The following is a 67,425-nucleotide window of genomic DNA, read 5'->3' as shown; positions in this document are numbered from 1 at the left end:
CTCTCCTTCTATCCTCCAGTTCCTCACCTCTCTCCTGCACCCCCTCTATTCCTCTCGCCACCTCACCATCTTCTCCGACGAAAGTCGCTGGCCGACCACATCCTCCATCGACCTTCAAACTACATTTTATTTATTTATTTATTTCTTATTTTTCCTTTTTCCTCTCTCTTCTTTCTATCTTCCTTCTTCTCTCCCTTGTCTCTCTTTTCTTTCTCTTCTCTCCAAACCTCCGTCATAAGGTCGGAGGTTTAATTCACTAGACCTTTGAAGGTCTGGTTCACTAGATCTTCGAGGTCTAGTGAACAAGATCTCCGATGAAGGCTCCCCTTTGCTTGAGGTTTGGGGAGAAAGAGAAGAGAGAGAAGGGAGAGAAGAGAAGAATAAATGAAGAAAGAAAAAAGAGAAAATAAGAAGAACAGAGAGAAAAAAAGAAAGAAAAAGATAGAAAAAGGAAGAAAACGAGAGAAAAAGAAGTGATAAATAAATATTTTTATTTTTAATTTGAAGGTTGCGGAAAAAAGTAGCCTGCAGGAGACCTTTGTCGGAGAAGATGGTGAGGTGACGAGAGAGGGAGAGAAAGAGGGAGATAAGGGTAAAGAGAGAGGTGGTGAAATGGAGGAGAGAAAGAGAGATTAGGTGAATTTAATTATTTTTAAGTGTTTTGGTAGTTCGTTTTTGACCGCTAAGAGTATTTCTTGAAAGAGTTGAAACTCTTTTGGCCCTTGGGGGTAAATATGAATTGTCGATCAATTATGGGGCCAAAACAGCGAGTTAGTCACGAAATAGTGGCGAAAACAGAATTAACTCATATTTTCTTAGGGGAAAGAACGTATATACCACAAATGACCAATTGTTGGTATCGAGTCAAGAACTTTTGGTTGGAGTGGTTTCAAAATTGGTTTTCATCCTTGAGGTCTTGAGATCTTGAGCTCGAGACATGAATACTATATTATCTTAATATAAAGACATTGTTGGTATCTATAAAATTAATCAATCAAATTTGAAGATCCGAACCCCTAAAAAATTAATAGACCCCAAAAAATTTAATAGTTGAAAACTTTGAAATATAATCGTCTAGGTATGGCAAGATTAAATTACGGTATTTAAGACCAGATCATCCAAAATCACTGACTCTCTTTTCTTAATAAACGTTACGAATAAGGAATAAGAAAAAAAACCTGCAGAGTTGGTTTTTACCAAATTGAAAATAAAAATGAAGAAAACAGAAATCTAAATCCTCACTGATCAAAGTTTTCTTTGAAAATGCTAACACATTAAACTCAATTTGACAAACAATAGCTTAAAATCAGAAAATTTTCTATGTGGCGAAGAAAAAATGATTTTAGAGAAATAATAAGATTTTGTGATGCAGGGGCACCCGGCGTGGAGACTATTTCCATGACCGGACCCGGTCATGGACCAACCGGCCAGAGAGAGTAGATTTAGGAAGTCCTTATTTTAGTATGATTATTAGATAATTTAGGTTTAGGAAATTATGCTATTTTAATATTTCCAATAATTGGAAAGGTCCAGATTTGAGTCTAGTTATTTAGGCAGTTGCAGTATTTTAATTATTTAGGAAGTCTAATTCAAGTCTATCTAGGAAAGTCCAGAATCCTATAAAAGGATATCTAGTTTGTCTATTATTCTCAGATTGAGAGAAAAACCCCATTGAAGTTTTAATAAAGTTGAGTATTTAGAGTTATTTGATCTTTATTTTCATTGTTCTTATTTAGTTATTCATCTCTTTTAATTCCGCTGCGTTTCTACATCAAGTGGTATCTAGAGCCATAAATTTTTTTTTTCTCTCTTCATCACTTTTTATCATCATGGTTAATACTACTATCTCTACTACACCAACTAAGGAGAAAACACCAACCTTTTCCTCTGAATGGGACAACATAAAAGAAGGGCTATCTGCAGGTAAAAAGTTGGAAGAAGGTTTCAAGGAGTACAAGAAGGAAACAACAGAAAAATTCGATAAAATCGATCAACGATTCGATCAACTCAACGACTCCATCAACATCATCTCCAAACAACTCGAAGGTATGTATAAAAACCAAACTCCACCTCCCACCACTATCACACCTCAACAACCCTCACAACTACCGACTACCACCACCACCACCCGATTTCCACCTCTCGGTTTTCCTCCCGAGCCCACGACATCACTATTCGGTCACACCATTAGCAACCCCCCTCCGGTTATCACACCACCCTTCATCATCTCCTATTCACAAAACACACCTTTTCAAACACCTACGTACCCCTCCTATACCCACACGTCAACACCACCATCGTTCTCCTTCCCCGAGCCAACTACAACACCACATCGACCACCACACGAAAGCCACTTCTCGGCCGACCACCACCTCCTCACCAACCCCCAAACCAACAACTGAAACATCACCAACCAAGCCCAACCAATCGCCCCTTTAGGAACCATTACAACCTACCAAGACCCCCGTCTTCTTTACCCGTATACCCGATATCCTTCAATCCCTACCAACCAAACCGAAACCCACTCACCATACCAACACCATCACACCCACCACAACCTCCATGCCGAAACACGATAAACCCCCACGGTTCATGATCCAGTTACACCACCTCTACAACACCGCCGTCCACATTGAAACCGAGACGACCATCAACCTCCCTCTCCAACCCGACAACACCACAAACCCACGTCACCGAGACCAACTCCACCCATTAAACCGAAACCGAGAACACAACTTCACCCATTCCCAAACCCGAGACCCTACCACTCCTATCAACCGTCCAATCAACCTACCACAACGACCCCCCTTGGTTGTCCAAACCACTCAAACCGAACGTGAACACCACACTCCACCAACCGACACCGAATGTCCAAACCCTAGTTCATCGTACCGTATTCGAATGGAAGTACCATCATATGATGGTTCGATAAATATTGAAGATTTCTTGGATTACGTCTCTAGACTAGAGATTTTTTTTGATGTTATGCAAGTTGAAGGTCCTGAACAGGTACGTTGTGTAACTGGTTATTTATCTAAAACTGCTCTTACTTGGTGGAAACAGGAATCTGAAAATCGTCGTTTATTACACCTACCTCCTATTTCTTCTTGGTTAGAATTGAAACCATTAATGTTCTCCCGTTTCCTCCCTCCGGATTATGAGAACCAATTATGTGTTGATTATTTACGTTGCCGCCAAGGAAGACGTTCCGTTGAGGAATATGCTTCGGAATTCCAAAGACTAATTACAAGACTTAATCTTCCAGATTCAGAGTCAATGAGAGTAGAAAAATTCAAGGACGGACTTCGGAATGATATTAAAGATTTGGTTAATTTAAGAGCTTTTAATTCGGTTTCTGAATGTATTAGTGTAGCTCGGTCTTTTGAATCAGATTCACGTTCCATTTTCCGAGGACACAGTACGAGAAGTCAAGCAGTTCGAACTCTACCAGATGAATTAGATCAATCCAAACAGGCGGAGGACGGTACTAAATCACTAGCAGATAATCCTTATAAAAAACCTCCACCAGTTAAGTGTTATCGTTGTTTTGAAACAGGCCACTATTCTAATGCTTGCCCCTCTCGCGGTAAAGCAAATATTGTAGAAAAGAAATCAGATTCAGATGAAGATCAATTGGAACGAATTAACACTATTCCAGACAACGGTGATCGGGTTATGTTACTCACTCGGAGAGTTCTTTTCACACCTTTCAAGAGGAATTTATCTCAACGAAAGAATTTGTTCGTTACACGGGGAACAGTACTGAATAAAGTGTGTACTATTGTGATTGACAATGGTTGTGTAGAGAATTTAATTTCTTCAAAGCTGGTCAATTTCTTGGGTATTCCTACAATGATTAAATCAAACCCGTATGAAACCGCTTGGATTCAGTCGGGTACTACTACACGGGTTGATCACATGTGTACTATTAATCTTTCTATTGGTTCTTCTTATTTGTCTACAGTTAATTGTGATGTCACCGATATGGATTTATGCCACATCATATTAGGACGACCATGGCAATCTGATGTTGATACCACTTACCGTGGTCGTTTGAATGTTTATGATTTTTCATGGAAGAAGAAGATCGTGACGTTATTGCCAATTGAAGATGGATCGGAGGAACTACATTCTCTTCACAAACGGTTCGGGACGAACCTCTTGAGGGAAGGGGATGCTGATGCAGGGGCACCCGGCGTGGAGACTATTTCCATGACCGGACCCGGTCATGGACCAACCGGCCAGAGAGAGTAGATTTAGGAAGTCCTTATTTTAGTATGATTATTAGATAATTTAGGTTTAGGAAATTATGCTATTTTAATATTTCCAATAATTGGAAAGGTCCAAATTTGAGTCTAGTTATTTAGGCAGTTGCAGTATTTTAATTATTTAGGAAGTCTAATTCAAGTCTATCTAGGAAAGTCCAGAATCCTATAAAAGGATATCTAGTTTGTCTATTATTCTCAGATTGAGAGAAAAACCCCATTGAAGTTTTAATAAAGTTGAGTATTTAGAGTTATTTGATCTTTATTTTCATTGTTCTTATTTAGTTATTCATCTCTTTTAATTCCGCTGCGTTTCTACATCATTTTGTAAATCTAATACTAAATAGGTTATACAAAGACTTGCATGCTTCAGCAGATATGTAAATTATAAAATAGATCGTGCATGCTTCAGCAGATATGTAAATTATAAAATAGATCGTGTTGTCTTTTAAGCTTGTTTACAACTCTTCCTTTCTCAGCATTCCTTAATAAAAGTTTCACAAGACTTCATCTGGAGATGTATTGATTACAACAAGGCTATAATTTGATAGATCCCTAAAACTCGGGATTCAAAAAAGATATTTTCGGGTAATGCCTAAGTATGCATGAAAATTACTCTGCGGTCGGACCATGGAAATCCATTACAATTAAAGGAGCAAATAGGGGAGGATGAACGCTTACCTTAAAACTTGATTTGTAGCATCTACTTAAGAAAGCAAAAATGAAAATCAATACCATCCTTCTTTTATCTCACTTTCCCTCTCTGGAACGCTTTTCTCATTTTCTTTATTTCTAAATCATGTTCTCGCTCTTTAGTCTGGACAACCAAAGAACATATATACTTTCAAAATATAAAATAACGCTGATACAGAAGTCGAGAAAAGCAGATTACATTCAATGAAATCAACGGCCTTTCCTTTTTTCGTCTTTATATCATACCATTTAACACTTGGTCCTTTTGCAGACGACGGTTTTCTTTTCGTCTTTTTATCATATCATTTAACACTTGGTCCATTTCTTTCAAGAAACATTTTAATACCTTCTTTTTCTTGTAACTCACTTTACCTCTTTAAAGCTCTTTTTTTCTTCTTTTAATTTCTAGACCCATTTTTAGCGCTTCAGTTTGGAAAACCAAAAAATATATATACTACCAAAATATAAAATAATGTTGATAAAGAAGTCGAAAAAATCAGACTACAATCAACGAAATTTTTTATCCCCGCCTCTCTAAAACGCCGGTCTTGTTTCATCGTCTTTTCTATTGATTGAGACAATGTTTGTTATTAGAAATATTCAAGGTTCTCAGGTAATTGCAGAACGATTCTCGATGGTTGGTTTATCTATGACTTGTATAGACGTTATAGTGGGCTTCTATCTTTATTTTCTCATCTTATCGTCAACAACTACATTTTTCTTGAAATTACAGTGTCGACGATAACATTGTCCTGTTTAATGATAGATGTCCTCATTCTATATTTTCTTATTTTAACGAGGCAACAATATTTTCTATGAGGATATAGGATCAACGATAGTTTATTCTTATATATAGACTATAGAGGCCTTCATTCTTTATCTTCTCGTATCGAGAATAGTTATTGTTATAGAATGTTCTTCGATTATTTGGTAAGATTGTATCTCAGTTTTATTGTTCAGTTGTTTCATATTTCAAAGTTTGCTTCGGAGTAGGCGTTTGAGGAGGGAAGAGGAAACATATGTGTCATCTTATTCTATGGTTGCACATATTACTGTTTAACCTCAGTTTCACTCCATGGTATTATAGGTTAGATTCCGGATATGAAGAGTTGGATCTAGTTTGTTTATAGAGTTTAGTTAGATTGACTTTTTTAAATGTCGTAAGTTTGTAGTTGCAGAAATGATATAGGTTCAATCAAGTTCAGAGTTGGTACGTAAAACTGGACAGAGGAGAATAGAAGAGGTTGGTTCGTTGTGTTCATAGCACATAGTAAGATTTTTTAGCATCGTAAATGCATTATCCAACACATTATGAAATTGCTCAGATTTTAGATTGGACTTTATTCTCATGAGAAAGATATCGTTTGAGTTTTGGGTTTGGGAGCTTGTGTTTGTCATCATTTATAGATTTGAGTTATGGATTTTCTTGGGGTCAGATTGCAAAGAGGACAAGAGAGTTTGTTGATCATCAACATAGACTGTTGAGTATTACGGTGAACTCTCTTCTTATGTCCGTACGTCACAACAGAATAGTTAAGGAAATTCTAATTCCGGTGAAGTACCACTAGGAATAAGAAAATCTTAAGGAGGTTACAGGTTATAGATTTCTGAGTTGGCGTCGAAACTGGTCGTTCTCTTGGTTCGAGTTTTGTGGCAGATTCTGTTGACATTGGGAATTTTTGTTTCAATTTCTAGCAGTTTTCAAGATTTGGTTTCGAATACTTATTTTCAGTCAGGGAATCAGACGATTTAAAGCGCTGAGAAGAGCTAGCAATTTTCAAGATTTGGTTTCGAATACTTATTTTTGTTGATTCAGACAGCTCATCGGATAGTTTTTGAAAAGATATGAATTTTGAGTGGTCACACGGAAAGATCGGATATGATTTGGCTATCGTTTCTTATTCGAAAATTTCCATCGTTATCGAATTAATTTGGACTACGTAGTTTCTTCATAGTTGATTCTGGGAGGAAAAAGAAAGAAAAAGGTTTAAACTACATTTAATTTTCCACTGCGTTTGTTCTTGATTTGTAACCCGTGATGAGAGTTTTGGCTTAGGTTTATATTTGAAACTGGTTTTGGTGAGAATTCGACCGAGTTTCTTTTATAAACTGCTTTGGAAAAGGTGATTCGAAACACAGAGCGTCACACTCACTGATTGGGATCTTATTTGATCAGATTCGGGCTTAAGTCGGTAAGCGCTGACACACTTCTCTACCTTCTCATAGTTAGGGCTTAAGGTATTGACCTTGCTTACGTTGGCCTCCCTATCCTTCACGTGAATCCCAGGGCAGACATGGTGGTATTTGAGTCAGGGCAGGGCTTAGGCGCCTATGACAGTCGTACCGACCTCCCCAGTTCATTGCTTGAGGGGCATACCTCCTTCACATTTGACCTCCCCAGCTTACTGACTTGATGTGGGTTGACCCACAGGCTTTTAGTCTTCTCCATAATCATTAACTTGGGTCAACAAATGACTATTTTTTGTATATTCACGAGTCCTGCCCCTCATCTGCTGACATAAAAAAATTAAATAAATGATCAAATAAATCTCCAAAGTTTCGAATATACCTGAATCAGAGTTGTGCGCGAAGCTCAGTTGTCTTCCGCGTGACTTGAACATTTTAATGACGCTGTTGGGGAGGTCTGCGTACCAGAGTTCTTTCTCCTAGCCTGGATTTTACTCACATCATCTGCGTGTCTGTTCGCATGCGCTGTGCGTTTAATGCCTTTGCGCTTAGGAGTTGGGTTATATTCCCTCATTCTTTGATCTTTTGACGTCAGGCGTTTGATCTTCTGATCACACGCTTTTTGAATTCGCCTTTTGGGTAACTATTCACGTTACCTTTTCTGTCAGTCGTGGGACGCGTGTTATCATTTGATTGCCGCATGGCTCCTGTCGCTTCCTGTCACAATATAACCATGTCTGATTTGGTCAGAAATTCGTGGCAATTTCTTGCATTATCATTATTACTTAGGCCATTTTCGAGGCACTTTATTCCTTAACTCTTCAGCCGAGGCTTCTTGCTCTTCATCTTCCCTTTATTGTTTTTCCTAACTCATTATTTTCTTTAAGATTCCTCTCCAAGTCTTCTGATTTTCTCAAGTTCAAGGATAAGACCTTTGTTTGATCTTCGGTTAGAAGTTGTTCGTTTTTCATATTTCATGGAATGTGGATGCTGACCTAAGGTGCTAATTGGGGTCTCTTCTCCAGAAGGCTCGGGAATCTGGCATAAACGAAACATACTGCCTGACCCATTCTCTTGATGAAGTCTTGCCAGTAGTTTTTTTTCCTTCGAGAAACTTGTTGATTTGGGAGAAGCCTTGAGATCTTCCAATCTCTATATATCTTTCAGAGTTTTCATGCTCCTCTTGGATTGTTTTGCCCCTGCTCCTTTTCACTTTCCGCTGGTCCAGTTGCAAGATATTAGATATAATTTCTTCGACTCTCTTGTAATTTCTTCTGTAATAGACCGGAGTAGACGTGCTCATTTTGGTATCTTAGCGGTTATTTCTTCTGTATTAGACATCATGATGAATAAAAGTTTTCTTTTTTTTTATGACTTCTTAGTCCCTTGCATTAATTTTCCATTGGCTTATTGTTTTTGGCTTCCCTTTGATTATTTTAATTGCGTCTCCTTGTTCTCCATGCGATGCCTTTTACCTTCTGATCATGGTGCCCAATCATTTTGAATTCTTCGACGAGCCTTATTTATAGTTCTTGTGTATTCTCCTTGTTTGCCTACCTAAGGAGAGTTTTTCTTCTTGATATTTTACGCCTTCTTAAGTAGTCATAGTTTGGGCTAGCAGGGCTTCCAATTTTTCCTGCTAGGCAGGTCTGATCTTAAAAGCTCTTAGGTTTTTAAATGTTTGAGGCGTGCAGAGCACGACTTTAAGTTTTGCCTGCGAAGCAGGACTTGTGGGTGCTCGGCCAACGAGGCTTTTGTTTAAATTTTGAATACGACTTCTTTTTAATTTCGACTTTTGACTAGGACTCTCTCTTAGGCATGCGCTTTAGCAAGGCTTATGTTTTTATGGTTGGGTTATCGCTTGGGCTATCCGGGCTTTCGTATTAACAAGTTTCGACTAGGGCTCCCCCTTAGGCCTTCAGTTTAGCAGGGTTTATTTTTTGATGGTCGGGTTATTACTTGGGCTATCCGGGCTTACGTTTTAACGGGTTTCGACTAGGCATCCCCCTTAGGCCTGCGTTTAAGTAGGATTTGTTTTTTGATGGTCGGGTTATCGCTTGGTCTATCCAGGCTTACGTTTTAACGAGGTTTGACTAGGGCTCCAACTTAGGCATGCGCTTTGACATGGTCTAGTTTTAATAGTCGGGTTATCTCTTTCGCTATCCGGACTTACGTTTTAATGAGGTTCGACTAGGGCTCCCCCTTAGGCCTGTGCTTTGGCAGGGCTTAATTTTAGTGGTCAGGTTATCGTTTCCCTATCCGGGTTTAAGTTTTAACGAGGTTTTGATGATACTTGAAATGGTCATTCGTTGACTAACGTCAAGAAGTCAAGAAAAGACCCGTCTCTAGGCCACAGGACATCTTAGCCCGAAGAGGTCTACAACTTAAACCCAGAATCGAGAGGTTGGCCAAATTATCTAAGGAGTTTCAGCCTGCCTGCCTCAAACACGACCAGGTCTGCCCAGGGATTCAAAGGAGAGTTGGGGGGGTCCATATAAGCAAGGTTGATGCCTTACACTCTGAACACGGCTAGACAGAAGCGCGCCGCGCGACTACCGTCTTAATCCCAAATCCTCCTAAAGATCTCAGACGGTTAAGATCTTAAGTGTTTGATTAACTTGGGTTGCAAGAGTCTCAAAGGAGGAAGCATATCCTAGAAGATCTATCATCTCAGCAGGATATCTACGAAACATCTTTAAGGAGAGGAACTTCCAATTATCTTAGATACGAGATAAACTCAAAAGAAACCCTAACTAAGAAATAGTAGTTTCAATACAACACGGTGTATTCGAACCGCCTCAATCTCACAGTCTGTCCAAAGCAGCCTATAAAAGGGCATCACATCACCTTCAGCAAGGTACGTTCCCTAAGGATCGATCAATACTCAATACTTTAACTAGGAAAGGGCAATCAGCTGACTGTCATGAGCGTGGGAGAGGTTTTCGAACACTTTGCAAGTCTTCCCCCCAAGTTTCCAGGAGCGGGAGCTAAAGGAACAGTATCATTCAATCAGACGAAATATCAACCATTCAGACGTGATTAAGCATCAAGTCTTTACTTTTAAACTGATAATCAGAATTGCCACTTTTTGACCTCAGCAGGTTACACTAAAAGGAGGATTGACTCTAGCAATATCATCAATTCGGTAACCCGAATCCTTACTCAGTGCTTCTGAAAATTACCTTCGTTATTTTTCTGCTCCAGCAATGTCTTCACAAGAAGATACCCACAACGAAACTGAACGTTCTCAGTTGGAGGAATCGATGTTTGAGGTTGAGCGCCTCATGGGAGAAGAACTTCACAGTGATGAAGACGTATGCAGCCTTCGCGAAGATCTCTGCAAAGCTATAGAGGAGGCAGATTTGGTTTTGAAGGAGCGAGCATTGGGAGAGAAAGTGAAAAGCCTCTAAAGCTCTTCCTTACACCATCCAGTGCTTTCCGAACACATCTCGATGAGTACCGAATGAAGGCCCTTAAGCAGCTATACAAGGAAAAGGAGCAATATTAGACAACACTTTTGGACCCACATCGACAATACATCCCATAGCTCCTAGGGGCAGGTTCGAAATTCAAGGCTGGCCCTGACTTTTAGGTGGCCGAAGTGAAGTTCAAAAATGAGGCCCCTTGTATTATCCATAAATTGAAAATTTACCTTAGGCCCTCAAGAACGTAAATCAACCCCGAACCCATCATACAAAATTTGTGCAAAAACTAAACATCTTTCCCTTCATTCAAAAATGCATACATAATACGCTTATTTTTATCAATTTAATCCTAGTTGGATTTATCGTAATAGTTAACCAACAGACACGGGTGCACTTTTTTGTGATGTTAAAATGGACCAGAGGATATTTAGGCGATTTTGTGGTGTACTTTTTTAGTAATGTTTTTGTTATTCTCTTGGGGTGACTTCTTAAAACATTGAGTTTTGAGATCTCATATAATATTTGAAGGAGATGTTTCACAATAAAGATGGTCATTTAGATTCGTCTAGAGTAAAATAAAGTTTATGTAACTTAAACTATTTTGAACTTAACTACATTACGTATAAAAACAGTTTTAGGTTTTACATTATTAGAAAAAAGACTACAAAATTTTTCGCTACAGAAACAAAGTTCTCGACCTCCATTGATGAGAAGAAACGGATTTGTTTGTAAAGAAATGTAATATTCGGAAGGGTTGTAAAATCCTAACTTTTTTACTCTCATTTGACATAACATTAGCATGACGAAAAATGATGGAAGCCATCCAAAATAAATGCTTAAATAAATTGTACTTTACAAATATGAAAAAATTTATTGTAATAACCATACCATCATGTTGAAACAATTTATTGATGAAGACTTTCAACAAAAAATACAAAATTTAGTGATGAAGCCAAAAGATTATAACTATATATTCTAAAAATATTATATTCTTTTTGTACTCAATCCCAAAATAATGATTAATATCCTACCGTAACTAATAATGTATATTACAAAACACATCAATATGACTGGGACATAATTAATACAAAATAATGTGACTAGGATATGTGATTAGGACAAAATTAACATGATTAGGACTAGGATATATGATTAGGATATGAATTAAATTCCTTTTACTGTCTTAATAATTATTAAACCCCATCTTTACCTCTACCTCCTCTATTATTAATTTCTTTGTAATTATTTCTCATTTTAATATGTACTTACGCCTTCCACATTTTCTCATCTTAATGTGTACTTACTCGTTTCACATTATATCAGATTTTAGTTTTTATTTCTCCTTCCACATCAACATAATTAGGACAAAATAAATAATCCTAGATGATTAGGATAACCCCATAGACATCTATATAACAAAACAGAACAAGGTTGTGCTGACTAGGACAAAATAAATGCTCCTAAATGATGATTTGGATGCTTGGATGATGACTTGGACAACCAGATACTTCCTTCTCTTTTAATCTGGGTCGTTCAGACTAATATCACATAAGGGACCCTCGATCGTAACCGTTAAATCCTACTTGACTTGGTAATCGAAACGGCTATATCAAATCCTTGTCGTTCCAATCTCTTTGTCTTCTCTTCGTTCCGTACCTTAACTCCCTTCATCTGAATTCACTTCTTTCCTCTTCTCCCTTAAAATTCTCAAAAGACTTTGCCCATTGCTTCCTCTTTAACCCTTCACTTTCTTCATTTTACCGGAAACTTAAAAATAGACGCTGTGAATCTCTTCCAATCGGTGAAACACTGGACCGTGTGGAATCAATTGAAACGACATTGAAACGTCAATCTCCACGGTTATCCTATTTTTTTTTCTTCACCCATTAAACTGAATTTTTCATTTGTTGCTTATTGTCTACGCCCTCTTCCCATCCCCTACAACTGTGATCACCAACTCATTCAGCAACAGTGTAAGTTTAACTAATGGAAACTTGTTTATCATTACGCAAAATTAGGTTTTCTAAATTCTTCATGAATCCTCTAAGAGCTTGCCTTTATTTTCTCTTGTATTCCCTCAACATCTCTTCCTTTTTCTCTTGCTTGGGATTCACAAATTGAATCAGTATGCTTCTTCCTTGAAACTTAAGGTTTTGCCTCCAGTTTGTTCTATTTAGGGCTTTAAATATATTCATATCATCAACTTCAAGCAACCCTGTATTCACCTTAATTTGTTGTTTAAGTTCTCTGATTTTTTAAAGTGTTTCTTTTCAATCTGTTTTTGTATGTTTCAGGTGGAAGAAGAAATGTTCATGAACAAATTCTATGATTACATATGGTCGTCTCTTATTTCAGGTGGAAGAAGAAACCACCTACTTATTTCAAGACGTCCTAGAATTAAATAGAGGAACTTTTTACTTACATATATAATTGACCCTCTGCTTATATTAGAAAGGTAGGGAGGTGGGATCTTATCAGTTCGAGTGGTTCCTATGCTTTTTACTTGTATATAATTGACCCTCTCTTAAATTTTGTACATATTCTGGTGTGAGAAGCGCAGATTTGTCCGAGTATCTATGAAGAAGTAGGTGCAGTTAACCTCTTATTGATCTCGACTGGAGATAAATGGATCTGTTGTAAAGTACCATTAGCAGCAGTAAGAAAAAACTAACTTCTATAGAGTTTTTATTTAGTTTCTATAGAGTTTTGGTGATTATTGAGTTTCTATGGAGTTTGGTTTCTGTAGGGTTTCTATTTGGAGTTTTGTGGAGTTTGTAGAGTTTCTATGTGGTTCTAATTTTTATACATCTGTATTTCAGGTATGGTAGAGTTACTATTGAGTTTCAAACATCTGCACATAACCTAAATCAAACTACACATAAACATGATTAGTCTTTATAGAGTTTATATTCAATTTCAAACATGAGCACATAACATGTTTGAGAAAACTCCCCAAATAGCTTACACCCTTGGCTAAATTTTGTTATGTTGATGACTACCTAGGTTGTTGAAGCTGGTTTGAGGTTAGTTTATATTATATAGCAGTGAAATTTTAGTGAATTTGCTCTTCTACTGTATATTACATGGCAGTGAAGATTGACGGTGTTTATACCAGGTCTGATTTGAAGTAATTCGAGTTTTGTTTGTGTTTTTTACTTCTGAATTAGTTTATATTCTTATAATAGTGAGTTTCTAAGATTATTTCATGGTTATTAGATATTTTAATCCGTAGTATTCATTTCCCAATTTTGAATATTGATTTGTTAACCTTCTTAATTGCCTAAATATCTGATTTTCAAGTTGTGATCCTCCAAATAAGCTAGCACGGGAGACTCTATTTTTCTTCTTCTGGGTAAAAGGTTTACTGATTTGCTGTCTACTACTCTATTACTCATACATAGAGGGTATACATTTGCATTGTTCCTGATACTTGTAAAGAAACGGAAGAGTGAATCGAGTATTGTAAGATTCAAATTTGTCTTTGTTGTGCTCGTATCTCTTAGTATAGTTATGGATTCACGGATGTATATTCAATGTGCATTAGTGCTCATCGATTCCATTCAACGGCTTAACATTTTTTTTCCTTCATCACTTCCTGGTTTAGAAGTTAGGAACATTCGTGGCTTATGAAAACAGGTCTTATATGAAAACCAAGTAGTTGATGAGAGTAGATGTACCTCTAACCCTGCTATGTTGAATTGACACATGGGTTTGGTCCGAAATTACTAAATATAATTGTAAGGCGGCTTGCTTACGGTTGGTGATATGCTAATTAGGTATCTGATAACTGAAGTTTCTATAATCTTTGGTTTTCCAATTTGTCTGGATGAAACCTAGATTGTCAAGTTTTAGTTACTATTTGATTCATTTTTCTTTTATGTAACATCTTTAAAATTTTGCTCAAATGATCTTCATTCAAGTAGGTTTAATCTCTATAAGCTTATTTCTTTTTTTTAATTGTTTTTTGTATTGTTTTTTTGATAATAAAGTACTAATTAGCAGACACTTTCTCGAATTTTCCACCATTAGCTATTCATCCATTATAGTGAAATGAAAGAACTATTACAATTGACTCTGTTTCTGGAACTTGCTCTTTGATTCTATATTCTTATAAATTGCAGAATGTTTTCCCTCCATTATAGTATTATTATTTCATTCGTTATATGTTTTTAAGTATAGGTGTGTGATGTATAGCGCCCCAAATCCCAAATCTCAAGCCGCCTTGAAATCGAATATTTGAGACCTTCAAACTGGATCCACGAGCGACGCCTACCTTGAGTGCACAATCAATACCTGAAAATAACAACCCTAGGTTTATGACCCTTCTCTTTAGGAGAGGAACCATTCGAAATGAAGGGTCGTAAGAAAAAGAAAATATTGGTTGTTAATTTTAATTGATTTCATTTCACTTAATCCCTAACAAACTATTACCAGTCTTTATATAGTGAATCAACAGAGAGAAAGACGAAAACAAGAAAAGCTAAAGGTTTGTTACAAACGGTTATAGGTTGTTAGACAGAAAATAACAACCCTAGGTTTATGATCCTATACGTCTCATCATGATCCTGTGCATCGCGCAGCTAGATAAGCTCTATTAAATTTGACTAACGAATCATAGTCTTGGAAGCTAAACTTAAATATTAGACAATTGTATACGCCAAATTTTTTCATTGGTTATTGGTTGGGGGCAAATTAAAATGAACCGATATTTCAATTCAACAAATTTAGATTGCTCAAAACGTAGTCAAAGAATATCTTTTCATTAAAAAATTACAAGATGTATTACCCGACTAAATTTTTCATTCAAACAATTATGTTTACAATTATCCAAAGGATAAATATTCTAAATACCAATTTACAACAAAAACTCTCTTGGAGAGTTAAAGGTGTGGAACCAAAATTTTATTCTGACCAATGCTATACTGTCACAATATCTGCTTCAACGATAGACCAGATATCTTTTCACTAGAAATGACAGACTTGATGTCATGTGCTATGGCTTGAGCATCCATGGAAACTCCAGCTAAACCTCTCCGGGAAAACCCAGCACAATATATCCCATTTTCCCCTTTCCAGTGAGTAGGATATTTGTTCTTCGGCATCCCATCATTATTTAGCAAATACCCATTATCCTGCACATATTTAACAAATGAGCTACATTTTACTCAATTTATCAACCAAATTACAATAACATCACTTCTTAGTATTATTGGAGTCAAAGGGATCTGGTGTCTAAGTTGTGTTATCTTGGCAAGTTCATTCCAAGCACAAAATGGGTGACATCGAAGGGGCTTCTTAGTATTATTGGAGTCAAAGGGATCGGGTGACTAAAGTGATCAGTAGAAACTAGAATCGCTTACCTCAACCCAAGCATTTGAAGCACGATAACCAGTTGCGAAGACAATGACATCGAATTTATGCAATTGTCCATTTTGAAAGGTCACATTATTATCTTTAACCTCCAATATCTCAGGTAGTACCTGTGAACACATATTAATGCATCATAAGTTCGTAAACATATAAGATCTTGATACGTGGGTCAATTACTTCGAGAATGCATAAGGGTAGCTCTATAGGCGTGTACATCATCAAATTTGATGATTTATTTAAACTATTGATTAGTACTTTAGTTATGGCCAGATTGAGCAAAAATCTTAACTAATTTGCCTATTTGTATAAAATGTACTAAATTATAGCGACAGAAATTATAGTTACCTTGATGACCCCACTTTTTATCTTTTCAACCGTGCCAACATCAATAACGGGAGCTTTGCCTATTGTGGCTTTCTGGGTAAATGGACCTTCCGTAGGCCTACGGATGCCATACTTGGTTAAATTGCCGTATCTGAATCTAGCAAGTGTAGCAACTATAGTATCCATTAGTCCAATAGGAACTCCCATATTTGAAAGAAGCATACCGAGGTATATCATCTCCTTGTTTACAACATGCACCTGCATCCATATCAAATTTTATTTTAAGTTTGATCAAACATTTCGATAAAATTACCTTTTAGCTGTGTATTTGCAAAGTTGGTCAAAAGGAAATCGGTGATGCTAGTTTCCCAAAGAGGTTGACAAGGGGTTTGACATAATGATGAGGTGGATGCTTTTCATAAGTAAAAAAATTTATGAGCAATTTGTTTTAATCTGAGTCGTTCAATTTGAACGGTTCAGATTTGAGTCATCCGTTTTTTCACTTATGAAAGGCATCCACCTCATCATTATGTCAAACTCCTTGTCAACCTCCTTGGGAAAATAGCATTTCCCAAAGGAAATTTAAACTCGGTCTATTTTTTGTTTTAATTTAGTTTAGTTGTTTTTATCGACTTTTTTAATCTTGGTCTCTGTAAAGTTTGTACCAAGAAAACGAAACTAGTAAATATGAAGATAAATTTAAGCTTACCGGACTCCTGATAACAATGGAAGTTGATGCACCACAATTTGAGAGATCGTATGCTATCTCCATGCCAGAATTTCCACACCCAACAACTAAAACATTCTTCCCATTATAATCTTCACCAGATTTATATTGGCTTGAATGGATTATTTCTCCCTCAAAAGTCTCTAATCCAAGTATTTGTGGAATATATGCATCACAATTTTCTCCAGTAGCCACTACTAAGAATTTAGCAACATATATCTCATCCACGCCAGTATCTGTCTTCTTGACTTTGATTTTCCATTTTCCATGGATATCATCATATTTCGCCGACTCAACTGACCGATTATATAATGGGTTGACATTGAAGTTGGATACGTATTGATCTATATATTGGATAAAATTTGCTCTTGGAATGAAGGTAGGAGTATTGGGAGGATGTGGCATATGAGGGAGATGGCAAAATTGTTTGGCTAGGTGAAGCTTCAATCTGTCATAGGATCTTTTCTTCCACAAGGAAGCATAACAATCTTCTTTCTCTAAGATTATATTAGGAATAGATAGAAGATTGAGACATGCTGAAGTTGCTATTCCTGAAGGACCTGCTCCAACAATTACAACAACTTCCTCCATTGCTTGAACTAATATTGCTTGATATGTTAGCTCCTCTGTTTTAAGTTTGGTCGAGAAATTATTTTTAGGAAGGAGAAGAGAGTCTTATAAATATGAGTAGTAAATGAACAATCTTGCATGGAGAATCTCATAAATATTACAGTAAATGACACAATCCTTGCATGGAGAATCTCATAAATACTAAATGACACACCCTTGCATGGAGAATCTCTTCTGCATGCTCACCTAAAAGCATTTGTACATCAGTCGAAAAAATAAAAATAACTTCCCACAAATGTTTGGTCATTTGGAGAGTTAGTTTTTTTTTTGGTTGGTCATGATGAAATCGACAAGGAGAAAGTTTGTTGTTGGAGGATGCATCCACATTTGTTGTCATGTAAATGTTATTATTTATTTCTTGTTTTATGACATGGTCTAGACTGAGATAATACAAAGTGTACAACAAAAACCGCTAATTTATTAAGCAATACAGGGGCTGCACTGTCCCAAAGCGAGCAAAGCCTGGTTTTGGGCCACCAAATTTAGGGGTCACCCTAACTTTCATTTAGCTTACATAAAAGAATTTATAGGCACTTATGTTTGAATTGAAAGGGCCACCAAGGCCCAACTCACTAACCCAATGAAAAAGACGCAAGGAGGAGAACGAAGCACGGTGACCTTTAAAGACTATCCTAAGCACTCATCCTTTATTGTATTTATAATTAAGTTCAATAAATCATGAGTTTCTACTTCCTGGATTCGGATCCGGATCCTTAAAGTTTTAGTGTGGGTATCTAACCACCATACTAATAAATGGTGGAGGATTATTATTCATTTTGGGTACACGAAATTAATGTAAACAACTAAAGTAATTTGTAAGAAAATTATCCGGCCCAGTCCCACATGCTAAGGTCATTGATATGTGATCTGTGATAGCCGAAATGTCTGAGGCCGGACTAAAAGTACCCATGAGCATCCGAGCCTGGCCCGATTCTCACCCCAACCTATATAATATAACTCAGCTTACTCTCTCTTTTGGCTCTAGGTAATGGTTAAATCTTTATCTTATTTTCGTTGGTGTTTGACGCTTAAGTTATTTGAGTCAAAAGCAATACACCAACATTTTTTTGTAACTATTTTTCATGTCAGAATATTTAGAAAATCTAAACCACTTCCTTGTGTAACCAATTCCTTAATTGTCTCTTTAAACTTTTATATGTACTAGGGTATATCCCGTGCCCTAGGCCACGCACATTTGTATCAATCAAATGTTACGAAATTTATTGTTATATTTTATTGATAGAGAGAGATTTTTATTAGTTATTATTTTTTTATATTACTTTTTTGTTTCTTTTGTCTTAAATTAGTTATTATTCTATTGAGAGAGAGAGAGAGAGAGAGAGAGAGAGAGATTTCAATTTCTTTTTTTAACCCTTGAAATTTATTTTGTTTCTTTATTTCTAAAATTAGTTATTTTATTTCTAAGAAGGAAACGATTATTGTTTTTAGAATAGGTAACTTTATTTCTACGAAAGACTATATTTTAAATTTTGAGAGAAGCTCCTAGACAATATCATTTATTAAAAAAAATATGTTTGTCCCAGTCATCGTTTTCCCTTCTGTTTTATTATATAGACTAGGGAATATCCCGTGCCCTAAGGCACGGACAGTTGTATTCTCCAAACGTGTTATTTAATATTGTTATATTGTCGATATCGTAACTTTTTGGTATTATTTTCTTTTGTTTCATTTTCTTAAATTAGTTATTATTTTATTGATAGAAATTTTAATTTCTTTTTTTAACTCTTGAAATATCTTTTGCTTTCTTTTTGTTTAAAAATAGTTAATTTTTTTCTAAAGACACGGTAATTTCTTTCTTGAAATTTGTTATTTTATTTCTAAGAAGGACTATAATTTAAACTTTGAGAAGGGCTTCCAGTAATATCCGTTATTAGAAAACGATGTTTGTCCCAGTCATCGTGTTTCCTTCTGTTTTATATAATAGATTTAAGTATATATAACTCAGTTTACTCCCTCTCTTGCCACTAGGTAATGGTTCAACCTTTATCTTATATTCCTTAGTTTTTGGGGTTTAAGTTATTTCAATTAAAATAATAATTACAACCAACACTTTTTTAATTATTATTTAGGTCAAAATATTTATAAAACCCAAACTACCTCATTCCATAACTAATTCCTTAATTTTCACTTTAAATTTAAATAAAAATATATAAATCTTTCATTAAATGTCGAATCTCAATCAAACTTATTTTCTTAGAAATATTTTTTGTTATCTTTTTAACATACAACAACCTAGGTCTTCATCCATAATGGAACAAAAAAAAAACGATATGAAAACAAGTCGACAAAATTGAAACCTCAAACACTGATTTGATCTAAGTTCTTCGTCTTCCTCTGGTTTCTAAAATAGATTTGGTTTAACTTTTTCGTTAGGAGAGAGGTTAAGAAGATTGTCGGTCTCAGATTGTTTCTCTCTCTACATTCCATAACAGTGAAGATGAGAATAAGATGAAGACGGAGAAGATGAACTCTGTCTAAAGTAGAAGAGCAGGAGGAGGAGGAGGAGCAGAACTGTATAATTTCTCTAAAGAGAAAATCAATTTTGTTGGCTAAGGGTATTCCTGGAGCGAGGATAAATACAAAATAACCTGAATGATAATGGGAGATACTATCTCACAAACAGGACATAGTTACACATAATTAATGTGACACATTTGGTTATTTCAAAACGCCATTGACGTTTTTGCTTATTATACCTACTATTTTGACACAAGCAACCATTCTCTATAAATATTTGTATTGTACAATTATGTTTTTATTTCTATTGAATAATTATGTGATATCTTGATTGATTGTAACATTGAAAACTTTTAATGTGTGACATTATGTGAAGAGGTATAAACCTCTGTAGATGTTCGTCTCGGATGAAGCCGAGATAGAGAGGTGAGCTCGGTGAAGCCGAGTGAGATGGTGATGTGAGCTCGGATTGAATCCGAGAAGGAGAGAGGGAGATTGAGATCGAGTGATAGAGAGATGTAAACATAAAGTAAATAACACCATAGTTTACGTGGTTCGGTCGGAGGATCACGACCTACATCCACGGAGAAAGCCATTAATGGCTACATTATATTATCTCCACAATCGTGGGATTGATTGGTTACAGACTCGAAGACTCAATGCAACTCAATTTAATGTAAAATACATAGAGGTCACTTCTATTTATAGAGTGATTCGGGTATCTTATTTTCCTAGGACTCTATCTAGGATAAGTATAAGTATAAATAATATCTTCATATATCTTGGACGGTTGATTAGGATATCTACGGATCTCGATTCATCTCGATCTTTATACTCTAACACTCCCCCTCAAGTTGGAAGCGGAACTTGTGAAGTTTCCAACTTGGAAATTGAACTTGAAAAAGATGGATGTTGCTCGCATACGATCAGATTCAAACTTGAACTTGAATTTTAATTGTTGTTTAATGTCGAACAATTGCCAATGATGCTGAATTCTTTGTCTGCAACTTGAACTTGTAATCGCACATAAACTTGATATCATAATATTTTCTTTCGTAAGCTTGAATCTCATTCTTTTCTTCTTTTGCTTTATTTCATTCTCGAGCTTGAATAAAACTTGGTGAGAGGGAGGTGAGCTTCAAATTAATCAACAAACGGAGGAGTAAACGATACCATATGTAGTTGATGATGGAAGAGAGTAACCGGTCAATCCATGAAGAGGATGATGAAGACATAGTGTCACAAAAAGAAGAGATAGGTGACAGAATTTTTTTTTATCACAACTAGAAATAGTCGGAGATAAGAAACAGTAGTGATTTGTCCCAGAAAGATTTTGCAACAATATGAGCAAAAGATGTCACACAAAACTGTGGTAAAATTTTGTCACAAATAAAAGAGAAGGTGACAGAAAGATAGCGTCTCGAAACCATGTGAAATTTCACACTCACGTGAGAGAAACCATGAGGGAGAGCTTACAACCCACGAGTGATATTGTGAGGGAGAGATATATAGCCGAGAGGGAGGGTTATGGCCGAGAGAGATGATAGATTTCAATAATAATAAAGATTGGGACTAGATCGTCCAACAAACTTGGATGAGAGAAGATATTGAATCACAACAGTTTTCATCCATTAGTTGGACTCGTGATGCTGTCCAATCCCTTCAGTGTCTAAATAGGCACCTAAGAAAGAAGTCAAGGAGGCTCCCAAACCTATAGAAGTTGACGTGCAAAAGAAAGAGGTATCAAAGCGGAAAACTAAGAATCCTCTTGATGTCTTGAATAAGAAGGCATGCATGAAATCCGTTGGAATTGAAAAGATAAAAAACCAAAATTGCATGAAGTCGGCTTGATTAATCACCGGATAATTTGGGGTAGCGCCCAAAATAGATTGACAGTTAACCTACTTTTGCTGTTTGAAGCAGCACCGAATTCATCATCCAACATCTTCGGGACTCGAGCTAATTGATTCAACAGGATAACACCATGGTGATTTTAGATTAGGGGTTTGGAGAAGGAGGGTTTTGGAAGCCATTAATGCTTCCAAAAAAATGGAAACGCAACGATTTGAAAAAAAAAACGTCGGAGATGTGCGGAAGCATGAATGAGGGTTTATTAACCTGCTCAAAAAATCACAAGATTAACTTGGACAAATAATATCGACAAAGTGATTTATCGATCACAACGAAAACAACGTTGATAATAGCGGAAGCTAAAGAAATTTGATAAAACAGGATTGATGAACCTGCTTAGGATAATTTAATCGATCCATAAAAAAATCGAAAATATGCGGAAGTTTGATCAGGATTGATTAACCTGCTCTTGATACCATGTGAAGAGGTATAAACCTCTATAGATGTTCGTCTCGGATGAAGCCGAGATAGAGAGGTGAACTCGGTGAAGCCGAGTGAGATGGTGATGTGAGCTCGGATTGAAGCCGAGAAGGAGAGAGGGAGATTGAGATCGAGTGATAGAGAGATGTAAACATAAAGTAAATAACACCATAGTTTACGTGGTTCGGTCGGAGGATCACGACCTACATCCACGGAGAAAGCCATTAATGGCTACATTATATTATCTCCACAATCGTGGGATTGATTGGTTACAGACTTGAAGACTCAATGCAACTCAATTCAATGTAAAATACATAGAGGTCACTTCTATTTATAGAGTGATTCGGGTATCTTATTTTCCTAGGACTCTATCTAGGATAAGTATAAGTATAAATAATATCTTCATATATCTTGGACGGTTGATACGGATATCTACGGATCTCGATTCATCTCGATCTTTATACTCTAACACATTACGTCGTAAATATAGCAGATGTTTTAAGTTTTTGTGAAAAATATTACTATATGGCCCTGATGGTTTGAACGCCTAAACTGTATTACTAAGTCCACTGAAAAGTTGCTAGAATGCATCTAATTTTGCTCAAAGTTGTTATTACAGTCGAATGTCATTCAGAGAATCTTAATTGGAATGACTTAGATATTTTTGCTAAAAGTAGAAATGAAATAGTTGCTAAAACCATGATTCTTGGCAGCTTTTAAATTTAATATGCCTCTCAAATTTTAAAATGACATTAAATTGATTTTTTCTTTTTTATAAATTCACAACTATTTCAAATTTCACTTTGAAATTTTCAATTTTAATTGGGTGTATATAGATTTATGTACTTTCAAACAATTTAACATAAATGTATAACTGATTGATAGATCTATTCAGGCACAATTAAGTGACGTTGTCATAAAATTAATAAAGGGACCTCTCTTTCCGAGTCTACTTTAGGCCCATTCCACCATTGAGCCGGTCCTAGATGTATCAATCTCCTCATGTAAGGTTGTAATGATACAATGACTTGTAATACTTGTGAAATAAAAGTCTTAGTGTGTATTAGTAGGTAGTTGATCGTTTTAGGATACTTACCATGTCCTTTGGAGCAATTATCACGATTCCTGTACTGTTTGGGTTTTCCCCACTTAAGCTTATCACATCCATTTGATATACCGACGTTGTAATATGTATCGAGTAGTACATACAATGTTGTAATCGTATAATTATCCTGGAAATGTATGAAGTATTTAAACTATAGAAAATGACTCTTTAAGTCAAAATATTTTACATAATAAGTAAAAAAACACTTAACTTTTTCAAACAACTAAAACGTGTTGTAATATTACGCATATTTGTCAGCCTTGTGTAAAATAATATGACTAGTTATTTTTAGGTCACTTGTAAAAAACCCATTCCAGAAATACCCCCTTACTCTTGACTTCTATTTTTTTCTCCCCTCATTTACCTTCTCTCTCTAGAATGCCTTAGCCTTCATCTTCTTTATCTTATTCTTAATCCGTCAAATAACCATCTAATTTCATGGATAAATTCGTATTATTATTGATTTAATCTCTTCTTGTTCGATAGGGTTTGAAAAAAGGTTTGATTCAGCCATGGAAGCCCTTTGCAAGCTTTGGAATACTTCAAATCAACCTAATATAAAGATTGACAAGACTTCATATGATCTCACTCCTTCATGCGATTGTACTGATTGGCACTAGAAAACAAAATATAGATTTTGTTACATGAAAATGAAGAAGATGAAAGCTTTTCTATGTCATTTTTTTTTGCAACCCTCTTGCAAGTTTTTGCTAACCTCTTGCAAGCTGTTACAAATTACAAAAATACCTAAAGATTTGAAGTCTTGAAAAAATTGATTGATCCCTTTTCAGCGAAATGAAAATTTATATGGTATTTTTGACAAAGTTTTTCGAATTAATATGTAAATTGATAAAATTACAAGAGGGTAAAAAATTAGTCCTGTAAATAATATAAATTTTGGGTTAATTTCGTAATAACCTCACATTTGTGGCCGTCTCACCGGTTTGACCCTATAAGTGTGCGGCACTTTGTTTTGGCCCCCACTGGGATTTTTTTTCAACTCTTTCTAGAAATACCCTTAGAGGCCAAAAAAGAATTAATTTTTGAAAACAATGAAATCCACCTCATCTCTCCTTCTATCCTCCAGTTCCTCACCTCTCTCCTGCACCCCCTCTATTCCTCTCGCCACCTCACCATCTTCTCCGACGAAAGTCGCTGGCCGACCACTTCCTCCATCGACCTTCAAACTACATTTTATTTATTTATTTATTTCTTATTTTTCCTTTTTCCTCTCTCTTCTTTCTATCTTCCTTCTTCTCTCCCTTGTCTCTCTTTTCTTTCTCTTCTCTCCAAACCTCCGTCATAAGGTCGGAGGTTTCATTCACTAGACCTTTGAAGGTCTGGTTCACTAGATCTTCGAGGTCTAGTGAACAAGATCTCCGATGAAGGCTCCCCTTTGCTTGAGGTTTGGAGAGAAAGAGAAGAGAGAGAAGGGCGAGAAGAGAAGAAGAAATGAAGAAAGAAAAAAGAGAAAATAAGAAGAACAGAGAGAAAAAAAAGAAAGAAAAAGATAGAAAAAGGAAGAAAACGAGAGAAAAAGAAGTGATAAATAAATATTTTTATTTTTAATTTGAAGGTTGCGGAAAAAAGTAGCCTGCAGGAGACCTTTGTCGGAGAAGATGGTGAGGTGACGAGAGAGGGAGAGAAAGAGGGAGATAAGGGTAAAGAGAGAGGTGGTGAAATGGAGGAGAGAAAGAGAGATTAGGTGAATTTAATTATTTTTAAGTGTTTTGGTAGTTCGTTTTTGACCGCTAAGAGTATTTCTTGAAAGAGTTGAAACTCTTTAGGCCCTTGGGGGTAAATATGAATTGTCGATCAATTATGGGGCCAAAACAGCGAGTTAGTCACGAAATAGTGGCGAAAACAGAATTAACTCATATTTTCTTAGGGGAAAGAACGTATATACCACAAATGACCAATTGTTGGTATCAAGTCAAGAACTTTTGGTTGGAGTGGTTTCAAAATTGGTTTTCATCCTTGAGGTCTTGAGATCTTGAGCTCGAGACATGAATACTATATTATCTTAATATAAAGAAATTGTTGGTATCTATAAAATTAATCAATCAAATTTGAAGATCCGAACCCCTAAAAAATTAATAGACCCCAAAAAATTTAATAGTTGAAACTTTGAAATATAATCGTCTAGGTATGGCAAGATTAAATTACGGTATTTAAGACCAGATCATCCAAAATCACTGACTCTCTTTGCTTTATAAACGTTACGAATAAGGAATAAGAAAAAAAACCTGCAGAGTTGGTTTTTACCAAATTGAAAATAAAAATGAAGAAAACAGAAATCTAAATCCTCACTGATCAAAGTTTTCTTTGAAAATGATTTTAGAGAAATAATAAGATTTTGTAAATCTAATACTAAATAGGTTATACAAAGACTTGCATGGTTCAGCAGATATGTAAATTATAAAATAGATAGTGCATGCTTCAGCAGATATGTAAATTATAAAATAGATCGTGTTGTCTTTTAAGCTTGTTTACAACTCTTCCTTTCTCAGCATTCCTTAATAAAAGTTTCACAAGACTTCATCTGGAGATGTATTGATTACAACAAGGCTATGATTTGATAGATCCCTAAAACTCGAGATTCAAAAAAGATATTTTCGGGTAATGCCTAAGTATGCATGAATATTACTCTTCGGTCGGACCATGGAAATCCATTACAATTAAAGGAGCAAATAGGGGAGGATGAACGCTTACCTTAAAACTTGATTTGTAGCATCTACTTAAGAAAGCAAAAATGAAAATCAATACCATCCTTCTTTTATCTCACTTTCCCTCTCTGGAACGCTTTTCTCATTTTCTTTATTTCTAAATCATGTTCTCGCTCTTTAGTCTGGACAACCAAAGAACATATATACTTTCAAAATATAAAATAACGCTGATACAGAAGTCGAGAAAAGCAGATTACATTCAATGAAATCAACGGCCTTTCCTTTTTTCTTCTTTATATCATACCATTTAACACTTGGTCCTTTTGCAGACGACGGTTTTCTTTTCATCTTTTTATCATATCATTTAACACTTGGTCCATTTCTTTCAAGAAACATTTTTATACCTTCTTTTTCTTGTAGCTCACTTTACCTCTTTAAAGCTCTTTTTTTCTTCTTTTAATTTCTAAACCCATTTTTAGCGCTTCAGTTTGGAAAACCAAAAAATATATATACTACCAAAATATAAAATAATGTTGATAAAGAAGTCGAAAAAATCAGACTATAATCAACGAAATTTTTTATCCCCGCCTCTCTAAAACGCCAGTCTTGTTTCTTCGTCTTTTCTATTGATTGAGACAATGTTTGTTATTAGAAATATTCAAGGTTCTCAGGTAATTGCAGAACGATTCTCGATGGTTGGTTTATCTATGACTTGTATAGACGTTATAGTGGCCTTCTATCTTTATTTTCTCATCTTATCGACAACAACTACATTTTTCTTGAAATTACAGTGTCGACGATAACATTGCCCTGTCTAATGATAGATGTCCTCATTCTTTATTTTCTTATGTTATCGAGGCAACAATATTTTCTGTGAGGATATAGGATCAACGATAGTTTATTCTTATATATAGACTATAGAGGCCTTCATTCTTTATCTTCTCGTATCGAGAATAGTTATTGTTATAGAATGTTCTTCGATTATTTGGTAAGATGGTATCTCAGTTTTATTGTTCAGTTGTTTCATATTTCAGAGTTTGCTTCGGAGTAAGCGTTTAAGGAGGGAAGAGGAAACATATGTGTCATCTTATTCTATGGTTGCACATATTACTGTTTAACCTCAGTTTCACTCCATGGTATTATAGGCTAGATTCCGGATATGAAGAGTTGGATCTAGTTTGTTTATAGAGTTTAGTTAGATTGACTTTTTTAAATGTCGTAAGTTTGTAGTTGCAGAAATGATATAGGTTCAATCAAGTTCAGAGTTGGTACGTAAAACTGGACAGAGGAGAATAGAAGAGGTTGGTTCGTTGTGTTCATAGCACATAGTAAGATTTTTTAGCATCGTAAATGCATTATCTAACACATTATGAAATTGCTCAGATTTTAGATTGGACTTTATTCTCATGAGAAAGATATCGTTTGAGTTTTGGGTTTGGGAGCTTGTGTTTGTCATCATTTATAGATTTGAGTTATGGATTTTCTTGGGGTCAGATTGCAGAGAGGACAAGATAGTTTGTTGATCATCAACACAGACTGTTGAGTATTACGGTGAACTCTCTTCTTATGTCCGTACGTCACAACAGAATAGTTAAGGAAATTCTAATTTCGGTGAAGTACCACTAGGAATAAGAAAATCTTAAGGAGGTTACAGGTTATAGATTTCTGAGTTGGCGTCGAAACTGGTCGTTCTCTTGGTTCGAGTTTTGTGGCAGATTCTGTTAACATTGGGAATTTTTGTTTCAGTTTCTAGCAGTTTTCAAGATTTGGTTTCGAATACTTATTTTCAGCCAGGGAATCAGACGATTTAAAGCGCTTAGAAGAGCTAGCAATTTTCAAGATTTGGTTTCGAATACTTATTTTTGTTGATTCAGACAGCTCATCGGATAGTTCTTGAAAAGATATGAATTTTGAGTGGTCACACGGAAAGATCGGATATGATTTGGCTATCGTTTCTTATTCGAAAATTTCCATCGTTATCGAATTAATTTGGACTACGTAGTTTCTTCATAGTTGATTCTGGGAGGAAAAAGAAAGAAAAAGGTTTAAACTACATTTAATTTTCCACTGCGTTTGTTCTTGATTTGTCACCCGTGATGAGAGTTTTGGCTTAGGTTTATATTTGAAACTGGTTTTGGTGAGAATTCGACCGAGTTTCTTTTATAAACTGCTTTGGAAAAGGTGATTCGAAACACAGAGCGTCACACTCACTGATTGGGATCTTATTTGATCAGATTCGGGCTTAAGTCGGTAAGCGCTGATTGTGCGTTTAATGCCTTTGCGCTTAGGAGTTGGGTTATATTCCCTCATTCTTTGATCTTTTGACGTCAGGCGTTTGATCTTCTGATCACACGCTTTTTGAATTCGCCTTTTGGGTAACTATTCACGTTACCTTTTCTGTCAGTCGTGGGACGCGTGTTATCATTTGATTGCCGCATGGCTCCTGTCGCTTCCTGTCACAATATAACTATGTCTGATTTGGTCAGAAATTCGTGGCAATTTCTTGCATTATCATTATTACTTAGGCCATTTTCGAGGCACTTTATTCCTTAACTCTTCAGCCGAGGCTTCTTGCTCTTCATCTTCCCTTTATTGTTTTTCCTAACTCATTATTTTCTTTAAGATTCCTCTCCAAGTCTTCTGATTTTCTCAAGTTCAAGGATAAGACCTTTGTTTGATCTTCGGTTAGAAGTTTTTCGTTTTTCATATTTCACGGAATGTGGATGCTGACCTAAGGTGCTAATTGGGGTCTCTTCTCCAGAAGGCTCGGGAATCTGGCATAAACGAAACATACTGCCTGACCCATTCTCTTGATGAAGTCTTGCCAGTAGTTTTTTTTCCTTCTAGAAACTTGTTGATTTGGGAGAAGCCTTGAGATCTTCCAATCTCTATATATCTTTCAGAGTTTTCATGCTCCTCTTGGATTGTTTTGCCCCTGCTCCTTTTCACTTTCCGCTGGTCCAGTTGCAAGATATTAGATATAATTTCTTCGACTCTCTTGTAATTTCTTCTGTAATAGACCGGAGTAGACGTGCTCATTTTGGTATCTTAGCGGTTATTTCTTTTGTATTAGACATCATGATGAATAAAAGTTTTCTTTATTTTTTATGACTTCTTAGTCCCTCGCATTAATTTTCCATTGGCTTATTGTTTTTGGCCTCCCTTTGATTATTTTAATTGCGTCTCCTTGTTCTCCATGCGATGCCTTTTACCTTCTGATCATGGTGGCCGGTCGTTTTGAATTCTTCGACGAGCCTTATTTATAGTTCTTGTGTATTCTCCTTGTTTGCCTACCTAAGCAGAGCTTTTCTTCTTGATATTTTACGCCTTCTTAAGTAGTCATAGGTTGGGCTAGCAGGGCTTCCAATTTTTCCTGCTAGGCAGGTCTGATCTTAAAAGCTCTTAGGTTTTTAAATGTTTGAGGCGTGCAGTGCACGACTTTAAGTTTTGCCTGCGAAGCAGGACTTTTGGGTGCTCGGCCAACGAGGCTTTTGTTTAAATTTTGAATACGACTTCTTTTTAATTTCGACTTTTGACTAGGACTCTCTCTAAGGCATGCGCTTTAGCAAGGCTTATGTTTTTATGGTTGGGTTATCGCTTGGGCTATCCGGGCTTTCGTATTAACAAGTTTCGACTAGGGCTCCCCCTTAGGCCTTCACTTTAGCAGGGTTTATTTTTTGATGGTCGGGTTATTACTTGGGCTATCCGGGCTTACGTTTTAACGGGTTTCGACTAGGCATCCCCCTTAGGCTTGCGTTTAAGTAGGATTTGTTTTTTGATGGTATGGTTATCACTCGGGCTATCCGGGCTCACGTTTTAATGAGTTTTAACAAAGCCCCCCCCTTACGCTCTGCGCTTCAGCATGGCTTATTGTTTTATGATCGGGTTATCGCTTCGTCTATCCAGGCTTACGTTTTAACGAGGTTTGACTAGGGCTCCAACTTAGGCATGCGCTTTGACATGGTCTAGTTTTAATAGTCGGGTTATCTCTTTCGCTATCCGGACTTACGTTTTAATGAGGTTCGACTAGGGCTCCCCCTTAGGCCTGTGCTTTGGCAGGGCTTAATTTTAGTGGTCAGGTTATCGCTTTCCCTATCCGGGTTTAAGTTTTAACGAGGTTTTGATGATACTTGAAATGGTCATTCGTTGACTAACGTCAAGAAGTCAAGAAAAGACCAGTAGCCCAACGGGCAACCCGTCTCTAGGCAACAGGACATCTTAGCCCGAAGAGGTCTACAACTTAAACCCAGAATCGAGAGGTTGGCCAAATTATCTAAGGAGTTTCAGCCTGCCTGCCTCAAACAGGACCAGGTCTGCCCAGGGATTCAAAGGAGAGTTGGGGGGGTCCATGTAAGCAAGGTTAATGCCTTACACTCTGAACACGGCTAGACAGAAGCGCACCGCGCGACTACCGTCTTAATCCCAAATCCTCCAAAAGATCTCAGACGGTTAAGATCTTAAGTGTTTGATTAACTTGGGTTGCAAGAGTCTCAAAGGAGGAAGCATATCCTAGAAGATCTATCATCTCAGCAGGATATCTACGAAACATCTTTAAGGAGAGGAACTTCCAATTATCTTAGATACGAGATAAACTCAAAAGAAACCCTAACTAAGAAATAGTAGTTTCAATACAACACGGTGTATTCGAACCGCCTCAATCTCACAGTCTGTCCAAAGCAGCCTATAAAAGGGCATCACATCACCTTCAGCAAGGTATGTTCCCTAAGGATCGATCAATACTCAATACTTTAACTAGGAAAGGGCAATCAGCTGACTGTCATGAGCGTGGGAGAGGTTTTCGGACACTTTGCAAGTCTACCCCCCAAGTTTCCAAGAGCGGGAGCTAAAGGAACAGTATCATTCAATCAGACGAAATATCAACCATTCAGACGTGATTAAGCATCAAGTCTCTACTTTTAAACTGATAATCAGAATTGCCACTTTTTGACCTCAGCAGGTTACACTAAAAGGAGGATTGACTCTAGCAATATCATCAATTCGGTAACCCGAATCCTTACTCAGTGCTTCTGAAAATTACCTTCGTTATTTTTCTGCTCCAGCAATGTCTTCACAAGAGGATACCCACAACGAAACTGAACGTTCTCAGTTGGAGGAATCGATGTTTGAGGTTGAGCGCCTCACGGCAGAAGAACTTCACAGTGATGAAGACGTATGCAGCCTTCGCGAAGATCTCTGCAAAGCTATAGAGGAGGCAGATTTGGTTTTGAAGGAGCGAGCATTGGGAGAGAAAGTGAAAAGCCTCTAAAGCTCTTCCTTCCACCATCCAGTGCTTTCCGAACACATCTCGATGAGTACCGAATGAAGGCCCTTAAGCAGCTATACAAGGAAAGGGAACAATATTAGACAACACTTTTGGACCCACATCGACAATACATCCCATAGCTCCTAGGGGCAGGTTCGAAATTCAAGGCTGGCCCTGACTTTTAGGTGGCCGAAGTGAAGTTCAAAAATGAGGCCCCTTGTACTATCCATAAATTGAAAATTTACCTTAGGCCCTCAAGAACGTAAATCAACCCCGAACCCATCATACAAAATTTGTGCAAAAACTAAACATCTTTCCCTTCATTCAAAAATGCATACATAATACGCTTATTTTTATCAATTTAATCCTAGTTGGATTTATCGTAATAGTTAACCAACAGACACGGGTGCACTTTTTTGTGATGCTAAAATGGACCAGAGGATATTTAGGCGATTTTGTGCTGTACTTTTTTAGTAATGTTTTTGTTATTCTCTTGGGGTGACTTCTTAAAACATTGAGTTTTGAGATCTCATATAATATTTGAAGGAGATGTTTCACAATAAAGATGGTCATTTAGATTCGTCTAGAGTAAAATAAAGTTTATGTAACTTAAATTATTTTGAACTTAACTACATTACGTATAAAAACAGTTTTAGGTTTTACATTATTAGAAAAAAGAATACAAAATTTTTCGCTACAGAAACAAAGTTCTCGACCTCAATTGATGAGAAGAAACTGATTTGTTTGTAAAGAAATGTAATATTCGGAAGGGTTGTAAAATCCTAACTTTATTACTCTCATTTGACATAACATTAGCATGACGAAAAATGATGGAAGCCATCCAAAATAAATGCTTAAATAAATTGTACTTTACAAATATGAAAAAATTTATTGTAATAACCATACCATCATGTCGAAACAATTTATTGATGAAGACTTTCAACAAAAAATACAAAATTTAGTGATGAAGCCAAAAGATTATAACTATATATACTAAAAATATTATATTCTTTTTGTACTCAATCCCAAAATAATGAATAATATCCTACCGTAACTAATAATGTATATTACAAAACACATCAATATGACTGGGACATAATTAATACAAAATAATGTGACTAGGATATGTGATTAGGACAAAATTAACATGATTAGGACTAGGATATATGATTAGGATATGAATTAAATTCCTTTTATTGTCTTAATAATTATTAAACCCCATCTTTACCTCTCTCTACCTCCTCCATTATTAATTTCTTTGTAATTATTTTTCATTTTAATATGTACTTACGCCTTCCACATTTTCTCATCTTAATGTGTACTTACTCGTTTCAGATTATATCAGATTTTAGTTTATATTACTCCTTCCACATCAACATAATTAGGACAAAATAAATAATCCTAGATGATTAGGATAACCCCATAGACATCTATATAACAAAACAGAACAAGGTTGTGCTGACTAGGACAAAATAAATGCTCCTAAATGATGATTTGGATGCTTGGATGATGACTTGGACAACCAGATACTTCCTTCTCTTTTAATCTGGGCCGTTCAGACTAATATCACATAAGGGACCCTCGATCGTAACCGTTAAATCCTACTTGACTTGGTAATCGAAACTGCTATATCAAATCCTTGTCGTTCCAATCTCTTTGTCTTCTCTTCGTTCCGTACCTTAACTCCCTTCATCTGAATTCACTTCTTTCCTCTTCTCCCTTAAAATTCTCAAAAGATTTTGCCCATTGCTTCCTCTTTAACCCTTCACTTTCTTCATTTAACTGGAAACTTAAAAATAGACGCTGTGAATCTCTTCCAATCGGTGAAACACTGGACCGTGTGGAACCAATTGAAACGACATTGAAACGTCAATCTCCACGGTTATCCTAGTTTTTTTTCTTCACCCATTAAACTGAATTTTTCATTTGTTGCTTATTGTCTACGCCCTCTTCCCATCCCTACAACTGTGATCACCAACTCATTCAGCAACAGTGTAAGTTTAACTAATGGAAACTTGTTTATCATTACGCAAAATTAGGTTTTCTAAATTCTTCATGAATCCTCTAAGAGCTTGCCTTTATTTTCTCTTGTATTCCCTCAACATCTCTTCCTTTTTCTCTTGCTTGGGATTCACAAATTGAATCAGTATGCTTCTTCCTTGAAACCTAAGGTTTTGCCTCCAGTTTGTTCTATTTAGGGCTTTAAATATATTCATATCATCAACTTCAAGCAACCCTGTATTCACCTTAATTTGTTGTTTAAGTTCTCTGATTTTTTAAAGTGTTTCTTTTCAATCTGTTTTTGTATGTTTCAGGTGGAAGAAGAAATGTTCATGAACAAATTCTATGGTTACATATGGTCGTCTCTAAAATAAAAATGTAAACCACCTACTTATTTCAAGACGTCCTAGAATTAAATAGAGGAACTTTTTACTTATATATATAATTGACCCTCTGCTTATATTAGAAAGGTAGGGAGGTGGGATCTTATCAGTTCGAGTGGTTCCTATGCTTTTTACTTGTATATAATTGACCCTCTCTTAAATTTTGTACATATTCTGGTGTGAGAAGCGCAGATTTGTCCGAGTATCTATGAAGAAGTAGGTGCAGTTAACCTCTTATTGATCTCGACTGGAGATAAATGGATCTGTTGTAAAGTACCATTAGCAGCAGTAAGAAAAAACTAACTTCTATAGAGTTTTTATTTAGTTTCTATAGAGTTTTGCTGATTATTGAGTTTCTATGGAGTTTGGTTTCTGTAGGGTTTCTATTTGGAGTTTTGTGGAGTTTGTAGAGTTTCTATGTGGTTCTAATTTTTATACATCTGTATTTCAGGTATGGTAGAGTTACTATTGAGTTTCAAACATCTGCACATAACCTAAATCAAACTACACAGAAACATGATTAGTCTTTATAGAGTTTATATTCAATTTCAAACATGAGCACATAACATGTTTGAGAAAACTCCCCAAATAGCTTACACCCTTGGCTAAATTTTGTTGTGTTGATGACTACCTAGGTTGTTGAGGCTGCTTTGAGGTTAGTTTATATTATATAGCAGTGAAATTTTAGTGAATTTGCTCTTCTACTGTATATTACATGGCAGTGAAGATTGACGGTGTTTATACCAGGTCTGATTTGAAGTAATTCGAGTTTTGTTTGTGTTTTTTACTTTTGAATTAGTTTATATTCTTATAATAGTGAGTTTCTAAGATTATTTCATGGTTGTTAGATATTTTAATCCGTAGTATTCATTTCCCAATTTTGAATATTGATTTGTTAACCTTCTTAATTGCCTAAATATCTGATTTTCAAGTTGTGATCCTCCAAATAAGCTAGCACGGGAGAATCTATTTTTCTTCTTCTGGGTAAAAGGTTTACTGATTTGCTGTCTACTACTCTATTACTCATACATAGAGGGTATACATTTGCATTGTTCCTGATACTTGTAAAGAAACGGAAGAGTGAATCGAGTATTGTAAGATTCAAATTTGTCTTTGTTGTGCTCGTATCTCTTAGTATAGTTATGGATTCATGGATGTATATTCGATGTGCATTAGTGCTCATCGATTCCATTCAACGGCTTAACATTTTTTTTTCCTTCATCACTTCCTGGTTTAGAAGTTAGGAACATTCGTGGCTTATGAAAACAGGTCTTATATGAAAACCAAGTAGTTGATGAGAGTAGATGTACCTCTAACCCTGCTATGTTGAATTGACACATGGGTTTGGTCCGAAATTACTAAATATAATTGTAAGGCGGCTTGCTTACCGTTGGTGATATGCTAATTAGGTATCTGATAACTGAAGTTTCTATAATCTTTGGTTTTCCAATTTGTTTGGATGAAACCTAGATTGTCAAGTTTTAGTTACTATTTGATTCATTTTTCTTTTATGTAACATCTTTAAAATTTTGCTCAAAGATCTTCATTCAAGTAGGTTTAATCTCTATAAGCTTATTTCTTTTTTTTAATTGTTTTTTGTATTGTTTTTTTGATAATAAAGTACTAATTAGCAGGCACTTTCTCGAATTTTCCACCATTAGCTATTCATCCATTATAGTGAAATGAAAGAACTATTACAATTAACTCTGTTTCTGGATCTTGCTCTTTGATTCTATATTCTTATAAATTGCAGAATGTTTTCCCTCCATTATAGTATTATTATTTCATTCATTATATGTTTTTAAGTATAGGTGCGTGATGTATAGCGCCCCAAATCCCAAATCTCAAGCCGCCTTGAAATCGAATATTTGAGACCTTCAATCTGGATCCACGAGCGACGCCTACCTTGAGTGCACAATCAATACCTGAAAATAACAACCCTAGGTTTATGACCCTTCTCTTTAGGAGAGGAACCATTCGAAATGAAGGGTCGTAAAAAAAAGAAAATATTGGTTGTTAATTTTAATTGATTTCATTTCACTTAATCCCTAACAAACTATTACCAGTCTTTATATAGTGAATCAACAGAGAGAAAGACGAAAACAAGAAAAGCTAAAGGTTTGTTACAAACGGTTATAGGTTGTTAGACAGAAAATAACAACCCTAGGTTTATGATCCTATACGTCTCATCATGATCCTGTGCATCGCGCAGCTAGATAAGCTCTATTAAATTTGACAAACGAATCATAGTCTTGGAAGCTAAACTTAGACAATTGTATACGCCAAATTTTTTCATTGGTTATTGGTTGGGGGCAAATTAAAATGAACCGATATTTCAATTCAACAAATTTAGATTGCTCAAAACGTAGTCAAAGAATATCTTTTCATTAGAAAATTACAAGATGTATTACCCGACTAAATTTTTCATTCAAACAATTATGTTTACAATTATCCAAAGGATAAATATTCTAAATACCAATTTACAACAAAAACTCTCTTGGAGAGTTAAAGGTGTGGAACCAAAATTTTATTCTGACCAAATGCTATACTGTCACAATATCTGCTTCAACGATAGACCAGATATCTTTTCACTAGAAATGACAGACTTGATGTCATGTGCTATGGCTTGAGCATCCATGGAAACTCCAGCTAAACCTCTCCGGGAAAACCCAGCACAATATATCCCATTGTTCCCTTTCCAGTGAGTAGGATATTTGTTCTTCGGCATCCCATCATTATTTAGCAAATACCCCATTATCCTGCACATATTTAACAAATGAGCTACATTTTAATCAATTTATCAACCAAATTACAATAACATCACTTCTTAGTATTATTGGAGTCAAAGGGATCTGGTGTCTAAGTTGTGTTATCTTGGCAAGTTCATTCCAAGCACAAAATGGGTGACATCGAAGGGGCTTCTTAGTATTATTGGAGTCAAAGGGATCGGGTGACTAAAGTGACCAGTAGAAACTAGAATCGCTTACCTCAACCCAAGGATTTGAAGCACGATAACCAGTTGCGAAGACAATGACATCGAATTTATGCAATTGTCCATTTTGAAAGGTCACATTATTATCTTTAACCTCCAATATCTCAGGTAGTACCTGTGAACACATATTAATGCATCATAAGTTCGTAAACATATAAGATCTTGATACGTCGGTCAATTACTTCGAGAATGCATAAGGGTAGCTCTATAGGCGTGTACATCATCAAATTTGATGATTTATTTAAACTATTGATAAGTACTTTATTTATGGCCAGATTGAGCAAAAATCTTAACTAATTTGCCTATTTGTATAAAATGTACTAAATTATAGCGACCGAAATTATAGTTACCTTGATGACCCCACTTTTTATCTTTTCAACCGTGCCAACATCAATAACGGGAGCTTTGCCTATTGTGGCTTTCTGGGTAAATGGACCTTCCGTAGGCCTACGGATGCCATACTTGGTTAAATTGCCGTATCTGAATCTAGCAAGTGTAGCAACTATAGTATCCATTAGTCCAATAGGAACTCCCATATTTGAAAGAAGCATACCGAGGTATATCATCTCCTTGTTTACAACATGCACCTGCATCCATATCAAATTTTATTTTAAGTTTGATCAAACATTTCGATAAAATTACCTTTTAGCCGTGTATTTGCAAAGTTGGTCAAAAGGAAATTTAAACTCGGTCTATTTTTTGTTTTAATTTAGTTTAGTTGTTTTTATCAACTTTTTTAATCTTGGTCTCTGTAAAGTTTGTACCAAGAAAACGAAACTAGTAAATATGAAGATAAATTTAAGCTTACCGGACTCCTGATAACAATGGAAGTTGATGCACCATAATTTGAGAGATCGTATGCTATCTCCATGCCAGAATTTCCACACCCAACAACTAAAACATTCTTCCCATTATAATCTTCACCAGATTTATATTGGCTTGAATGGATTATTTCTCCCTCAAAAGTCTCTAATCCAAGTATTTGTGGAATATATGCATCACAATTTTCTCCAGTAGCCACTACTAAGAATTTAGCAACATATATCTCATCCACGCCAGTATCTGTCTTCTTGACTATGATTTTCCATTTTCCATGGATATCATCATATTCCGCCGACTCAACTGACCGATTATATAATGGGTTCACATTGAAGTTCGATACGTATTGATCTATATATTGGATAAAATTTGCTCTTGGAATGAAGGTAGGAGTATTGGGAGGATGTGGCATATGAGGGAGATGGCAAAATTGTTTGGCTAGGTGAAGCTTCAATCTGTCATAGGATCTTTTCTTCCACAAGGAAGCATAACAATCTTCTTTCTCTAAGATTATATTAGGAATAGATAGAAGATTGAGACATGCTGAAGTTGCTATTCCTGAAGGACCTGCTCCAACAATTACAACAACTTCCTCCATTGCTTGAACTAATATTGCTTGATATGTTAGCTCCTCTGTTTTAAGTTTGGTCGAGAAATTATTTTTAGGAAGGAGAAGAGAGTCTTATAAATATGAGTAGTAAATGAACAATCTTGCATGGAGAATCTCATAAATATTACAGTAAATGACACAATCCTTGCATGGAGAATCTCATAAATACTAAATGACACACCCTTGCATGGAGAATCTCTTCTGCATGCTCACCTAAAAGCATTTGTACATCAGTCGAAAAAATAAAAATAACTTCCCACAAATGTTTGGTCATTTGGAGAGTTAGTTTTATTTTTGGTTGGTCATGATGAAATCGATGGACAAGGAGAAAGTTTGTTGTGGGAGGATGCATCCACATTTGTTGTCATGTAAACTTTATTATTTATTTCTTGTTTTATGACATGGACTAGACTGAGATAATATAAAGTGTACAGCGAGCAAAGCCTCGTTTTAGGACACCAAATTTAGGAGCCACCCTAGCTTTCATTTGGCTTACATAAAAGAATTTACAGGCACTTATGTTTGAATTAAAAGGGCCACCAAAGCAAACTTACTAACCCAATGGAAAAGACGGAAGGAGCAGCACCAAGCACGGTGACCTTTAAAGACTATCCTAAGCAGTCATCCTTTATTGTATTTATAATTGAGTTCAATAAATCATGAGTTTCTACCTCCTGGATTCGGATCGGGATCCTTAAAGTTGCAGTGTGGGTATCTAACCACCATACTAATAAATGGTGGAGGACTATTATTCATTTTGGGTACATGAAATTAATGTAAATAACTAAAGTAATTTGTAAGAAAATTATCCGGCCCAGTCCCACATGCTAAGGTCATTGATATGTGATCTGTGATAGCCGAAATGTCTAAGGCCGGACTAGAAGTACCCATGAGCATCCGTGCCTGGCCCGATTCTCACCCCAACCTATATAATATAACTCAGCTTACTCTCTCTTTTGGTTTTAGGTTATGGTTTAATCTTCATCTTATATTCGTCGGTGTTTGACGTTTAAGCTATTTGAGTCAAAAGCAATACAACAACATTTTTTTGTACCTATTTTTCATGTCAGAATATTTGGAAAATCTAAACCACCTCCTTGTGTAACCAATTCCTAAATTGTCTCTTCAAACTTTTATATGTATTTAAGTATATATAACTCAATTTACTCCCTCTCTTGCCACTAGGTAATGTGGTTCAACCTTTATCTTATATTCCTTAGTTTTTGGGGTTTAAGTTATTTCAGTTAAATTACAACCAACACTCTTTTAATTATTATTTAGGTCAAAATATTTATAAAACCCAAACTACCTCATTCCATAACTAATTCCTTAATTTTCACTTTAAATTTAAATAAAAATATATAAATCTTTCATTAAATGTCGAATCTCAATGAAACTTATTTACTTAGAAATATTTTTTGTTATCCTTTTAACATACAACAACTTAGGTCTTAATCCATAATCGAACACAAAAAACGATATGAAAACAAGTCGACGAAATTGAAACCTCAAAAACAGATTTGGTCTAACTTCTTCGTCTTCCTCTGGTTTCTAAAATAGATTTGGTTTAACTTTTTCGTTAGAAGAGAGGTTAAGAAGATTGTCGGTCTCAGATTGTTTCTCTCTCTACATTCCATAACAGTGAAGATGAGAATAAGATGAAAACGAAGGAGATGAACTCTGCCTAAAGTAGAAGAGCAGGAGGAGGAGGAGCCGAACTGTATAATTTATGGAAAGAGAAAATCAATTTTGTTTGCTAAGGGTATTTCTGGAGCGAAGATAAATACAAAATGACCAGAATGATAATCGGAGATACTATCTCACAAACAGGACATAGTTACACATAATTAATGTGACACATTTCGTTATTTCAAAACGCCATTGACGTTTTTGCTTATTATACCTACTATTTTGACCCAAGCAACCATTCTCTATAAATATTTGTATTGTACAATTATGTTTTTATTCTATTGAATAATTATGTGATATATTGATTGATCGTAACATTGAAAACTTTTAATGTGTGACATTACGTCGTAAATATAGCAGATGTTTTAAGTTTTTGTGAAAAATATTACTGTATGGCCCTGATGGTTTGAACGCCTAAACTGTATTACTAAGTCCACTAAAAAGTTGCTAACATGCATCTAATTTTGCTCAAAGTTGTTATTACAATCGAATGTCATTCAGAAAATCTTAATTGGAATGACTCGCGTAGTTTTGCTAAAAGTAGAAATGAAATAGTTGCTAAAACCATGATTCTTGACAGCTTTTAAATTTAATATGCCTCTCAAATTTTAAAATGACATTAAATTGAATTTTTTTTTTTTATAAATTCACAACTATTTCAAATTTCAGTTGAAATTTTCAATTTTAATTGGGTGTATATAGATTTATGTACTTTCAAATAATTTAACATAAATGTATAACTCATTGATAGATCTACTCAGGCACAATTAAGTGACGTTGTCATAAAATTAATAAAGGGACCTCTCTTTCCGAGTCTACTTTAGGTGGCATTGAGCCGGTCCTAGATGTATCAATGACTTGTAATACTTGTGAAATAAAAGTCTCAGTGTGTATTAGTAGGTAATTGATGGTTTTAGGATACTTACCATGTCCTTTGGAGCAATTATCCCGATTCCTGTACTGTTTGGGTTTTCCCCACTTAAGCTTATCACATCCATTTGATATACCCACGTTGTAATATGTATCGAGTAGTACGTACAATGTTGTAATCGTATAATTATCCTACAAATGTATGAAGTATTTAAACTATAGAAAATGACTCTTTAGGTCAAAATATTTTACATAATAAGTAAAAAAGCACTTATCTTTTTCAAACAACTAAAATGTGTCGTAATATTACGCATATTTGTCAGCCTTGTGTAAAATAATATGACTAGTTATTTTTTAGGTCATTTGTAAAAAGACCATTCCAGAAATACCCCCGTACTCTTGACTTCTATTTTTTTCTCCCCTCATTTACTTTCTCTCTCTAGAATGCTCTAGCCTTCATCTTATTTATCTTATTCTCCACCAATGTTGTCTACAATGTTAGTTTTAATCCGTCAAATAGCCATCTAATTTCATGGATAAACTCGTATTATTATTGATTTAATCTCTTCTTGTTCGATAGGGTTGAAAAAAGGTTTGATTCAGCCATGGAAGCCCTTTGCAAGATTTGGAATTCTTCAAATCAACCTAAATATATATAGATTGACAAGGCTTCATATGATATCACTGCTTCGTGTGATTGTACTGATTGGCACTAGAAAACAAAATATAGATTTTGTTATATGAAAATGAAGAAGATGAAAGCTTTTCTATGTCATTTACTTCATGTCTGTTTCTTTAAGCTCGTTTTTCATTCTGCTGGAAGATTTACGGTTGAGACGGTGAGGCAGTTCTGGTTCGGGTCTTTATTTTACGTGATATTTTTTTCTTCGTTGGTTCATCTCTTCTTTTTCTTCTTTGATTCTTTTCTTTAGATCTAGTTCATCACCACCACTAAGTTTTAGATATTGTTTTTAAGTGCAAACTAATTCAGATATATGAAAATGAAATTTTTCAGATTTGAAGAAGAAACCTCGGTTTTTTTTGTTATCGTGTTGCAAATTGAGTTTGCAAAATTTGAGCCCGAGATTACAGTCTGTAAAGCTTGCAAATCCTGTTTGCAATTTACAATTTGCAAACCCTAGTTTGCAACTTACATTTTGCACCCCCAGTTTGCATTTTACATTATGCAAACCCTTGTTTGCAATTTACATTTTTTCAATCCCCTGTTTGCAAAAATTGCAACCCTAATTTGTAGAAAAACAAAAAAATGACGTTTCGCTGAGTTTTTTTTAAAGTATTGTAAGTGGATCTTGTTAGAAAGCTAATGAAAAATCCTTTCTAAATATATAAATTTCATACAAATCCGACATCTCAAGAAAAAGTTATATAGATTTGAAGTGCTTTAAAAAAATAAAAATAAAAGAATTAGTTACAAAAATGACAAAAGGGTACTTTAGTCTTTGTATGGTTTTGACCTGAATAATAATGAAGAAATGTTTTGTGTTTTTCTACTAATTTCCAATATTATTTTGACCTTTTAATTCTTGTCCCTTTAAACAACATTAGAAATACAAAAGTAAGGTCGAAAACCCAATTTTAATTTTTTTACGCTAAAAAGGCGATTGATACATTGTTTGGTTAAAAACTCAAGTCTTTACATTTTGTTTAGTTAAAACTCCAAATTTTTTTTTGGCAACCCTCTTGCAAGTTGTTGCTAACCTCTTGCAAGCTGTTACAAATTACAAAAATACTTAAAGAGTTGAAGTCTTGAAAAAATTGATTGATCCCTTTTCAACGAAATGAAAATTTATATGGTATTTTTGGCAAAGTTTTTCGAATTAATATGCAAATTGATAAAATCACAAGAGGCCAAAAAATTAGTCCTGTAAATAAAATAAATTTTGGGTTAATATCGTAATAACCTCACATTTTTTACCGTCTCACCGTTTTGACCCCATAAGTGTGCGGTACTTCGTTTTGGCCCCCATGGGGAATTTTTTTGTCAACTCTTCCTAGAAATACCCTTGGAGGCCAAAAAAGAATTATTTTTTGAAAACAATTAAACCCACCTCATCTCTCCTTCTATCCTCCAGTTCCTCACCTCTTTCATGAACCCCCCTCTATTCTTCTCGCCATCTCACCATCTTCTCCGATGAAGGTCGCTGGCCGACCACTTCCTCCAACGACCTTCACTACATTTTATTTATTTATTTCTATTTTTTCTTTTTCCTCTCTCTTCTTTCTTTCTCCCTTCTTCTCTCCATTGTCTATCTTTTCTTTCTCCTCTTTCCAAACCTCCGTCATAAGGGAGCCTTCGTCGGAGGTTTCGTTCACCAGATCTTTGAAGGTGTGGTTCACTAGATCTTCGAGGTCTAGTGAACAAGATCTTCGATGAAGGCTCCCCTTTGCTTGAGGTTTGGAGAGAAAGAGAAGAGAGAGAAGGGAGAGAAAAGAGAAAAGGGAGAGAAGAGAGAGAAGGGAGAGAAGAGAAGAAGAAATGAAGAAAGAAAGAAGAGAAAATAAGAAGAATAGCGAGAAAAAAGAAAGAAACAGATAGAAAAAGGAAGAACACGAGAGAGAAAGAAGTGATAAATAAATATTTTATTTTTAATTTGAAGGTTGCGGAAAAAAGTAGCCGGCAGGAGACCTTTGTCGGAAAAGATGGTGAGGTGACGAGAGAGGGAGAGAAAGAGGGAGATAAGGTGAACGAGAGAGGTGGTGAAATGGAGGAGAGAATGAGAGATTAGGTGGATTTAATTATTTTTAAGTGTTTTGGTCGTTCGTTTTTTACCGCTAAGAGTATTTCTTGAAAGAATTGAAACTCTTTTGGCCCATGGGGGTAAAAATGAACTGCGATCAATTATGGGGCCAAAACAGCGAGTTAGTCACGAATTAGAGACGAAAACAGAATTAACTCATATTTTCTTAGGGGAAAGAACGTATATACCACAAATGACCAATTGTAGGTATCGAGTCAAGAACTTTGGATTGGAGTGGTTTCAAAATTGGTTTTCATCCTTGAGGTCTTGAGATCTTGAGATCTTGAGCTCGAGACTTGAATACTATATTATCTTAATATAAAGAAATTGTTGGTATCTATAAAATTCATCAATCAAATTTGAAGATCCGAACCCGTTAAAAATTAATTGACCCCAAAAAAATTAATAGTTGAAAACTTTGAAATATATTTGTCTGGGTATGGCAAGATTAAATTACAGTATTTAAGATCAGATCATCCAAAATCACTGACTCTCTTTGCTTAATAAACATTACGAATAAGGAACAAGAAAAAAAACATGCAGAGTTGGTTTTTACCAAATTGAAAATAAAAATGAAGAAAACAGAAATCTAAATCCTTACTTGATCAAAGTTTTCTTTGAAAATGCTGACACATTAAACTCAATTTGACAAACGATCGCTTAAAATCAGAAAATTTTCTATGTCATACTTGTAATAATTACTCAAACGTCTAGGAAATCAATCATAGGTTTTGTTTACAAATTCTACTGGCAAAAAAAGAAATGATTTTAGAGAAATAATAAGATTTTGTAAATCTAATACGAAATAGGTTATACAAAGACTTGCATGCTTCAGCAGATATGTAAATTATAAAATAGATCGTGTTGTCTTTTAAGCTTGTTTACAACTCTTTCTTTCTCAGGCATTCCTTAATAAAAGTATCACAAGATTTCATCTGGAGATGTATTGATTACAACAAGGCTATGATTTGATAGATCCCTAAAACTCGAGCTTCAAAAAAAGATATTTTCGGGTAATGCCCAAGCATGCATGAAAATTACTCTGCGGTCGGAGCATGAAAATCCATTACAATTAAAGGAGCAAATAGGGGAGGATGAACGCTTACCTTAAAACTTGATTTGTAGCATCTACTTAAGAAAGCAAAAATGAAAATCAATACCATCTTTCTTTTATCTCACTTTCCCTCTCTGGAACGCTTTTCTCATTTTCTTTATTTCTAAATCATTTTCTCGCTCTTCAGTCTGGACAACCAAAGAACATATATACTGTCAAAATATAAAATAACGCTGATACAGAAGTCGAGAAAAGCAGATTACATTCAATGAAATCAACGGCCTTTCCTTTTTTCGTCTTTATATCATACCATTTAACACTTGGTCCTTTTGCCGACGACGATTTTCTTTTCGTCTTTTTATCATATCATTTAACACTTGGTCCGTTTCTTTCAAGAAACATTTTAATACCTTCTTTTTCTTGTAACTCACTTTACCTCTTTAAAGCTCTTTTTTTTTCTTTTAATTCCAAAACCCATTTTTAGCGCTTCAGTTTGGAAAACCAAAATATATATATATACTACCAATATATACAATAAAGTTGATAAAGAAGTCGAAAAAATCAGACAACAATCAGCGAAATTTTTTACCTCCGCTTCTCTAAAATGCCAGTCTTGTTTCTTCGTCTTTTCTATTGATTAAGACAATGTTTGTTATTAGAAATATTCAGGGTTCTCAGGTAATTGCAGAACGATTCTCGATGGTTGGTTTATCTATGACTTGTATAGACATTATAGTGGTCTTCTATCTTTATTTTCAAATCTTATCGACAACAACTACATTTTCTTGAGATTATAGTGTCAACGATAACATTGTCCCGTCTAATGATAGATGTCCTCATTCTTTATTTTCTTATGTTATCGAGGCAACAATATTTTCTGTGAGGATATAGGATCAACGATAGTTTATTCTTACATATAGACTATAGAGGCCTTCGTTCTTTATCTTCTCGTGTCGAGAATAGTTATTGTTATAGAATGTTCTTCGATTATTTTTAGTAAGATGGTATCTCAGTTTTATTGTTCAGTTGTTTCATATTTCAGAGTTTGCTTCGGAGTAGGCGTTTGATGTGGGAAGAGGTAACATATGTGTCATCTTATTCTATGGTTGTACATATTACCGTTTAACCTTAGTTTCACTCCATGGTATTATAAGTTAGATTCGGGATATCAAGGGTTAGATCTAGTTTGTTTAAGACTTTAGTTTGATTGACTTTTATTAAATGTCGTAAATTTGTGGTTTCAGAAATGATATAGGTTCAATCAAGTTCAGAGTTGGTACGTAAAACTGGACAGAGGAGAATAGAAGACGTTAGTTAGTTGTGTTCATACCACATAATCAGATTTTTTAGCATCGTAAATGCATTATCGAACACATTGAAATTGCTCTGATTTTTGTTTGGACTTTATTCTCATTAGAAAGATATCGTTTGAGTTTTGGGTTTGTGAGCTTGTGTTTGTCAGCATTTATTGATTTGTGTTATAGATTTTCTTGGGGTCAGATTGTAAAGAAGACAAGAGAGTTTGTTGATCATCAGCATGTTGGGATTTGTAGTCTACTAATGTTCTAAGCGGAATCTCAGACATCATATGTCTAACATTTGTATCCCTAGGATCACATGCATAAGTCAATAATGATAACTAAGTAAAACTAGTTTGATGATTACCTTAATCGCTAGTTATCCCTCGAACCTTTTTGTATCGCTTTTGAGAAGACCAAGAGCTCCAATTGTAGCTCCTCTACTTGAGACACCGAGCGATCAATTTGATCTCACACCTTGTTGTTAGCTAGAACACCAATGGTGGTTGAGTGAAGAACTACTTCTTCTTTGACTAGATATATAGTTGGGAATTAGCTCACTTTCTCCTCTCTACTTGATGTTGTAGAGTAAGAAAGCTCTAAAAGAAATTCCACACCTTATTCACTGCTCTAAGGGTCATTATGTAGAACCCTAATAAAAGACCACTTCCAATTTGTTTTCCTAAAAGACCCTTTTGAATAAGATTAAGGAAATAGTCGAAAATAACAACTAGTTGATATTTTCTCAATTCCTCGAGGAGGTGACGCACAAACCCAGCCAAAATTGGCATATTTGGTCTTGTCTATTAGGGTAACCGACCCTCCAATTTTCAGCCCAATCCGAGCCTAAAAAGTCCGTTTTTGGCTCTAGGCCCAAAACCCCTCTTTTGGGCTTTTTGTACTATTTTTGTCTAAACTTACTTTAGGCCTATGAGACATATTTATGGGGATCTCCCATGATTATATATCTCATCCCTCTAGTCATATCTTCCGATCGAACTGACACTCTTTTTGTAACCCATTGTAGGATCTGGTCGAAGTTAGCCGCATATTACTTCGTAATTCGACGATCGTAGTTGGTTTCTAGCTAAACACTACGACCCTTAAATCAACCGGACTTGATGATCTTCTCATCAATTTTCCTATCCGACAAATTGATCGCATTGCATCCTTGGTCGAAGGACATCTCCTTCAGACTCTCACTTGTACTTAGAACAAGTGCAATGCTCTATTCCCATGTCACTTAGTATCCCATCTGATACGTCACGTCATTCAAACTTTCTTGATCCCGAGTACAACTGTCAAGACAAATGATTAACTTATAATCCATTTGAGTACGGCAATGCATTTTTCAGTTGTTACTCATCAAGTGGCCCGAGGACACTGTATCCTAATATATTCGGAGGACACAATCCATTCTTGCGCTCCCACTCAGCTTCATGTCTATCCTATCCTTCCTAGTATCCGCCTGTATAACCTCCTTTTACGGCACGACGTTTAACGGAACCAAAGTCGGGCATTTCTTTCAGAAGATGAGCGGAACACTCATCTTTTGAGGAATCTGTCCAATCTTGTCTTTATGAGAAGTGTTTGAAGTTTCATCATTCTCGATGTACTTCTCATATTGAGGGTTATCCAACGTATAATCCTGTTACACACCCACGTAGTCGAATCGAATACACTATTCTTATAATCCATGAAACTGCGCTATCTCATTGACCTCCTGTGCTAGTTTTCATGAGTCATTGTTGTCCGTCCCTGTAATGACCTGGACTAGAGAATTGATAATGAATAACTCCAAGTTCACTTAGTAGGGGTTCATTCATCAGATCACGTATCTGACAAGCCTACTCGGAGTAATTCTATTTTATTTGTTGAATGTAAGTAATTAGGTACATAAACTTCTTTATGAATCCAAATTACATTTGTTGTCATTCCCCAATGCGTTTTATACCAATTCCCTTCATGTGTGAGTTGTGATTAAGCTGAGGTAACGGTTTAGTTAACGGATCTGCGACATTGTCATCCGTATGAACCTTGCAAATGACCACATCTTTTCTTTCTGTGATTTCCCTAATCACGTGGTACTTCCTTTGGATATGTTTGGACTTCTGGTGTGCTTTGGGTTCCTTGGCTTGGGCAATTGCTCCATTGTTATCACAATAAAGAGTTATTCCCTCTTATATGCCAGGTACGACACCAAGTTCTATTACGAACTTCTTAATCCAAACTCCTTCCTTTGATTCTTCCGAAGCTAGGTATATATTCTGCTTCAGTGGTAGAGTCTGCAACAGTGCTCTACTTGGAACTCTTCCAACTCACTGCTCCTACATTCAGACAGAAGACGTAACCGGACTGCGATTTGAAGTCGTCTCTATTTATTTGAAAGCTTGCATCTACATGGCCTACAACCTTGAGTGTATATTCCCCGTCATATACCAGGAAGTGATTCTTAGTCCTTCTCAGGTACCTTAGAATATTCTTCGTAGCGGTCCAGTGCGCTTCGCTTAGATTCGATTAGTAACGGCTGCACATGCTCAAGGCATATGAGACGTCTGGGCGAGTGCAGATCATGGCGTACATGATTGATCATATTGTCGAAGCATAAGGAATATCTTTCATGTATGCTAGCTCATCAGGACTCTTAGGAAACTGATTCTTGCTTAGCATGATGCCATATAACATGGGAAGGAATCCCCTTTTAGAGTCTTCCATTTTGAACCTATGAAGAATCATATCTATATAAGTTTCTTGACCGAGTCCAATCATCCTCCTCGATCTATCTCTGTATATCTTGATGCCCAATATGTATTCTGCCTCCCCTACATCCTTCATGGAAAAGCACTTTCGAAGCCAGTCCTTGACTGATTCCAGCATCGGAATGTCGTTTCTTATGATTAATATGTCATCAACATAAAGGACCAAGAAAACTAGGTTGCTCCCACTAGCCTTCTTGTAAACACAAGACTCTTCTGTATTCTTAAGGAAACCAAATTCTTTGATTGCCTCGTTGAATTGAAGATTCGAACTCCTGCTTGCTTGCTTCAATCCATAAATGGATCTTTTAAGCTTGCAAACTTTTCCAGCATTATTGGAATCTACAAAACCTTCAGGTTGTGTCATGTACACATCCTCTTCTAAATTTCCGTTTAGGAAGGCGGTTTTGACATCCATTAGCCAAATCTCATAATCATAATGAGCTGCAATTGCTAGAATGGTCCGAATGGATTTAAGCATCGCGATAGGGGAAAAGGTTTCATCATAGTCTATACCATGAATCTGTTTGTATCCTTTTGCCACAAGTCTAGCTTTGAAAACTCTAACGTTTCCATCTTTGTCAGTTTTCCCATTTGCAACCGATTGGTTTCGCTCCATCGGGCAAATCAACTAAGTTCCATACTTGATTTTCTGACATGGAATCCATTTCCGATCTCATGGCCTTCAGCCATTTTTCAGAGTCGGGGCTCGTCATAGCTTGATTGAGGTACTCGACTCATTATCTTCTAACAGTAGGACGTCCGTTTTCAGAGATAACTTCTTGAGCCTTTGACACCTACGAGGGGTTTGAGAAACTTTTGGAGTATTCTCAACTACTTCAGATGTCTCATGGGAATTAGATTCGACTTGTGCGGGAGGTTCCATGAGTTTTTCTAAGTCGACCTCATTATTCTCTTCCATTTCTTGTGGATAGAGAGGAGCTGCTAAACTTTTTAATATTTCCATATCCTTGTTTATTTGTTGCTCATATCGAATTTCTTTGATATCTATATTTCTCTCACTTGTCTTCTTGGAAATAAATTCCTTTTCAAGGAAGACACCATTACGAGCAACAAACACTTTATTCTCTGATTCGTGGTAGAAGGAGTAACCCCTTGTCTCTTTGGGATAGCCCACAAAGAGACATTTGTCCGACTTGGTTGCGAGTTTATCTCCTTATAAGCGTTTTACATAAACTTCACATCCCCAAACTTTGAGAAAAGACATCTTTGGAACCTTTCCAAACCATAACTCATATGGCGTCTTTTCTACAGCTTTCGACGGAGCTCGATTAAGTATGAAAGCAGCCGTTTCCAGAGCATATACCCAGAAGGTATTTGGAAGATTAGCTAAACTCATCATAGATCGAACCATGTCTAGCAAGGTGCGATTTCTCCTTTCGAAAACACCATTCATCTGGGGTGTTCCTAGCGGAGTGGGTTGAGATATTATTCCACAACTCCTAAGATGAGCATCAAATTCTTGACTCAAATATTCACCACCCCGATTGGATCGGATGGCTTTTATTTTCTTGCCAAGTTGATTCTGTACTTCGTTCTGAAATTGTTTGAACATGTCAAACGATTCGGATTTATGCTTCATCAAGTATATGTAATAATAACGAGTGAAGTCATCCGTGAACGTGATGAAGTAGCCAAAGTTACCTTCACGAGAGTACTCATCGGTCCACACACATCCGTATGTATGAGTTCCAATGGTTCTTTGGCTCGGTCTCCTTTTCCTTTAAAGGAAGACCTTGTCATTTTACCCATTAAACATGATTCGCACGTGTCGTACGATTCCAAGTCATACGATCCGAGAAGTCCATGCTTATGAAGCTTCTTCATGCGTGTCATGTTAATGTGACCCAAACGACAATGCCAAAGGTAACTTGGATTTGAATCATGTGATCGTAGCCTTTCAGTTACTATGTTAAAGACTTCGTTCTCAATATTTGTCATATAGAGACCGTTTTATAACTTAGCACTGGTATAAAACATTTCACCTTTATCTAAAGAACAACGCCGGTTTTTTATTAATAGGTGATATCCCTCTTTGTCTAAACACTGAAACAGAGATAATGTTTCTAGAAATAGAAGGTACATAATAGCAATTATAAAGTTCTAAAACTAGACAAGTTTTTAAAGGTAGACTATAAGTTCCTACAACTTTCGCAGCAACCGTTGCTCTATTCACTACTCGTAGGACCAACTCCCTTTTAGATAAATATCTGACTTCCTTAAGCTCCTGCATATCGGAAATGATATGAGCACCACATCCGGTATCAAATACCCATGAGGGGAAATCAACTATATTTGCTAAGTTAACTTCGATAACATAGATACCTTGGTTGGAATCGTAAATTCCTTCCTTCTTCCCTTTGTTCTTCTGAATCAGTTGAAGTTCTTTCTTCGATTCAGACATTCCAATGCCCATCTGGATTGCCTTGGAAGTCCCGTACTTCCTCAACCGCGACTTGTTTCGGGACATGTTCCTCAACCGTCGGATGATTGTGTGTGCATCCATTTTCCTGAATATCTTTTGAAGATTAGGCTCCATGGTGGCCAACATAAGGCATGTTACTGAAAACGATTTCATCCGGATGTTTTTGGCCTCTCAATCTTTGAGGTCGCAGTTATCCTTGGAATTGGGGTATCTAGTACGCTTTCTTTGTTTGTAGATCTGAGAACACTTCTCAATCTTTTCTCCCAATCATGGAAGTTATCCATGTTTAATTTATCCTCATCGAGGATTGAACATAGGTTGAGAAGACTGGTTTTTGCCATTGTAAAACGACATGAAAAGAAAAAGGATTTTGCTAAGTATTACATTCGATATTTTCGCAAAAAGACTCTTATTTTTTGCCACATTATCCAAGAAAAACGTCCCTGGTTGAATAATGCGATTCCGAGATCCCATGTCTCAAGGATTAAGCGGACTACGGTCCTGCCCTTAATTCCCATCGATTTAGGTGAGTGAACTACTTCACTGGTCAAACCCTATGACTCTCGGTTGATGGATTACATGTTTTTATGTTAAATCCATCCTTTTGCCTCGAGTATCCAAAACTCTTTTGTGATCTCGTCGAGTGGAACCATTTGGACGTGTAGGCCTCTGCCATATGCCTACCCGCATTGTCCCAAGGTAGAGATGGTACTCTGCGAAGGCCGACCCACCATCACGAACACGGGCGCAACGAGTGTCTTAATTTGGATAGGCAATACACTCAAAATTACTTTTAAGGACTTTACGTTTTGTCTTAGCATGCGTTATAGTGAACTATTTAGCCTAACCATCCACGACATAAAACGTAAATAAGTAAATGCGCGCGAGAAAGTAAATCAAGCACATATGGATCCTAGTATGGCACCTAACCTAGAAGAGCTAATGTCCTTGGTTTGCTTCTTGTTTCGCCTTTTAGTTCGTCTAGATCTCCATCTTCGAACCTCTATTGATTTCTCCCACACGCCTTTGGATCCCATCCTTGAGTTTCTTTCAATGGACTCATGGACCCTAAACTCTGATTACAAGACTCAAACGATTCGCAGATCGTATAAACTTGAACTTAAAATTATTACAAATTTGCACCCGTCTGTGCTTAAAACAAGAATAAAGAAACACTTGCTATGGCCATACTAGTTTCCGCATTCACAACACATGCAATCATATAATATTTCAAGGCTAACAATTATATATGCATGTATATCCGGGAGATACTCTTACCGACATCTACATGTCATGTATGGACCTTAAGTCTATATTCGAAAAATTAGACTAATGGTGCGTTTTGGTTTTGATTCTTTTGATTTTTAAAAAATCAACTTTCAAGAGAAATTCCGTTTGGACCCATTAATGAACCGGGTCAATTTCGGAAATATTTGGTTAGAATCGGGAGAAAATTGGATAAATCTCCCACTCGAATGATGGTCCACTTTATAGCTCGAAAAGGCCCGGGACAAGTCTTGACAAAAGTTTAAGACAAGTCTCGCCCTTGGCCAAACCAGGGCCTAGACATGGCCCGGACATGGTACGGCCAAAAGGCCGGCATGTCCTGGCCCGGGCCTAATCATGGACTGGTCGCGTCCTGGACATGGGCCAGGACGCGGGTCTATGCTCCAGACGCGTCTGGTGCAAGACCGGACCAAAGATAGGTGTCTCGGGTTAGGCCGAGACACCACAAGACACCCAGACGCGTCTGGTCGAGTCCGAGTCACAACAGTGACTGCGGTGCCCTGGACGCGACCATCGCGTCCAGGAAGCTACTGGAGGTAGCTGTTGGTCGCGTCTCAGAGACGCGTGCTAGACGCATTTCCCAGCAGCTTCCACGTCTGGGACGGTGCATCCCAGACGCGTCTCCAGCTGGCCGGATGCTTCCTAGCCAGATTTTTGGAAACTTCAAAAAACTTAAGCTTCCTTTTTTTTTTTCTTTTGCAACTCATACTTGCTATTTCCAACTTTTAGAACACTTCTAAATTGCCAAAATTTTTTTTTCAAAGTTTCCCAAAATTCAAAAACGACTCTTAATCAAACCAATTTTGGATCAACATCCGAGGTTTTTGAAATTTTTCAAAGAACAATTTTGAAATCAATTTAAAAAATCTTTGAATCTTATTCAAAATCAATCAAATCGTTATGTCTAAAACAATTTTAAACATAACTAACTATCTAAACAAGCATAGATTGGTCCGAAACTTAGACAAAATTAGCTATGTGCAAGAGGCTCCGAAGCCACTGTTGGGATTTATAGTCTACTAATGTTCTAAGCGGAATCTCCGACATCATATGTCTAACATTAGTATCCCCAGGATCACATGCATAAGCCAATAATGATAACTAAGTAAAACTAGTTTGATGATTACCTTAATCGCTAGTTTTCCCTCGAACCTTTCCAATCGCTTTTGAGAAGATCAAGAGCTGCAATTTTAGCTCCTCTACTTGGGACACCGGGCAATCAACTTGATCTCCCACCTTGTTGCTAGCTAGAACACCAATGGTGGTTGGATGAATAACTACTTCTTCTTTGACTAGATAGACAGTTGGGAATTAGCTCACTTTCTCCTCTCTACTTTATGTTGCAGAGTAAGAAAGCTCTAAGGGAAATGCCACACCTTATTCACTGTCCTATGGGTCATTATATAGAACCCTAATAAGAGACCACCTCCAATTTGTTTTCCTAAAAGACCCTTTTGAATAAGATTAAGGAAATAGTCGGAAATAACAACTAGTTGATATTTTCTCAATTCCTGGAGGAGGTGACGCCCAAACCCAGTCAAAATTGGCAGATTTGGTGTTCCCTATTTGGTCTTTCCTATTTATTTGGCTCTGCCATGTTTATATATCTCATCCCTTTAGTCATATCCTCCGATCGAACTGACACTTTTTTTGTAACCCGTTGTAGGATCCGGTCGAAGTTAGCCGCGTATTGCTTCGTAATTCGACGATCGTAGTTGGTTTCTAGCTAAACACTACGACACTTAAATCAACCGGACTTGATGATCTTCTCATCAATTGTCCTATCCGAGAAATTGATCGCGTTGCATCCTTGGTCGAAGGGCATCTCCTTCACAACACAGATTGTTGAGTATTACGGTGAACTCTCTTCTTATGTTCGTACGTCACAACATAATAGTTAAGGAAATTCCAGTTTCGGTGAAGTACCACTAGGAATAAGAAAATCTTAAGGAGTTTACAGGTTATAGAAGTCTGAGTTGGAGTCGAAACAGGTTGTTCTCTTGGTTCGAGTTTTGTTGCAAATTCTGTTGACATTGGGATTTTTGTTTCAGTTTCTGGCAGTTTTCAGGATTTGGTTTCGAATACTTATTTTAAGTCAGGGCATCAGATGATTTAAAGCGCTGAGAAGAGCTAGCAATTTTCAGGATTTGGTTCCGAATACTTAGTTTGATTAATTCAGAAAGCTCATCGGATAGTTCTTGAAAAATTATGAAGTTTGAGTGGTCACACGGAAAGATCGAATATGATTTGGCTATCATTTCGTATTCGACGATTTCCATCGTTATCGAATTAATATGGACTACATAGTTTCTTCATAGTTGATACCTGGAGGAAAAAGAAAGAAAAGGTTTAAACTACATTTGAATTTCCGCGGCGTTTGGTTTTGATTTGTAACCCGTGATGAGAATTTTGGCTTGGGTTTATATTTGAAACTGGTTTTGGTGAGAATTAGACCGAGTTTCTTTTATAATCTGCTTGGGAAAAGGTGATTCGAAACACGGAGCGTCACACTCACTAATTGGGATCTTATTTGATCAGATTCAGGCTTAAGTCGGTAAGCGCTGACACACTTCTACCTTCTCATAGTTAGGGCTTAAGGTATTGACCTTGCTTACGTGGGCCTCCCTATCCTTCTTGTGAATCCCAGGGGCGACCTGGTGGTATTTGCGTCAGGTCAGGGCTTAAACGCCTAGGACAGTTACCAACCTCCCCAGTTTATAGCTTGAGGGGCAGACTGTAGGATTACGTGTGTATCTAATACATCTAATTGTCTAGTGTTCTAAGCGAAATCTCAAACATCTATATGTTTAACACTAGTTTACCAGGATCTATACATGAACATATCAATGAACTAGAACGGGAAGAAGATTACCTCTAATCGCTTTCCCACGAACTAAATCCCGACCAGTATTCGGAAGATAAGAGCTCCAATTGTCGCTCCTCTACTTGAGACACCGAGTATATAACTTGAACTCCCTCCTTAAAGTCAGCTAGGACCTTCTTGAAGATTGAGATGAAGAACTCCTTCTTCTTGACTAGATAGTTGAGAAAACTTCTTTTCTCTCTCTTAGACAACTCTCTCTCTCTCTCTCTCTCAGAGAAGAACTTACTTGTTTGTGTTAGTTTAAGTCTACTTTACTCTTTTTAGGGTTTGGCTAATTAGGTCCTTAAATAGAAATCCTCAGAATAGGTGTTTGACCCAAATTAGGATTACTAAAACCTAATTATAAGATAACTTCCAAAATTACCCTTTTAGGGTTACCCAGTGTGGCCGACCAACATAGCCCCTTATGGGCTTCCTTGGCCAGCCCACTTAGAGCCTAACCGGCCATGTAATGGCCGGCACCTTGCCTAGGTCGGCCATCACATGGCCGGCCCACCTAAAACCTTTCCGGGACCTTCTTTAAGGCCCGGATGTGTTTATCTCTTATTCGGACTTCTCCGAACTAATTGGACTTATCAATAATGGATCCAATCCATCTATTGGCCATTCTCTTTCTAGTCAATTTTCTTCGTTCAAATCATTACTCTTGTGTGTAACCCGTTGTAGGATCCGGTCTATGTTAGCCGCGGATTACCGAAGTTATCCAACGATCGTAGTTGGCTTCTAGCTAAGCATTACGACCCCTTATTGGACCGGACTAATGATCTTCCGAATAAGGTCATTAAGATCCTATTCGCCAAATTGTACGCATTGCAACCTTGGTCGAAGGACATTCCTTCGGAAGGATGCCATTCCTTCTGACCGAGTGAATATAACCTTCAGTCTCCCACTTGTACTTAGAACAAGTGCAATGCTCGATTCCCATGTCTTTTCGTATCTCATCTGATATGTCATATTTATCAGGCTCTCTTGATTCCGAGAACAACTTCCAATCCAAACGATTAACTCTTAATCCATTTGAGCACGACCATGCATTTTTCAGTTGTTTCTCATCAAGTGGCCCGGAGATACTTTGTCCTGATTTTACTCAGGAATTCTTGTACTCCCACTCAATTTCATGTCTATACTGTCTCCCCTAGTAATCCGCCTTTATAACCACTTTTTACGGCTGGCGTTTAACGGTACTAAAGTTCGACATTCCTTACATAAACTGAGTGAGTACTCATGTTTTGAGGAATCTCTCCAATTTGCTTAAATGAGAGTTATGACAGCTCATAACTTCAACTTTTGAAGTACTCTCATTTGGTGGGTTTCTAGTGTATCATCTATACACCCATGAAGTTGACTTTGAATACTTCCCATAACCCAAGAAACAGCGCTATCTTGTCAATCACTTATGATAGTCTTCTTAAGTCATTGTTGTCCAATAAATGACCTGGACTAGGGATAGTATGATGGTGTGCTTCCACGTTCACTTAGTAGGGTTTCCTTCATTAGATCACGTATCTAGTAAACCTACCTGGAACACTCCATCATTTTGGACTGTCGTCAAAATTCTAAACCACAATTTAGATGACGAAATAAACTAAGTTTATTTCAGATAACAAGAGTCTGTAAAATTTGAGCACCCGCGCAAACTCCTTTACGTTCTCAATTTCACAAGTCTCTTAGGATTCTTTTACCTTGATCCTAATTGCTTAGATTCGTGCATCTTCCATGATCGTTCTAAGGTGACAGTTTAGTTTCATTTTCACTTCGCTTTGTCATTATCGTGCTTTCGAACGCCTTCGCAAGCTTTTATGATAACATCAGTTTCTTCAACTGAAATCAGTACTTCCTAAGTTCTAATTTTATTTTCTTATCTAGTAGAGTTAGTAACGACTCCCAGCATGAAAAACTCTTTTTCATCTGTTTGTCCTTCCTAAAAGATTCTTATCTTTATTTTCGGAAGATTACTTTTATGACTTTCTTCAATCTTTTGATTTCAGAGACTCACTCCTGGATGATCCAAGCATCCTAGGCTGTCTTTTGACTTGTATGGGTGACGACATCTTTTGTACTCCGAGTATTTCTCAGATGTTCGGGTAAACAACAATCATCTTCATGATCGTTCTTATGTTTTAAACATAAGTGTCTCTCTCATGTTTGTTTTCGCTTATCAGAATTTCCAAATTCCGAATTTGCTTGACAGTTTATCATGGGAGATGGGTAGTATCTCTCTCTAAGAGTTCTTCTATTCAGCTCTCTTCAAAACTTCTTTTGAACGAGTCTTTATCATCTTTTGATCTACCTCTATAGACTTCGATGCCCATAATTAATTTACCCTCGTCTATTGTCCTATTGAGTCAGTTCTCTAACTGTTTTGACGTTTCTTATCGTCTTCTGAATTCGAGTATGTTTCCTACATACAAGACTTGAAACTAGCTTGTTTCACTCCCACTTACCTTCTTGTCGAACAAGACTTAACCATTCTTACTCTTATCTCTTTGGATTTCCGGTCAAATTTCAGAGTGGTTCTACTATAGTCTGTTTGAATCTTCCCAAGACTCATTCGGGGTTTTTGAGCAAATTTGATAAACTCTCTGAACTCCTTAAGAAGTTTCTAGGCGATTGATCCCTTATTCCCAACAAGGCGATATCCCTAATGAGGCGAGTAACTCTTGCTCCCTTTTGTTGCTCTAATCGAATTCAATTCGAATATTTTCCTCCCACTTGTCTTCTTTGAAGGACTCTTCCTTTCAATTAAGACACCATCGAGAGGCGTATTGTGTTTCGATGATTTGTGAGAAAATCCCGTTCTTCCTTTCGAAGAACTTTTGTCTATCATGCTTTAGACATTTGAATAAATGACTGGTTTTAGAACTCTTTCTAAAAATCCATATTCATATGGACTCAATCATTCACTATAGCTTATTCTATTCGTATTAGACTTTTATGCTTTTGGAAGGTTGATGACTTTTAGACTTATGATCTCATCATATTCTTTAGTCATATTGACCCTTTCTTGATTTAGGTTTGGTTTCTAAAACTTTTCCAAAATCTAGTTCTTAGTCTATTCTAGTCACATTAATCGTAGGTTTTTATGTCTAACATGAGTTTCTACGATTAATTGACCTCTGTTTTGTCATAAGAGATCTTGTCAAATTTGTTTGTCTAAACCATGATTAACTATTGTTGAGAGATACGTGATCAACCAACTTTAGTTTCATTCATGTTCTTTCAAGTTTATTTGACTAGATTAGAATAACTAAGTCAGATCGCTTGGTATAATTCTTTAAAAGTTAAATAGGCTCTTTTAAGAAAATCATAAAATACCAAATATTTTGTTCACTTCCATAATCTCATTACAGAGTCAATGTTCTAAAAGAAAAAGAAAAAGAAAAATAAAACTGATTTAAAGTAATGCCTATTGAGTCTATGATCCTTCTTGAGCTTTTCCAGCAACTTTTGCCTTCTTAGCATTTGACAGGTTCATCTCCTCTTCAATAAATATTCAGCTTCCACTTGCTCTTGTCATTCACAATGATAAGAGCCTTTTAGGTATCACATACCTTGAGGAAATAGTATTTAATTGAATCAACTTTTAATAATTTTTACCTTAACCGAAATTTCCAGCTCCGTTGTTTAAATCTTCCAAGTATCGCGGGCAATCTCCTATCTGGATATGAGATGTACTACCGCACATAAGACAACTTTTGTTAGGAAGGATAGTTCTGGGTTTTGGCACTTTCTTGCCCATTCTTTTGCTAGATCGTCTCCTTCTTCTAACGTCTTCCGTTTCCGTATTTACACTCTCCTGAACACTTAGAATTTCTTCTGTATTTTCAGGTGCGCTGATCTTTCTTTCAGCTACTTCCAGAATTGCGAGCAGACTTTCAAAGGAAACTAGGCCAAACTTATCTTCAAAGTCAGTTACTACATCCTGATAACTATCATCTAGTGAACACAGGATGATGTCAACCGCCATTTCGACTGGCATATGAGATCCCAGCCATTCCATGTCTTTGAAGTGATCAATCATCTCCAAAACATGGTGATGAACGGATTTCCCTTTCTCAAGTTGTTTTCCCAGTGTAAGCATTGTGATTCTAAATCTCTGCATTCGACATTGTGTGCCAAACACGTCTCTGAGTCGTCGAATGATGGTGTATGCTTCCATGTCAACGAACATATCTTGATACTTCCTTTCCATGGACATTAGCATTAAACCGGTTACTGGCGTTGACTTCCTTCGAATAACGTCTACTTGCTTACGCTCTTCATCAGAAGAGGTTTCTGAAAGCACGGGGATTAGAGTGTCCAATACTTCTGCTCTTGCTCCAAGAACCTTTCTCAGATTTCTTTCCCATTGAACAAAGTTGGTATCGTTCAACTTCTAAAGCACGGTATAGAGGTTGAAGATGTTGTTGTTTGTCATAATTAAACTACATGTAAGAAATGCGAAAGTTATCCTGGCATTTTCTTAATGTGCCTTATTATTCTATGTTTGTTGTCCCCTAAGAATAATATAATTCCAAGATCCCATTCCTTCGAAATTAAGCGTACTTTGGCACTGCCCTTAATTCGTCGTCCTGGGTGAGTAACATCTTACTGATCATACTCCTATGATTCTTGGTTAACGAATTTCACATTTAAATGTCAAATCGTTCTTTAGCCCCGAAATCCAAAATCCTTTTGCTGACTCGTTGAGAATAACCATTTAGACATGTAGACCTCTTCATATATCTACCTGTATTGTCCCGAGGTAAAAGATGGCACCCAGCTTTGGCATGACCCACCATCGATGAACAAGGGCTCAACAGGTGTCTTAATCTGGGTAGGCTTTATTCAAAATTCTTTTTGGGACTTATTACGTAATTTATCAAGTTGCGTTACTGTGAACTCTAACATAACCATTCATGATTTATTACGTAAAAGTTTATGTAGGTTTGCGTAATGATTTGTTAAATCTTAGTATTACCCCTTAAAAGATCTCATCTTTTAAGTTATTTCTTGTTCGCCTATGGTTCGTTTGGATTCGTATCCTTGAAACCTCTATTGACTACTCCCACTTGAACCATGATCTCATCGTTCGGTTCGTCAGTAGATTCTAAGACCCTATACTCTAAGTATTATTCAGGCACATACACTTGTGCTTAGAAATAAGAAACGATCATCTTATCTAAAGGTATACTATTCTACACAATCACATACATTCATACATACAATAATATGACATTCATAATTAAACAAAGTATGTACCCTAGATTCGTTTCTAGGTTTGGTATGATTCGTATAGCTAATTGTGGGAAATCGTGACATCTCTATGTCTAATGGGCTCTAAAGTTTGTTATCATAATACTCAAACTAAAAGCACATTATGTTTCTTCCTTGATGGTTTCCTAAATCGATTCAAGGAAAAACTTCGTTTGGGCTCTCCGATAACCCGGGTCGATGTCGGAAAAATATTCTTGGAACCGGGAGAAAAAGGTTTGAAAAACTCCCACTTAGGTCAAGGCCCCAAAAGCCCTCGAGTCAAACTCAAAAAGAACCTAAGTCAACCCTGGTCAAAGTCCTTTTACTGGTCTCCGATCAACCCTTGACTTAGCCTAGTCAAGGTCCGGACCATGGGACAGCACGTTCCTGTCGTGCTCAATCTCTTCGGAAGACGCATCCTAGCCTTGCTAGATGCTTCTGGCCCAGGACGCTTCTGGTCCGGACCATGGGACAGCACGTCCCAGACGCGTCCAGACCATCAGGTCTGGTATATGTCCTCTCGGATGCTTGGTCCGAGAGGTGTTGGAACATTGAGACGTGTCCTAGATGTGTCTCGGGTCGGAACAGTGCACGGGCCATCTCGGACGCTCGGTCCGAGATGCCTTGGTGCATCATAGTCGCGTCCTAGACGCTTCTGTGCACGGACAGCACGGGCATCCTGCTCTGGATGCCTTCAGGACGCGTCCAGATGGGTTTAAGACGCGTCCAAGGTATGTCTTGAAGCTTCCACTCGCATCCTAGATGCATCTGGTTTCTCCAGACACGTCCTTGACGCTTCTGGATGCTCCGGTCGCATCCTAGGTGCGTCTGGAAGCTTCCAGTCGCATCCTAGATGCGTCCGGTCGCTCCAGACGCATTCTAGATGCGTCCAGACCTCTGTCCAGTGTCCCGGTCCTAGACCAAGACTTACTAGGATTCCCAAGAGCGCGTCCTAGAGGCGTGAAGGACGTCCGAGACGCGTCTGTCTCGTACTCCTAGTCCGTCTCGGACTGGGATATCCCAGACGCGTCTTTCACGCGCTGGGACGTCCGAGACCGGAGAGTCTCGGACTCCTAGTCCGGTCCGGACTAGGAATCCCGGTCCTTCACGGACTGGGATTTCCAGTCCGTGTCCCACCCGGTCTGGGACTAGCTGTTTGAGACGTGCTGGTCCGGCCCGGACTCGACCTGGCCGGTCCTGCCAGTTGGGTTTCCAAATTTTTTTGGAAACCCGAGTATTCCAACCTGTGTCTTTTCTGTTTTTGACTATTCCAGCTGTTGTTAGGTACTGTTTTCGACAAATTCATCAACCAAACTTCATGGTTTTGATGATTTTTATCAAAAAACTTAAAAACCTAAAGCTAGTTTTTGAAAACCCTTTTTAAAAAACTGAGTTTTTAGTGTTTTAGGTCATTGAATCATATCCAAAACCCTAATTGATCTAATCAAAATATGCTTAAATCTCCATTCAAACACCATTAACACTTTTATCTAGTTTGTTCAAGTTTGAATCTAATTCATCTAGTCAAAGATAGTTCATGCAAACGGCTCGTGATGCCATTGTAGGATTACGTGTGTATCTAATACATCTAATTGTCTAGTGTTTAAGCGGAATCTCAAACATCTATATGTTTAACACTAGTTTACCAGGATCCATACATGAACATATCAATGAACTAGAACGGGAAGAAGATTACCTCTAATCGCTTTCCCACGAACTAAATCCCGATCAGTATTCGGAAGATAAGAGCTCCAATTGTCGCTCCTCTACTTGAGACACCGAGTATATAACTTGAACTCCCTCCTTCGAGTCAGCTAGGACCTTCTTGAAGGTTGAGATGAAGAACTCCTTCTTCTTGACTAGATAGTTGAGAAAACTTCTTTTCTCTCTCTTAGACAACTCTCCCTCTCTCTCTCTCAGAGAAGAACTTACTTGTTTGTGTTAGTCTAAGTCTACTTTACTCTTTTTAGGGTTTGGCTAATTAGTTCCTTATAAAGAAATCCTCAAAATAGGTGTTTGACCCAAACTAGGATTACTAAAACCTAATTATAAGATAACTTCCAAAATTACCCTTTTAGGGTTACCCATTGTGGCCGGCCAACATAGCCCCTTATGGGCTTCCTTGGCCAGCCCACTTAGGGCCTAACCGGCCATGTAATGGCCGACCCCTTGCCTAGGTTGGCCATCACATGGCCGGCCCACCTAAAACCTTTCCGGGACCTTCTTTAAGGCCCGGATGTGTTTATCTCTTATTCGGACTCCTCCGAACTAATTGGACTTACCAATAATGGATCCCATCTATTTGCCATTCTCTTTCTAGTCAATTCTCTCCGTTCAAATCATTACCTTATGTGTAACCCGTTGTAGAATCGGTCTATGATAGCCGCGGATTACCGAAGTTATCCAATCCTAGTTGGCTTCTGGCTAAGCATTACGACCCCTAATTGGATCGGACTAATGATCTTCCGAATAAGGTCATTAAGATCCTATTCGCCAAATCGTACGCATCGCAACCTTGGTCGAAGGACATTCCTTCGGAAGGATACCATTCCTTCTGACCGAGGGAATATATCCTTCACAGACCTCCTTCATATTTGACCTCCCCAGCTTACTGACTTGATACGGGTTGACCCACAGGCTTTTAGTCTTCTCCATAATCATTCACTTGAGTAAAAAAATGACCATTTTTTGTATCTTCACGAGTCCCGCCACTCATCTGCGGAAATAAAAAAATTAAATAAATGATCAAATAAATCTCCAAAGTTTCGAATATACCTGAATCAAAGTTGTGCGCGAAGCTCAGTTGTCTTCCGCGTGACTTGAACATTTTAATGACGCTGTTGGGGAGGTCTGCGTACCAGAGTTCTTTCTCCTAGCCTTGTTGTTGAGCTTGATCTTTGCCGAGCTGGATTCTACTGACCTCTTATGCGTGTCTGTTCTCATGCGCTTCGCGTTTAATGCCTTTACTCTTGGGAGTTGGGTTATATTCCCTCATTCTTTGATCTTCTGAAGTCAGGTGTTTGATCTTCTGATCACGCGCTTTTTGAATTCGCCTTTTGGGTAACTGTTCACGTTATCTTTTCTGTCAGTTGTGGGATGCGTGTTATCCTTTGATTGCCGCGTGGCTCCAGTCGCTTCTTATCACAAGATAACCATGTCTGACTTGGTCCGAAATTCGTGGCAATTTCTTGCATTATCATTATTACTTAGGCCATTTTCGAGGCACTTTATTCCTTAACGCTTCACCTGAGGCTTCTTACTCTTCATCTTCCCTTTATTGTTTTTCCTAAGTCATTCTTTTCTTTAGGATTCCTCTCCAAGTCTTCTGATTTTCTCAAGTTCAAGGATAAGACCTTTGTTTGATCTTCGGTTAAAAGTTGTTCGTTTTTCATATTTCATGCAATGTGGATGCTGACCTAAGGTGTTAATTGGGGTCTCTTCTCCAGAAGGCTCGGGAATCGGGCCTTAAACGAAACATTCTGCCTGACCCATTCTCTTGATGAAGTCTTGCTTGTAGTTCCTTCTAAAAACTTGTTGATTGATTGACGAATATCCGGTTCAACGGAGTTTAGAAGCCAACTAGTGACTAAGTCATTGCAACATTCCCATGATTCTAACTCATTAGGTGATGTTGGTCGAGGAATCGTGCCATAAACAAAAACGAACTTGCTTTTGGCGCGAAGAGCCATCTTCATGGCTCGAGACCATGAAAGATAATTATCACCCGAAAGTAATGGAGTGATCAAGATGGTTGTTGGAGAGTCTGAATGGTGGACATCAAATGTGGAAAGAGTTGGATATGGAGAAGGGTTGGTACCAGTGGTGTCGGATGAATCTATAGTTGATTGAAAGAAAAAAAATCACTGCTCTAATACCATATGAAATGTTAAGATGAATGAGTGAGAGAGAGACTCAAGATGGAGTCAGTGAGATGGAGAAGAAGAAGAAGTCGTGTAGAGGGAGATAGGAGGGATTTGGGATTTGAAATGTTATTCTTTGTTAATCAAATAATATGGTTATACAAGGGTATATATATAGTTTACATAAAATAACAATGAAAAGATTTACTAAGATACAAATCTAGGCTAAGTAATTGACTAAGTCCAATTCGGTTGTGAGGAGAGGATCGACTGGTATATGGGTAGACCCGGATGGGTCATGTATACACAGTGTTAATACTCCCCCTCAAGTTGGAGCAGAAATTGTAGTGATGCCCAACTTGCCAATGATGCGTTGAAATACGTCTGCTCCAAGTGGTTCAGTAAATACATCAGCAAGTTGTTCTGCAGTTGGCTGTATCGAGGAGCGATTAGCTTTGTCTTGATCTTTTCACGAACTAGATGGCAGTCGATTTCAATGTGTTTTGTTCTTTCGTGAAAAACCAGATTATCAGCAATGTGAAGAGCTGCTTTGTTGTCGCAGTGAACTGTCATTGGAGTATGGTGAGAAGTACCGAGATCATTGAGTAAGAATTTAAGCCATTGTAGCTTACATGTGAGTGTGGCCAAGGCGCGAATTTAAGCTTCAGGTGATGATCTAGCAATTGTGGATTGCTTCTTTGATTTCCAAGAAAGAGGACTATCACCGATAAATGTGATATAACCAGTAGTGGAACGTCTGGTGTTGGGGCAACCAGCCCAGTCAGAGTCTCTATAGCCTGAAACGTGTAGAGAGCTAGAAGAAGATAAGAATAGTCCTTTTCCAAAGGAACCTTTAAGATAGCGGAGTACATTATGAGCAGCATCTAGACGAGTATTGTGGGGAGATTGCATAAACGGACTTAATGTGTTGACTGCATAAGTGATATCTGGTCTGGTTACCGTGAGGTAAATAAGGCAACCAATGAGACGGCGAAAAAGTGTAGGGTCAGGAAGTAAAGAGCCATCATCTAGACCAAGTCGAAGTTTCTGGTCCATCGGGAAAGGAGAAGGTCGAGAGGCAGTAAGACCAGAATTTTCAAGGATATCCAAAGTGTATCGTCGTTGGCATAGAAAAATGCCTTTAGAAGAGCGAGAGACTTCAATACCAAGAAAGTATTGGAGAGAACTTGGATCTTTGAGGGGGAAAGTTTTATCAAGAAAATCTTTGAGACGAGAAATCGCAGAGTCATTTGTTCCACTGATAATGATGTTGTCCACGTAGACTAGGACATAAAGAGAGTCACACTTTGTTGAAAAAGGGAATAAGGAGTAATCGGCAAGAGATTGACCAAAACCCTTGCTGATTAGAACCGAAGAAAATTTCGAGAACCATTGTCGTGAAGCCTGTTTAAGGCCATAAAGTGATTTATGGAGTTTGCAAACTCGTTGCTCCCCCTTAGTAGAGAAACCGGGTGGTAATTTCATGAATACTTCTTCCTCAAGATCACCTTGAACAAAAGCGTTATTGACGTCCAGTTGATGGAGTGACCATCCTTTAATGGAGGCAATAGAAAGTAGGGCACGAATAGTAACTAATTTGGCAACGGGTGCAATTGTGTCTGTATAATCTAAGCCCTCAATTTGATTGTATCCTTTAGCAACTAAGCGTGCCTTATAGCGTTCAATGGAGCCATCCAAACGATGTTTGATTTTATATACCCATTTACATCCTATGGGACGTTTTCCAATAGGTAAGTTAACAAACGACCATGTTTTGTTGGATTCCAAAGCAGAAATCTGTTTTGCCATAGCATCTCGCCCATGAGATGAAGTCATTGCGTGGGAAAAGGAGCAAGGTTCCGTATTAGAGAGAACGGAGGTGAGAGAAATTTTATGATCATTGGAGAGAGAAGCAAAAGACATATATTTTGTCAATGGATATGTAATGGTCGAGGGAGACGTGGCGGAAGGTAAGGCGTTACAAACATAGTCTCGGAGATGAGACGGGGGACGACGATCACGTTGTGGTCGCAAAATTTGTCGTTTGAGAAACAATATTAGACGGACCAGTAGGTGGAGTGCCTGTAAAGGCAGGAGAATTGGGAAAATCAAATTGTCTAGGAGAGAAGGGCGATGTGTCTAGTGAGGGACACGCGTAGGTGCTTGTAGCGGGATTAGCGCCCATAACAGGGGTGCTTGAAGAGGAAACGGAGCGATTGGGAGATAGGTGTGTGCCTGTAACAGTGGTGCCTATAGATACTTCAGATTGAATTTGAGATAAACGTTGGTTCTGATTTTGAGCTGGTCGGTGGGAAACCGGTGGGAGTACAGCAGACGGAGAGGGAGGCGAGATGGTATAGGAACCGTCATCGCGAAAAGATATGAAATGTGAGGGAGAAGGATGAATAGATTTAGCGGGAGAGATATTTTTCATCAGAAAACAATCTTCCCTAAATAAAACGTCACGTGAAACAATAACCTTTTTGGTCGAGAGACAAAAAATTGTGTAACCTTTTTGTCCATGAGGGTAACCAATAAAAATACCAGACTTCTGCATGAAGTAATTTCAAAAGGTTTCGTAGAAACAGAGGAACTAATCGGAAACGGCAAACGAGTCTGTTTTGATAACGGCCAAACATCACTCGGATCTTTATTAACTGAATTCAAGGGAATACATGAAACATGTTTAGCTAAAAAAATTCAAACGTGAAGAACTAGGATGACCTAAACGATAATGCCATAAATCTGAAACTGAATTACAAGTAGAAAATGCAGAAAAGAAAACTCTTGGTTCCGTGCGTATAAAATATAGTCCATCTTTTGGATCACCATGTCGAATCCTCTTTCCCGTCGCTGGGTCTTGAAAGATACAAGAGAAGGAATTGAACGTAACATCACATGAAAGTGTGCGAGAAATTTCCGAAACAGAAATCAAATTGAATCTAAAAGAAGGTATGTGAAGAACGTTATGAAGATAAAACGTATTAGTAAATGAAATCGATCCAATGTGTAAAACTT

At 37.0% G+C, this 67,425-nt stretch overlaps 2 protein-coding genes and 1 long non-coding RNA gene across 3 annotated transcripts; all 3 read right to left on the bottom strand.

Annotated features, from left to right (window-relative positions):
- Positions 1-15,340: 15,340 nt before the first annotated feature.
- On the bottom strand, positions 15,341-17,709 carry LOC147537786 (putative indole-3-pyruvate monooxygenase YUCCA10). The gene is made up of 4 exons (XM_086641509.1): positions 16,974-17,709; positions 16,286-16,522; positions 15,931-16,050; positions 15,341-15,702 (listed from the first exon to the last, which is right to left on the bottom strand). The coding sequence occupies exons 1-4, from the start codon at positions 17,580-17,582 to the stop codon at positions 15,496-15,498; spliced, it is 1,173 nt and encodes a 390-aa protein (XP_086497635.1). The 5' UTR covers positions 17,583-17,709; the 3' UTR covers positions 15,341-15,495.
- Positions 17,710-20,394: 2,685 nt separating this feature from the next.
- On the bottom strand, positions 20,395-26,389 carry LOC147537785 (uncharacterized). Its single transcript, XR_015225539.1, has 2 exons — positions 26,248-26,389; positions 20,395-23,662 (listed from the first exon to the last, which is right to left on the bottom strand). It is a non-coding gene; the product is annotated as an uncharacterized LOC147537785 (long non-coding RNA).
- Positions 26,390-36,399: 10,010 nt separating this feature from the next.
- LOC147537784 (putative indole-3-pyruvate monooxygenase YUCCA10) lies at positions 36,400-38,808 on the bottom strand. Its single transcript, XM_086642845.1, has 4 exons — positions 37,649-38,808; positions 37,191-37,427; positions 36,813-36,955; positions 36,400-36,607 (listed from the first exon to the last, which is right to left on the bottom strand). Exons 1-4 carry the CDS (start codon positions 38,255-38,257, stop codon positions 36,400-36,402), a joined length of 1,197 nt encoding a protein of 398 aa, XP_086498971.1. The 5' UTR covers positions 38,258-38,808.
- Between the last annotated feature and the right edge of the window lie 28,617 nt (positions 38,809-67,425).

This window comes from Eschscholzia californica, unplaced genomic scaffold (genome assembly GCF_041429995.1).
Source record: "Eschscholzia californica isolate CP2 unplaced genomic scaffold, dmEscCali1.0.p SCAF_5, whole genome shotgun sequence".
Classification (NCBI taxonomy): Eukaryota; Viridiplantae; Streptophyta; class Magnoliopsida; order Ranunculales; family Papaveraceae; genus Eschscholzia; species Eschscholzia californica.
The sequence above is the reverse complement of the archived record's forward strand: the minus strand, read 5'-3'. Positions and strand labels throughout refer to the sequence as shown.

What these genes read in the sequence shown, in the direction of transcription:
- LOC147537786 (XM_086641509.1), bottom strand. Translation starts at nt 17,582, where the DNA reads ATGGAGGAAGTTGTTGTAATTGTTGGAGCAGGTCCTTCAGGAATAGCA. An exon ending in CCATTGTTATCAGGAGTCCG is followed by an intron (nt 16,523 to 16,973) that starts GTAAGCTTAAAT and finishes ATATGGATGCAG; the next exon opens with GTGCATGTTGTAAACAAGGA. An exon ending in TAAAAAGTGGGGTCATCAAG is followed by an intron (nt 16,051 to 16,285) that starts GTAACTATAATT and finishes ATGTGTTCACAG; the next exon opens with GTACTACCTGAGATATTGGA.
- LOC147537784 (XM_086642845.1), bottom strand. Translation starts at nt 38,257, where the DNA reads ATGGAGGAAGTTGTTGTAATTGTTGGAGCAGGTCCTTCAGGAATAGCA. An exon ending in CCATTGTTATCAGGAGTCCG is followed by an intron (nt 37,428 to 37,648) that starts GTAAGCTTAAAT and finishes ATATGGATGCAG; the next exon opens with GTGCATGTTGTAAACAAGGA. An exon ending in TAAAAAGTGGGGTCATCAAG is followed by an intron (nt 36,956 to 37,190) that starts GTAACTATAATT and finishes ATGTGTTCACAG; the next exon opens with GTACTACCTGAGATATTGGA.